Raw genomic sequence first — 72,089 nt, 5'->3', positions numbered from 1 at the left:
TCCTCCCAGCAGTGCCCTGAGACAGGAGGGGTGGGTGCCCATCACTCCCAGCAGTGCCCTGAGACTGGAGGGGTGTAACACATGTGTGTGAGGCCAGAATTATCCACATGCATACTGGCTACAAGGGAACATGTCCCCATGAACTCATGTCAACAGACTCCACACACAAGTACAGTGATCACCAAGGATGCCACGATTGTCGCAGGTGGAGACATGGCCCTGCATGCATGGCCAAAGTAGAAGGGCTCCGTCACACACACAGCTCATGTAGACACAGCTCTGCGCTAAACATTGGGAACACCCTGCAGGGAAGAAAGCTGGGTACACAGAGGAAGGAATACACCCTGGGACAAGTGCACCATGCAGTAACTGCTTACATGAACAAAGAAAGTTAGCCAACACCTTGTGATGGCACACAGATCACAGGGTCCCACCAATGAGCAGTACACTACTACATATCCCACACACCCAAACCCTTACACACCACCCAAAACCATGTAGCAGCCCCACCAACACCAATACCAGCATAGCAGTAGTGTGATAATGAAAACAAAATTAAGCTTTATTCAGCATGAGCACACTGTCCGTGGATCGCAGGCAGTTCAATCTTCACAAAGCCCATAGGGCAGTCAATGATTCTCAGCTGGATGGGGGACACAGTGGGATGCGTGTCCCCTACCTTGCCTGCACAGTCAAATGGCATCGTCTTCCACACTGGTGAGGGCATCAGGGGGGGGGGAAGCAACAGGCACCGCAGGGACATCAGGGCAAAGGGGCGGCGTTGTGGGTGCAGGGATGGAGGACTCCACCACAGGGGGTGGGTCAGTGCCAAAGGCGGAGGCCAGGATGGCACTACACACCTTTGCAAGGTCCTCCAGGGAGTCCCCTGCACCCGAAGGGACCTCAGGTCCCAAGGAGGGGGGGGGTCAGAGGGATGGGTCGCAGCGCCACCGGGGGAGGGTGGAGACAGGGGGGGAGACTCAACCACCCTGACCGGGGACCTCCTTGACCGCTTGCGTGGTGGTGTAACTGTGGGGCTCAGGGACAGAGCGGCCATGAAGGAGTCCTTGGGGGAGATGTGGCCAGGAGAGCTGAGGGGAGGGGATTTGGAGGGAGTGGACTGGGTGGAATGCGGACTCCCACTATGGCTGCGTGTCACACGTTTGCCCCCCGACCCAGTGGGTGTGCCTACCTCACCCTGTGTGTGCGTGTCAGGAGGAGTGCGGTGGACCTTCCCTGCTGGTGTGGTGCCCGTGTCCGTTGATGTGGGTGCATGCCGACGTCTGGGTGTACGTGTGACAGGCATGGGAGTGGGAAGTGTGGATGGGGCAGGGGTAGGTGGGGGGAGGTCGCGCTGCAGGAGACCCACTGCTGCAGTCAGTGTGGAGTCGATGGACCTCAGCAAGTTGCGTTGGTCAGCCTGCGATGAATGAATGCCCTCCAAGAAAGCCTCGATGTTGGTGAGGGTTTTGCCGTGGGCATGGAGGACATTAAGGATCGCAGCCTGACCAACCTGCAGTTGCCGCTGGATGTCCACAGACTCTGCATTGGCGGCAGCAGTGGAGACAGGGGCAGGGGGTGCGGTGCCTGGCAGGAAGGAGACATGCTGTGACCGGGCACGCTGGGAAGGGACACGAGCAAGTGGGAGGCGGCTGGTGGAAACTGAGGGGGCGGTGCGAGGTGTTGTTCCGCTGTCAGCTGCTGGTGCAGCCTCCGCCCACTCGGAGACATCGTCCCCGGACCTGTCAGCTTCGTAGTCTGATGTGCCAGTCGACAGGTCCTCGGCCACACTCTCCTCCGCCTCTGTCCCACTCGATGTGCCAGACCCGATGTCACGGCTGGCACTGGTGCTCGGTCCCTCCGCCTGGTCTGTGTCCATGTCTCCCTCTGTGTCCCCCGACGATGCTGTGGGCAGGGTGGAGAGACAGAAATTATTCAGACACCTGTACACATCTGTCACATGAGTCCAATCTACATAGGTAACATTGCATGGCCTGAAAAGGAAGATCCCTAACATCTACTGAACAGGGTACCGATGTAGGGCATGAAACACACAGTTGGTTGAGCCACCATGCCACTGAAATACCATGGAGAGCATGAGACAATAGCTAAACACAGGAAAAGGAGTCTGACATAGCACCCAGGACCTGGGGACAATCCAGCACTGCATCTGCACCACACAGCATTGGCGAAAATACCGATGACCAGGGACCATATCCATGAACTTGAGACACATGCTGCATAGGTAATGCTGAAAACATGCACAACATGACTCGGTCACTGCACATTGCGTGTGTGTCCAGGCACATCACACACTGCCCAGACCCAGCAAGTGGTAATCAGGATTTAACACATAGGCATTGCCCGCCCCAACAAGACCCTACACGAGGCAAATTGTTGAGACACAGGTGGCACCAACATCTCATAGTCTGGGTGATACACACAGGGGCAGGCAAAAAGCAAGATTGGACGCCAAACAGCCAAGGTGCGCCTGTACAAATAATGAGGTACCAGTGCCCATCCTCAGATGAGTATAACAAGACACACAGGCACTGGCAACTGTGAGTATGAAGAAGGACAATCAGGTCAGGCTGCACAGTGGACACCTGTACAAATTAGCACGTCTATATACATGGTGACAGGGGACAATGGCACAGAGCACAACTTACGCTGTAGACACTGACAGTGGCCACGTTTATGATGACACATACACCACTGAGGAAAAGGTGCCCCAGGGGACAGTAGTGGGCACGCAACTACATGCTACTGAATGGTAATGACTGCAACACACGTCACCATCCCTGCACTATGTGTATCGCACACTCATGCACATCATGTCACAGGCCACTACATAGGACATGCGCGCTGTAAGGCATGACACATGAGAGACCAACTCCCATGTCTGGAGTCAGCATCAGTGCCAACTGACATGGAACCCACATGCAGTGAACTTGACAGTGCACAGGCAAGGTCCCACAACCTGTTACACACCACCCCCACACATGATGCTACAGACATTGTTCCCGTGGACAAAGCGCCAGCCTACATTACCCTGTGAAGGAGTGACTACACACAGACCAGGGAACACATTGCAAGGAGGGGAAGGGTGGCAGGGGCACAGCGCTATACTGGGGCAAACAGGATCTGCACAGCACCTTTAAACCCTGCCAGTGGATTCATGCTACTGTGCCCTTACAAATGCCGGTGACACACAACAAACACACATGTACCTACCCCCTTCCGGCTGCTGCATCGCCTGTAAGCGCCTCTCCAGGTCTGGAAAGACCACCGGCAGCACACGCCTGTGGAGGTGGCTCAGACGGCGGCGGCCGCGGTTCTTGTGGCTCTCAGGTGAGTCCCCCAGCAGGAGCCGTGCAATCCTCCGCGTCCAGCACCGGATATCCTGCCAGCGTTTCCTCACCTGGGGCAGGCTCGGCCTCCGACCATCCACACCCCTCACGGCACTGACGGCGGTCAGCCAGATCTGCTCCTTGGCAGTGGCGCCTACCTGTGAGGAGGAACAAGTGACACCACATCAATACACCAGCCACATGTCACAGAGAGACATATGGGTACAAATTAGCTGGTTACAACAAGGCATGTCATGCAGCCAACGCATTGCACCTTTGTCATAGGGACATCATCCCCTGGTGAGGGAAAAAGCACTACGTGCCACAGTGGGTACACAGGTGGAATGATGGCAATGTCACAATCAATGATCAAGGCTCACACTGTGCATCACACCCACCCCTCCTGTCTCAGGGCACTGCTGGGAGGACTCTGCACCCACCCCTCCTGTGTCAGGGCACTGCTGGGAGGACTCCACACCCACCTCTCCTGTCTCAGGGCACTGCTGGGAGTGATAGGCACCCACCCCTCCTGTGTCAGGGCACTGCTGGGAGGACTCTGCACCCACCCCTCCTGTGTCAGGGCACTGCTGGGAGGACTCCACACCCACCCCTCCTGTGTCAGGGCACTGCTGGGAGGACTCCACACCCACCCCTCCTGTCTCAGGGCACTGCTGGGAGGACTCTGCACCCACCCCTCCTGTGTCAGGGCACTGCTGGGAGGACTCCACACCCACCCCTCCTGTCTCAGGGCACTGCTGGGAGTGATGGGCACCCACCCCTCCTGTCTCAGGGCACTGCTGGGAGGACTCCACACCCACCCCTCCTGTCTCAGGGCAATGCTGGGAGGACTCTGCACACACCCCTCCTGGCTCAGGGCACTGCTGTGAGTGATAGGCCCCCACCCCTCCTGTCTCAGGGCACTGCTGTGAGTGATAGGCCCCCACCCCTCCTGTCTCAGGGCACTGCTGGGAGGACTCCACACCCACCCCTCCTGTCTCAGGGCACTGCTGGGAGGATTCTGCACCCACCCCTCCTGTGTCAGGGCACTGCTGGGAGGACTCCACACCCATCCCTCCTGTCTCAGGGCACTGCTGGGAGTGATGGGCACCCACCCCTCCTGTCTCAGGGCACTGCTGGGAGGACTCCACACCCACCCCTCCTGTCTCAGGGCAATGCTGGGAGGACTCTGCACACACCCCTCCTGGCTCAGGGCACTGCTGTGAGTGATAGGCCCCCACCCCTCCTGTCTCAGGGCACTGCTGTGAGTGATAGGCCCCCACCCCTCCTGTCTCAGGGCACTGCTGGGAGGACTCCACACCCACCCCTCCTGTCTCAGGGCAATGCTGGGAGGACTCTGCACACACCCCTCCTGGCTCAGGGCACTGCTGTGAGTGATAGGCCCCCACCCCTCCTGTCTCAGGGCACTGCTGTGAGTGATAGGCCCCCACCCCTCCTGTCTCAGGGCACTGCTGGGAGGACTCCACACCCACCCCTCCTGTCTCAGGGCAATGCTGGGAGGACTCTGCACACACCCCTCCTGGCTCAGGGCACTGCTGTGAGTGATAGGCCGCCACCCCTCCTGTCTCAGGGCACTGCTGTGAGTGATAGGCCCCCACCCCTCCTGTCTCAGGGCACTGCTGGGAGACATCAGGCACCCCCCCCCTGGGACCCCCCCGACAGTACATGGCATGTGTGTTACACCTGGACGCAATGGCAGAAGTCACAGTCACCACATAGGGACAGTCTGTGGCAGTGGCCTATGCACTCACCTGATAACCTGGTCGCCCATACAGCATGGAGTACTGTGGGAGGATCACATCCAGCAGAGCCATGTTCTCCTCCAGGGTGAATGGCTGTGTCCTCTCCACAGCCCTTGACATGGTTCCAGGGAATCAGTAGCAGCAGCTGGGTCGACGAATGCAAAGATGTGCAGGCAAGTGCTCCCTCATGGGACCTGGCTGCCTTATATGTGCCCTTCTGCCCAGTCTCATGCACAGGAGTACAGAGAGATTGGTCACTCACATTTGCATCCTATGTTTCCACCAATCCCTTCAAACCTAGCAGTCTGTGGGTTCTCTATCGGTTTCATTCTCCTGCATGATGTCAGCCCCACAAACACATTGCAACAAAGTAGACAAATCCCAACTGACTTCTGCTGTGCACCTTCCAGAACAATTTCGAATTTTGAACTTGGTCTCCATGACAACCAGCATGCATGTAGGCCTTAATACTTGTCCCCTATGTAATTTGGAGCATCACACACAGGTACGGTGCGTGTGGGGGCCCTAGGGCACCCCAAATGCATGGCAACGGCCCGTACATGCATGCCTACGCTCTCCATCACTTTTGGTCTGCACGCGTATGCGTACCCGTAGTGGTACGGACCGTACACTCGCATCTACGCTCTCCATCACTATGGGTCTGCACGCGTATGCGTACTCGTAGTGATAGTGAGCGTAGATGTGAGTGTACGGTCCGTACCACTACGGGTACGCATACGCGTGCAGACCCATAGTGATAGAGAGCGTAGATGCGAGTGTACGGTCCGTACCACTACGGGTACGCATACGCGTGCAGACCCATAGTGATAGAGAGCGTAGATGTGAGTGTACGGTCCGTACCACTACGGGTACGCATACGCGTGCAGACCCATAGTGATAGTGAGCGTAGATGCGAGTGTACGGTCCGTACCACTACGGGTACGCATACGCGTGCAGACCCATAGTGATAGTGAGCGTAGATGCGAGTGTACGGTCCGTACCACTACGGGTACGCATACGCGTGCAGACCCATAGTGATAGAGAGCGTAGATGCGAGTGTACGGCCCTATCACTATGGGTCTGCACGCGTATGCGTACCCGTAGTGGTACGGACCGTACACTCGCATCTACGCTCTCTATCACTATGGGTCTGCACGCATATGCGTACCCGTAGTGGTACGGACCGTACACTCACATCTACGCTCACTATCACTACGAGTACGCATACGCGTGCAGACCCATAGTGATGGAGAGCGTAGATGCGAGTGTACGGTCCGTACCACTACGGGTACGCATACGCGTGCAGACCCATAGTGATAGTGAGCGTAGATGCGAGTGTACGGTCCGTACCACTACGGGTACGCATACGCGTGCAGACCCATAGTGATAGAGAGCGTAGATGCGAGTGTACGGCCCTATCACTATGGGTCTGCACGCGTATGCATACCCGTAGTGGTACGGACCGAACACTCGCATCTACGCTCACCATCACTATGGGTCTGCACGCGTATGCGTACCCGTAGTGGTACGGACCGAACACTCGCATCTACGCTCACCATCACTATGGGTCTGCACGCGTATGCGTACCCGTAGTGGTACGGACCGTACACTCGCATCTACGCTCACTATCACTATGGGTCTGCACGCGTATGCGTACCCGTAGTGGTACGGACCATACACTCACATCTACGCTCACTATCACTATGGGTCTGCACGCGTATGCGTACCCGTAGTGGTACGGACCGTACACTCACATCTACGCTCTCTATCACTATGGGTCTGCACGCGTATGCGTACCCGTAGTGGTACGGACCGTACACTCACATCTACGCTCACTATCACTACGAGTACGCATACGCGTGCAGACCCATAGTGATAGAGAGCGTAGATGCGAGTGTACGGTCCGTACCACTACGGGTACGCATACACGTGCAGACCCATAGTGATAGTGAGCGTAGATGCGAGTGTACGGTCCGTACCACTACGGGTACGCATACGCGTGCAGACCCATAGTGATAGAGAGCGTAGATGCGAGTGTACGGCCCTATCACTATGGGTCTGCACGCGTATGCGTACCCGTAGTGGTACGGACCGTACACTCGCATCTACGCTCTCTATCACTATGGGTCTGCACGCGTATGCGTACCCGTAGTGGTACGGACCGTACACTCACATCTACGCTCACTATCACTACGAGTACGCATACGCGTGCAGACCCATAGTGATGGAGAGCGTAGATGCGAGTGTATGGTCCGTACCACTACGGGTACGCATACGCGTGCAGACCCATAGTGATAGTGAGCGTAGATGCGAGTGTACGGTCCGTACCACTACGGGTACGCATACGCGTGCAGACCCATAGTGATAGAGAGCGTAGATGCGAGTGTACGGCCCTATCACTATGGTTCTGCACGCGTATGCGTACCCGTAGTGGTACGGACCGAACACTCGCATCTACGCTCACCATCACTATGGGTCTGCACGCGTATGCGTACCCGTAGTGGTACGGACCGAACACTCGCATCTACGCTCACCATCACTATGGGTCTGCACGCGTATGCGTACCCGTAGTGGTACGGACCGTACACTCGCATCTACGCTCACTATCACTATGGGTCTGCACGCGTATGCGTACCCGTAGTGGTACGGACCATACACCCACATCTACGCTCACTATCACTATGGGTCTGCACGCGTATGCGTACCCGTAGTGGTACGGACCGTACACTCACATCTACGCTCTCTATCACTATGGGTCTGCACGCGTATGCGTACCCGTAGTGGTACGGACCGTACACTCACATCTACGCTCACTATCACTACGAGTACGCATACGCGTGCAGACCCATAGTGATAGAGAGCGTAGATGCGAGTGTACGGTCCGTACCACTACGGGTACGCATACGCGTGCAGACCCATAGTGATAGTGAGCGTAGATGCGAGTGTTCGGTCCGTACCACTACGGGTACGCATACGCGTGCAGACCCATAGTGATAGGGCCGTACACTCGCATCTACGCTCTCTATCACTATGGGTCTGCACGCGTATGCGTACTCGTAGTGGTACGGACCGTACACTCGCATCTACGCTCGCCATCACGATGGGTACACATACGGCAGCACTCCCACAGTGATTTGGGAACATGCACAGGCCCTCTCAGCAGCAGTACGGCGGATTTTACACATCACTGTGGTGATAGGCGACACACATGTAGGAATAGGGCGGACATACTTGTCCATGGATGGACATACTTGTCCAGGAATGGACATCAAGGCATCGTCTGTGCATTACCACATGTGTGGGGCACAGGTGTCACAGGCTGTGATGTGGAACATGCCTCCTGAGTGGAGAAGGCACCAGATGTATGATGAGATGTGTACATGTGTACTGTGTGAGGGTGCAATGTGTGCCAGGCATGCCCTTGACTCCTTTGACATGTGTGCATGTGGGACTGCGCACTTGGGGTGAGCGTCACTGGCATGGCACGGACACCAACACACGGAAGTGTCCCATGATGCCCGGTACAGGGGTCATGACACATGACTTATCACTACCCACAGTGCACAATGTGACTATGCCATATATGTGTCCGGGATTTACATCAGGTTGATGTTGTAGCACCCTCAAAAGCTGCAGCCGTTGCAGCAACCAACATGTGGCTGTGTGTAGATTGTCATTGCACACTGTTCCCAACACCATGCCACATGTGTTATCGGATGTGAGGTGCACATGTATGCAAGGGACACGGAGTAGCGTGACAAGGCCATGTCAGCAAACTCACAAGGAATGTGTGGGGAGTCATGACATGTGCACCTTCATGGCAAGGTGTGTGGGCTGGACTAGTGTAATGTCATGTGACCTGTGGCTAAAGTGTTCCGCTGCCAGTCTCTGCAATCGGCATCACACTTCTGCTGATGTGTGGGTGTATGTCACTCCTGTCTTGCGTCGGGCAGTGCACTTGCACTGGGACACAGCTATTTCCATGGCGTGGCATGGGGAGGTTCTCAATCACCGTGTGTAGCTGGGTCTTGGAAGGAGTGTCACCTTGCATCCATACGTGTCCTGGGCATGTAGCACATGCCTGACTCCCTATGTGGCATGTGTGTATTGCCAGATTTACATGTGCTCAGTAGACATGAGTTGTTCTCGTAGTGCACTCACTCTTCCTTGTCACTTCCAAATTACTGCAGAGCGCCTCCTGTTGCCCGAAGAATTCCAGACTTGGCCACCATGCAGGAGAATGACAGGATCCGGCTCTACCGCTTCACCCAACCGTTGATTCTGGAGCTGACGGCGAGACTGGCACCACACCTGCAACCGCAGCACAGGTATCCTACGGCACTGACACCCCAGCTGAAGGTAATGGCTGCCCTACATTTCCTTGCCACGGGTACCTTCCAAAATACCATAGCTCATGTTGGTGGCATGTCCCAGAGCATGTTCAGCGGTGTGCTGCATGATTTCTTGGAGGCCATGTTGATTCACCTGGATGACTTCATCAAGTTCCCAACCCCTGAACAGATGACTGAGGTCAAGCGTGGTTTCTATGCCCTGGGAGGGATGCCCCATGTCATTGGGTCCATAGATGGGACACATGTAGGTTTGGTACCACCACACGCACGGGAGGTGGCGTACCGCAATCGGAAGCACTACCACTCCATCAATGCCCTTGTGGTGTGTCTGTCCAACATGGTGATTTCACATGTCTGTGCTCGTTTCCCAGGATCAGCACACGATGCCTACATCATGAGGCGTAGCGGGATGCCTGATATGATGATGCAGCTGCGCAACGAACGGGCATGTGTTGTTGGTGGGTACAGTCTGTCTGTCCTGTATTCTGTTTGGCCGAGCAGCACTACCGCTTCGCCAGTTCTAACGATATCCATGTGCTTTCCATTTAGGGGACGCTGGCTATCCCAACATGCCTTGGCTGCTGACACCTCTCCGCAACCCCATCACGCCGGCCCAGCTCCGCTACAACACCGCCCATGGCCGGACAAGGCGAGTGATAGAGAGGACGTTTGGCATGCTGAAGAGCCGATTCAGGTGCCTCCACAAGACCGGCGGCGCACTCCCATATGCCCCGGCGAAGGTCTGCAAGATCTTCATGGTCTGCTGCATGCTGCACAACATGGCAGTTGAAAGAGCTGTGCCACTCATCCTGAATCAACATGACGAGGACCATCCACCCGTGGAGGACGAAGGGCTTGGCAATGGGGCTAGTGATGTGGAGGATGTGGAGCCGCAAGAGGACATCCGGACTCGGCTCATACGCGACGTCTTTGCTTAGTGGTGAGTACCAGTGTCTGAGTGTGCACGCCTTGGTCCCCGTGTGGCATGTGTTGTGATGCGTGTCTCCACCTGCATGTATGGCACGTGAGTCAGAGGTGTGTGTGGGTGTGTCACTGGAGTGATGGTGGCAGTGATGGTAGTATTTCCCCACTCATAATTGTGACCTAGCATGTTGTCATCCATACATGTGTCGAGTCAATGCACATGCAAGTGGCTGTGCTTTTTGTGGCTGACTTCTTGTGTGTCTCTCTTCCCCAGGTACCTGCGCATGCCGTCTTCTGGTTGCATTGTTGTGGCACTGCTATTCCTCATGGACATGGCATCGTGGGCTGACTCAGCGTTACAGGCACGGACACGTTTGGAAGTCTCCATGGGGTAAGGGATGCATCTGGGGTGTATTGGGTGTGGCAGTTGTTCACGATGTGTGCACACTGCCCCGGTCGGGGTTTGGTTCCTCTGCAGACATGTGGCATCCCCATGGGACACGACATGCAGCTGGGTACACCTGAATAGATGGGCTGCCTGGTTGTCAGTCATCAGTGATGGGATAGTGGATTGTGATGAAGGCATCAATGTGTGTGACACTGCCCTCGGACACATACGGTTAACATTGTCTTGACATGGCGTGGGACTTCCACATCAGCGGATGTATGGTGTATGGCAGTCTCTCCGCGAGCAGCTGTGGGTATTTAGCTGTTAGCCGACACTTGTGTGCCAGTTCCATGGCTATCACGCATTTGTGCTGCAGAAGGGGGGTGCCAGTGTTGGAGCCACATGTTACTCCACATGATGTGTTCATGTGTACTTCAAGTTGCCTCTGCAATCCCAAAAACATGACTATTAAAGGTGTCCCTATGCCTCCAAGGTGCCTCTTCTCAGTCAATGCTGGTGTGTTGGCACGGTGCATCCTGCATGTCTGGCATGGTATTCCCTGATTGTGGCTATGTGTCAATGTGTCGAGTGGCAAGATGCAAGCTGTGTGTGTGTGCTGAGACTGTGTATTGGGCATGATGTCCATGACTGTGTGGGTATTGTGACATGTGCCATCCCCATGCATCCAACGTTGTCCATGACCCCATTCTCTGCATCCACCGGACTCAAGCTTGCAGGACATGGTTCTGCCACCTGTCTACACGTACCTGGGTGCCCCCCAGGACACGGGCCAGGATCCCTGACCTCTGCGCATGACTGTTGCTGTACTCAATGTGTCTGTCAGCACGGTTGTTCGGCCACCCCCTCAGCTGGTTCTGACCATCACGGGTGTGTATGGTGCTCCATGTCTGTCTTGCCTAAAAAACTGTGACCCATGTGTCCTGTGCCAGACTCAGGCCCCAGGGTGTGGATGGTTGAAGTGAACAGATGACTCAGGCATGTTTAGACTGTACAAGACACATGTTAGGTAATAATGCTACCAGCAGGCATCTACTCTTAATAGTGTGATTTATTATTGGGGGGGGGGGGGCAAAGTGAGGGGCTTTCCGGGATTAGGGAATCCAAAGTTCAGTAGGGGAGTTGGTGTCCTTGCCATTGGAAATCCTCAGAGTCCATGCCACAGTCTTTGTCAACATTGGTCAGCCAGTGACCAGCAGGGCCATGTGGCAGAGAATGTCTCTTGATGCTGTGATGCTGTTGCTCCAGTGGGCCAGGTGCCAGGCCAGGTGTCCTGGGAGATGGTGATGTAGCAGCCACCCTCACGGTCCTTTCCGTGGACGACCCGGCTTCCTGCGGGGAACCTCAGCAGCGGGCCGTGACGACGTCTGGGATGCTCCGTCGGATGTTTCCTCCTCCTCCTCATGATCCCTCCCTGTGGGTGGTGATGTTCTCCGCCTTCTGGCACAGGGAGGGTCGGCCATGGTGTCGGCCATCCGACGGAGTTCAGCGTGAATCCCCTGGGACGCCGTCACTTGCTCAGCCTGTCTGTCCTCCATCCTCCGTTGGTGTAGCTGTAGACAGGCTATTAGCTCCGCATGTTGCTGGGCCTGCTGGACCTTGATCCCCTCGAGGACGGACACAACCTGGGCCATGCCCGTGGTGTCCTGCCGGTATGAGTCCAGGATGTTACGGACATGGGAAAATACCGGATCCCCAGCCAACTGGTCAGGCTCGCGCCTCCGCCGTCCTCCACTCCCACCACCCCTGCCCACTTGCGTCTGGCCTGCACTTGTGGGCACATCGGGTCTCCGGGACCCCTGAGGGGTGGCATTGGCGTTGTCGCCTGCCTCCTCCTGGGTGCCCGGGACACCGTGTCCCTCCTGGCGAGCCTGGCTGCATTGTGGTGTTGGGGCAGGGATCCTGGGTGTCTCCTGGGATGTGGCAGGAGTGGGGGTGGTGGTTGGCACGGTTGTACCTGACGCAGGTGCTGCAGGTGGTTGGACACCAGAGGGGCCAGGTCGGTCGGGGTCGTCCGCAGAGTGGTGAGAGTGGTCGCTGCCGGTGGGATCGGTCTCCTGCAGATCCGGGTCCTGTGAGTGTTCCCCCCCAGTGTTGGGGGGTGCAGCACGACGTTGACCTGTGTGTGAGAGAGACAATGTTAATTTGGATCCATGCAACATCCATGTTTCATCCGTTACAAAGTTGGCACATTTCCTCTTGGAATTAGGATCTGTCTTGCATTCCACTCACAGTGCACTTGTGCATGTGTGTGTCCCTTGGGCACCAATTTGGCCCCTTTAACTATGTGTGGCACAGTCTTACTTGCTGCGTCAAGTGTGACTGCAGTCAGCAGTGGAGTGTGCATGTGTGCCGAGCTATGCATTTGCGCCTTCCTTGTAGCACTGTACATGTGCACATGGAGTGGATCCACACACTTATATGATGCAGGTGGCTGTCCTTGTGCTCGTGTACAGGTTGTAACATGGCCCTGCGTTTTGCCATGATGAAGAGGGGGGGTTCTGGCACTGGCCACCCTTGTCTACATGCACGCAGTCCACCTGCTGACGAGCAGACATTCCCACACACCAAAGGACTGATTTGCTCTCCCTGTGTCTCCCTCCTTCTCTGTCCCCCTCTCCCTCTCTCTCTGTCCCCCTCTCCCTCCCTCTGTGTGTCAGCCTCCTCCCTGTGTCCATCTTCCTGTGTCTCCCTCCCTCTCTGTCCCCCTCTCCCTCCCTCTCTGTCCCCCTCTCCCTCCCTCTGTGTGTCAGCCTCCTCCCTGTGTCCATCTTCCTGTGTCTCCCTCCCTCTCTGTCCCCCTCTCCCTCCCTCTGTGTGTCAGCCTCCTCCCTCTGTCCATCTTCCTGTGTCTCCCTCCCTCTCTGTCCCCCTCTCCCTCCCTCTCTGTCCCCCTCTCCCTCCCTCTGTGTGTCAGCCTCCTCCCTCTGTTCGTCTCCCTCCCTCTCAGTCCCCCTCTCCCTCCCTCTCTGTCCCCCTCTCCCACCCTCTGTGTCCCCCTCTCCCTCCCTCCGTGTGTCAGCCTCCTCCCTCTGTCCGTCTCCCTCCCTCTCAGTCCCCCTCTCCCTCCCTCTCTGTCCCCCTCTCCCACCCTCTGTGTCCCCCTCTCCCTCCCTCCGTGTGTCAGCCTCCTCCCTCTGTCCGTCTCCCTCCCTCTCAGTCCCACTCTCCCTCCCTCTGTGTCCCCCTCTCCCTCCCTCCGTGTGTCAGCCTCCTCCCTCTGTCCGTCTCCCTCCCTCTCAGTCCCACTCTCCCTCCCTCTGTGTCCCCCTCTCTCTCCCTCTGTGTGTCAGCCTCCTCCCTCTGTCCGTCTCCCTCCCTCTCAGTCCCCCTCTCCCTCCCTCTCTGTCCCCCTCTCCCTCCCTCCGTGTGTCACCCTCTGTCACCTTGGCCCAGCTTCCTGGGCACACACTGTTAGCAGATCTTTGAGTGGCCCTTGGCCTGTTGATGTGAGTTTGTTTCTGATCTCCAGGCACCCATTTTGTCTGCTGTGTGTCTGTGCGCTGCTGCTGTGGTGGTGTGTGCTGCCACTCTTTCACACTGTTGGCTGTTCATTAGCTGCTGGCATGTGCAAAACAGTGCCTTCACCCCCATGTGTTGATGCAAGGCGTCCGCCATTTGCTGGCAAGTCATTCCTGTGTTGGGACACAGTGTTTGTCTGGCTGTGACCTAGGCCATATGGGCAGAGGGCATTGTTGTCTGCTTTGGAGTCGCACTATGTGATTCTTGGTGCCCAGCCTCCCGCCATCCGGGTTACCGTGTCATGTGTTGTTGTCTTCTGTGGCCTGTGACTTGACATTGTCCAGCTGGGTGCATGGGGCATGGTGGCAGCAGTGGCATGTGCCTGCTCATGGAGTGTGGTTGAGTAATGCGATGGCTTGTGGTGGTTGCGTGCCTGTTATTAATTTTGGTTGTGGTTGCAGTTCCCCCCATGTGAGGTGCGTTGTTTGTGTACTCACCCGGGTCTCGGAGTCCTTCTACTCCTTCAACTGCCTCCACCGGCAGTATGGCCATCACCCTCTCCTCCCAGGGATGGTACTGTACGGCTCTGCGGGAGGGCCCTCCTCCGGTGGCGTTGGCCTGGTCGTGTTCCTCCTGTCTCTTGGCTCTGACCCTCCTCCGCAGATCGTACCACCTGTTCTGGCAATCCTGCTTGGTCCTCCTGGTGTCCGCAACAGCATTCACAGCATCGACGATGGTCTGCCACATGGCTGTTTTGGCTGCCTGGCTGGTGCTTCTGACCAATGTTCCAAAGATCTGTGGCTCGACTCTGAGGATTTGATCAACAAGGACCTCCAACTCTCGGTGACTGAACTTTGGATTCTTGGTAGTGGGCATGGTGAGGGGTATGGGTGGGGATGGTGTGGGTGTGGGGGGGGTGTGGATGTTGGGGGGGGGTGTGGATGGTTGTGTGTGTGTGTGAATGTGATGAGAGGGTGTTTGTGAGGGTGGTCGTGTGAAGGTGTGCAAGTGTAAGATGTGGTGTCGCTTGTAGTCTGGTTCTGTGGTGTCTGGCAGCAGTGGGTCTGTTGCAAAGGCTCATGGTTTGTGTGTGTGGGCCCTTTTCATTGGTCCATGGGTGGGTGTGGCAGTGTTTGAATTTTGGGTGGGTGTGTTATAAGGAGTGGTGGTGTATTGGGCCTCTGTTTGTTTTTGACAGTTGCAGGTCAGTGATTGTGTTATTTTAGTGGTTGTTGGCCATGTTTAGTGGCTGTGTGCCTTTCGAATGGTGTATTGTTGAGTTGTTTTGTTTTGTCCTTGTTGTGTACGTGCGTTTTGAGCGTGTGTACGGTGTGTACATGGGCCATTTGGTTGTACGATTTTGTCCTTGTGTGTGGCTTTGTAAGACTCGTACATGCGGTTGTGATGTTGGGGCATGGGGTGCGCTCCGTACTTAGGAGGTTGTGTTGGGGGTGCACCAGGAACGTACTGGGGTGGGGGTACGACTGGAACGTACTGGGGTGTGGGTAGACGGGGCTATGACACGTCCTGGGGTGGGGGTGTGGCTCGCACGTACTGGGGTGTAGGTACACGGGGGGTACGACACGTACAGGGGTGGGGGGGTGTACATGGACGGTGGTACGACACGTACTGGGGTGGGGGGGTGTACATTGACGGTGGTACGACACGTACTGGGGTGGGGGTACGACTGGAACGTACTGGGGTGTGGGTAGACGGGGCTATGACACGTCCTGGGGTGGGGGTGTGGCTCGCACGTACTGGGGTGTAGGTACACGGGGGGTACGACACGTACAGGGGTGGGGGGGTGTACATGGACGGTGGTACGACACGTACTGGGGTGGGGGGGTGTACATTGACGGTGGTACGGCACGTACTGGGGTGGGGGGGTGTACATTGACGGTGGTACGACACGTACTGGGGTGGGGGTACGACTGGAACGTACTGGGGTGTGGGTAGACGGGGCTATGACACGTCCTGGGGTGGGGGTGTGGCTCGCACGTACTGGGGTGTAGGTACACGGGGGGTACGACACGTACTGGGGTGGGGGTACGACTGGAACGTACTGGGGTGTGGGTAGACGGGGCTATGACACGTCCTGGGGTGGGGGTGTGGCTCGCACGTACTGGGGTGTAGGTACACGGGGGTACGACACGTACAGGGGTGGGGGGGTGTACATGGACGGTGGTACGACACGTACTGGGGTGGGGGGGTGTACATGGACGGTGGTACGACACGTACTGGGGTGGGGGGGTGTACATTGACGGTGGTACGGCACGTACTGGGGTGGGGGGGTGTACATTGACGGTGGTACGACACGTACTGGGGTGGGGGTACGACTGGAGCGTACTGGGGTGTGGGTAGACGGGGCTATGACACGTCCTGGGGTGGGGGTGTGGCTCGCACGTACTGGGGTGTAGGTACACGGGGGGTACGACACGTACAGGGGTGGGGGGGTGTACATGGACGGTGGTACGACACGTACTGAGGTGGGGGGGTGTACATTGACGGTGGTACGACACGTACTGGGGTGGGGGTACGACTGGAACGTACTGGGGTGTGGGTAGACGGGGCTATGACACGTCCTGGGGTGGGGGTGTGGCTCGCACGTACTGGGGTGTAGGTACACGGGGGGTACGACACGTACAGGGGTGGGGGGGTGTACATGGACGGTGGTACGACACGTACTGGGGTGGGGGGGTGTACATTGACGGTGGTACGGCACGTACTGGGGTGGGGGGTGTACATTGACGGTGGTACGACACGTACTGGGGTGGGGGTACGACTGGAACGTACTGGGGTGTGGGTAGACGGGGCTATGACACGTCCTGGGGTGGGGGTGTGGCTCGCACGTACTGGGGTGTAGGTACACGGGGGGTATGACACGTACTGGGGTGGGGGTACGACTGGAACGTACTGGGGTGTGGGTAGACGGGGCTATGACACGTCCTGGGGTGGGGGTGTGGCTCGCACGTACTGGGGTGTAGGTACACGGGGGGTACGACACGTACAGGGGTGGGGGGGTGTACATGGACGGTGGTACGACACGTACTGGGGTGGGGGGGTGTACATTGACGGTGGTACGACACGTACTGGGGTGGGGGTACGACTGGAACGTACTGGGGTGTGGGTAGACGGGGCTATGACACGTCCTGGGGTGGGGGTGTGGCTCGCACGTACTGGGGTGTAGGTACACGGGGGGTACGACACGTACAGGGGTGGGGGGGTGTACATGGACGGTGGTACGACACGTACTGGGGTGGGGGGGTGTACATGGACGGTGGTACGACACGTACTGGGGTGGGGGGGTGTACATTGACGGTGGTACGGCACGTACTGGGGTGGGGGGGTGTACATTGACGGTGGTACGACACGTACTGGGGTGGGGGTACGACTGGAACGTACTGGGGTGTGGGTAGACGGGGCTATGACACGTCCTGGGGTGGGGGTTCGACTGGAACGTACTGGGGTGTACCTAGACGGGTGGGGGTATACATATACGGGGGGTACGTCCCGGACGTACGGGGGCTGGGGGGAGTGTTGGGCGCGTATGCGGGCACATGTCTCCATGGTTGCTGTAGGAGTTCGGTGCGGACGGTGTTTTTTCCATACGGTTGTAACCTCGGACGCACGGGATGGATCGTGATTCCTAGGTCGGACTTGGTTTTTCACGTTTGTAAGGTAAATCGTCCGAGGACGTGTCGGACACATTTTCCGACCCGGGGACGTGTGGGGAATGATTCCCAGTGCGGTTCGTATGGACTTTTTACCATGCGAATCGTGATTGCCAGTTCGTACGGCACTTGTACGATTCGTACGGTAAAAAGACCCGATACGAGTCGCACGGGGGAATTTTTTACCGGATCGTGATCGGCACCTTAATGTACATAAAATTTGTTCTGACCTATATTCAATATGTTTGAATGTAATTACAATGTAAATAATGCTATTTCTGAATGATCTTACTCAAATGAATAAACAATAACAAATTTAAAAAAACTACAATAAAAACCATGTTCTTGTCTTATGAATTGTGTTTCTCTGATTATTAATATTAATCTTCTATTATGAATATTTAACATATAGAATAATTATTTTAAAAAAAATTACAAACCAATCAATATTATAAAATTACAGAATGCCATTACCCATTATTCCACTACAAAATATTCATATATTTTTCCTAATAATAATAATAAATATTCCAAACATATCAAATTAAAAGGTTACATGTATATATTATCCTAAACTATAAATATAGAATTAATTACTACAAATCCAATATATAATAATACAATACAAATAATATTCACTTAAATATATTTTTATAACTACTATATCAATGTAATTTAATTAAATTAAATACCAGACAGATTAGAGTAGTTGCTGGACACTGACCATAAACAATTTACTATTCCCACTCCACTCTATAATAAATAAAAGTAGATGCTTGACACTGACCCTAAATAATTTACTATTCCCACTCCAGTCTATAATAAATTAGAGTAGGTGCTGGACACTGACCATAAATAATTTACTATTCCCACTCCAGTCTATAAAAAATTAGAGTAGGTGCTGGACAGTGACCATAAATAATTTACTATTCCCACTCCAGTCTATAATAAATTAGAGTAGGTGCTGGACACTAACCATAAATAATTTACTATTCCCACTCCAGTCTATAATAAATTAGAGTAGGTGCTGGACACTGACCATAAATAATTTACTATTCCCACTCAAGTCTATAAAAAATTAGAGTAGGTGCTGGACAGTGACCATCAATAATTTACTATTCCCACTCCAGTCTATAATAAATTAGAGTATGTGCTGGACAGTGACCATAAATAATTTACTATTCCCACTCCAGTCTATATTAAATTAGAGTAGGTGCTGGACACTGACCATAACTAATTTACTATTCCCACTCCAGTCTATAATAAATTAGAGTAGGTGCTGGACAGTGACCATAAATAATTTACTATTCCCACTCCAGTCTATAAAAAATTACAGTAGGTGCTGGACAGTGACCATAAATAATTTACTATTCCCACTCCAGTCTACAATAAATTAGAGTATGTGCTGGACACTGACCATAAATAATTTACTATTCCCACTCCAGTCTATAATAAATTAGAGTAGGTGCTGGACACTGACCATAAATAATTTACTATTCCCACTCCAGTCTATAATAAATTTGAGTAGGTGCTGGACAGTGACCATAAATAATTTACTATTCCCACTCCAGTCTATAAAAAATTACAGTAGGTGCTGGACAGTGACCATAAATAATTTACTATTCCCACTCCAGTCTATAAAAAATTACAGTAGGTGCTGGACAGTGACCATAAATAATTTACTATTCCCACTCCAGTCTATAATAAATTAGAGTAGGTGCTGGACAGTGACCATAAATAATTTACTATTCCCACTCCAGTCTATAAAAAATTACAGTAGGTGCTGGACAGTGACCATAAATAATTTACTATTCCCACTCCAGTCTATAATAAATTAGAGTATGTGCTGGACAGTGACCATAAATAATTTACTATTCCCACTCCAGTCTATAAAAAATTACAGTAGGTGCTGGACAGTGACCATAAATAATTTACTATTCCCACTCCAGTCTATAATAAATTAGAGTAGGTGCTGGACACTAACCATAACTAATTTACTATTCCCACTCCAGTCTATAATAAATTAGAGTAGGTGCTGGACACTGACCATAACTAATTTACTATTCCCACTCCAGTGTATAATAAATTAGAGTATGTGCTGGACACTGACCATAAATAATTTACTATTCCCACTCCAGTCTATAATAAATTAGAGTAGGTGCTGGACACTAACCATAAATAATTTACTATTCCCACTCCAGTCTACAATAAATTAGAGTATGTGCTGGACACTGACCATAAATAATTTACTATTCCCACTCCAGTCTATAATAAATTAGAGTAGGTGCTGGACACTGACCATAAATAATTTACTATTCCCACTCCAGTCTATAATAAATTTGAGTAGGTGCTGGACAGTGACCATAAATAATTTACTATTCCCACTCCAGTCTATAAAAAATTACAGTAGGTGCTGGACAGTGACCATAAATAATTTACTATTCCCACTCCAATCTATATTGAATTAGGATTACTATATATGTTAGATTTTTTCAAACAATTACAAATTTGTAAACACTACCCACCCTTATCCCCTATAAATCCTACATCACTCTTATTAAATGAATTATCTTCTTAAAATTGTAAAATGTTAATTAAAATAACATTTCTAAATGTAAATAATTTTTTATGAATAATATGATATTTATATATTTATAAAACACTCCCCACCCTTATCCCCTATAACCCCAAAATACCACTCATGAAATTTATTTTATTATTAAAAAGATTAAAATTTACTTTTATTAAGAAATTAGAACTTTGCATTATATTTTTCAAAAATAAAATATTACATATATTTTGAAAGCACTCCCCACCCTTATCCCCTATAACCCCCAATTCCCACTTATGAAATTTATTGTATTAGTAATTTATTTAATTTTACTTTTTAAACCCAAAAATTAAATTTATATTTTTTTTTTATAAAATATTAAATATTTCTCAAAAACACTCCCCACCCTTATCCCCTATAACCCCCAAATCCCACTTATTAAATGTATTTTATTATTAAAATGTTTAATATTAAATTTTAATACAAAAATTTAATTTTAAATTTTTTTGAATTCAATATTAAATAATAAATATATATCTAAAACACTCCCCACCCTTATCCCCTATAACCCCAAAATCCCACGTATTACATTTATTTTCTTATTACAATTTTCACATTTAAAATTTTAAAACTAATTTGAAATGTTTTTATTTCTAAATATAATATTTCAAAAATTAAATCATAAATTATTAAATATTATTACTAAAATTTTTAATTGTAAATTTTCATACCAAAATTGAATTTTTTTTTTTTAATTAAATATTAAATATTAAATATATATCTAATACACTCCCCACCCTTATCCCCTATAACCCCAAAATCCCACTTATTTTATTATTACAATTTTCACATTTAAAATTTAAAAACAAATTTGAATATTTGTTTTTTTTTTTAAATATAATATTTCTAAATTTATATCCTAAAATATTAAATTTAATATTTATTTCCAAAACACTCCCCACCCTTAACCCCTATATACACAACATCCCACTAACAATATTTTTTTTCATTATTAAAATTTAAATATTACTCTTTTTTTCAAAATTTAAATTCAAATTCTACAAATATTTATTAAAATATTTTATTTCTAATATATATTTTTAAAACACTCCCCACCCTTATCCCCTATAAACCCAACATCCCGCTCCTAAAATTATATATCCAAATTAAAAAAATTATATTAATTATATTTCAATAATTATATCCTAAAATATTAAATATAATATTTATTTCCAAAATACTCCCCAACCTTAACCCCTATATACACAACATCCCACTAAAAAAATTTTTTTTCATAATTAAATTTCAATAATTGAATTTTGTTCAAAATTTAAATTTAAATTCTACAAAAATTTATTAAAATATTTTATTTCAAATATATTTTTTTAAAACACTCCCCACCCTTATCCCCTATAAACCCAACATCCCGCTCCTAAAATTATATATCAAAATTTAAAAAATTATATTAATAGAAACAAAATTGTTATTTTTAATACACTTAAATAAACATTTGCTGACACTTCTAAACAATAATTTTTGACAAATCACAAAGTAACTTAATACTATACTTTTTCGATATTTTTACTACACGATATTCTGTCTTTCGATATACTATACCTCGATATTTTACTACACATCACAATCTCGACATTTTTTACATCGATATTGTTGACAGAGATATATTGTTCCATCGATATTTTGACTTCGATATTTCTGTATATCGATATTACATTTCCGATATTTTGTCTACTCACCACATTGGATGGCTTTAGTTGGGATGGCAGTTCCTTCATATTAATTCCATCGTAATCTAAGCACTGGAATCTGCAATGTTTGCAAGAAACAGGGCCTTCAAGGACTGCTGGGAATGAGCATGACAGCATATGAGGATTCCTTGAGTGACTCTGAAGTCTAATGGCTTTGAGGTCAGAGTTGGAGTATTTAATAAGTGCAGGGATGTTAAAATGTGGATCAGAGGTAGCATTAACAGGGGTTCTGGCCGCTGGCCGCGACTCGGCGCGGACGGGCGCAGACGGGCTTGCCTCGGGCTCGACTTCGGCGCGCCGGCGGCGCGCCCGCTGCGCGCGTCCGCTGCACGTTGCGCTTTTCATTCCTTATATGCTGGTGTCTGGAGCGCTAACTGCCCTACTGACTGGCCGGAAGTGCAGTCTGACTGCCTTCCGGTGGGTGTTGCTCCCTCCACTCAATCGGAACGTTCCGCGGTGGACCGGGGAGACACCAACAGCGTTACGGGGCTATCGTTAGGTACAGTACAATCAACCAACATTAATTAATATTTGTGCAGGAGAATTGTAAATATGTTTAAAATCACCATTTACCAGATGCTGTGAAAATTAGCTAGTGATTAAAATCCGTGTGCAAATTAGGCGGTTAAAACAGATTCAATTTCAATATTTTATACACAAAGCTGAGCCCTTTACTAGGCGCTCACGTTGTCGTCTCTGCCAAGGTCTGCTTGCTATGGATAACTCCCACAGGCGCGTTCACTGCGCGTCGCGCTTTTTATTCCTTATATGCTGGTGTCTGGAGCGCTAACTGCCCTACTGACTGGCCGGAAGTGCAGTCTGACTGCCTTCCGGTGGGTGTTGCTCCCTCCACTCAATCGGAACGTTCCGCGGTGGACTGGGGAAACACCAACAGCGTTACGGGGCTATCGTTAGGTACAGTACAATCAACCAACATTAATTAATATTTGTGCAGGAGAATTGTAAATATGTTTAAAATCACCATTTACCAGATGCTGTGCAAATTAGCTAGTGATTAAAATCCGTGTGCAAATTAGGCGGTTACAACAGATTCAATTTCAATATTTTATACACAAAGCTGAGCCCTTTACCAGGCGCTCACGTTGTCGTCTCCGCCAAGGTCTGCCTGCTATGGATAACTCTCACAGGCGCGTCCGCTGCGCGTCGCGCTTTTTATTCCTTATATGCTGGTGTCTGGAGCGCTAACTGCCCTACTGACTGGCCGGAAGTGCAGTCTGACTGCCTTCCGGTGGGTGTTGCTCCCTCCACTCAATCGGAACGTTCCGCGGTGGACCGGGGAGACACCAACAGCGTTACGGGGCTATCGTTAGGTACAGTACAATCAACCAACATTAATTAATATTTGTGCAGGAGAATTGTAAATATGTTTAAAATCACCATTTACCAGATGCTGTGCAAATTAGCTAGTGATTAAATCCGTGTGCAAATTAGGCGGTTAAAACAGATTCAATTTCAATATTTTATACACAAAGCTGAGCCCTTTACCAGGCGCTCACGTTGTCGTCTATGCCAAGGTCTGCCTGCTATGGATAACTCTCACAGGCGCGCCCTGTTTCCTTAACATCAGAGATTCATAGTTCTGTAGGGGATATCATACATGGGACAACCCTCACTGACATGATTTCCTCCATATTTCACACTCCACAATCAGCGCCGTTGACTGGGTTGGGAATGCTCCCGGAGAGAGGGGGGAGAGATACCATATTGGTCCGAACGCTTCTTCATACATAAACAACCATGGCACAGATTAAATGTATTTTCCTCAACGTGAAAGGGCTTAACACCCCCAACAAGCGGCGGCAGGTCTGGCGCTACATCTTGATCCAAGACCCAGACATCATCTTCTTACAGGAAACACATCTTCTATTAGCAGATACACAGCGCATGGCACACCCTAAATACCCTAATCAAACTTGGGATTCTTCGACATCTAAAACAGCGGGGGTAGCCATCCTTTTTAAAGAGGGTGTACACATACAGGGAGTTCGGACGGTACGAGACAAAGAGGGAAGATATCTGAAGCTTAAGGTACTAATCAATAACAGAGTCCTTACGTTGATTAAGATTTATGCCCCCAATCACTCTCAAGACACATATATTAGGAACCTATTTAGAGTTCTGGCCTCTCAAGAAGTAGATCCGATTCTTGTTGTGGCGGACTTTAACTTAGTTTGGAACCCATGCCTTGATCGTAGTGCAACTTCCTTTCAAGATACTGGGGCTATGTCTGCAGCGCTTAAGCACAACTTTGCAGGCTTGGGCCTTGTTGACGCATGACTGCACCTCTTTTCTCATGTCCACCAATCATATTCCCGTATAGATAATTTCTTTCTATCCCAATCACTTTTTCGGTCGCTGGAATAGGTGATTATATCTGATATATCTATATTGGATCATGCTCATCTGGAGATCACTCTGGGAGGCATGAGAGCGATCTCCCGCTCCGTGCCCTGTTGGAGGCTCCCCCCACACATTCTATGAGACCAGGTCAACGTAGCAGAATTACGTCAGGCAACTCAAACATATTTTGAAACTAATTACTTCCCAGGTACCAGTGACCACATTCTATGGGATGCTTTCAAGGCAACCATTCGAGGCACCATCACCTCAATGTCAATTGCCTGAACACAAGAATCCTGCCTGGTTGAGGCGGGTCTTACTAGAGATATTAGGGCACTTGAGAGACATGAGCATGTAACACTTGCAAGACAGCGCCAAAAGCGTTTGGCCTCAAACCCAGGTCTCAAAAGTGATCCGAGTAAACAAAGCCAGACATTCTCTCTTTGCTCTAAACAAACGTATTATGAAGGGGGTAACAAGGTGGGATCCCTACTGGCTCGTTGACTTTGTATGCGCATCTCTCGCAATCACATTTCCAGGGTCGAGACTAGTAGAGAAAAGTGGGCTACCTCGGAAACAGGCAAACAGGCATTCTGTATTTTTTTTTCAACCCTCTATAGCCGGGGCAAAATTGACTAGGAAGAGATTGAACCATTCCTTGCCTCGTGTACTTGGGCACCGCTTCACCCGTCCCATGCCTAGCAATTGGAGGACCCGATTACCATAGAAGAACTTCAAAAAGCATTGAAAAGCTTCCCGCTAGGTAAGTCTCTTGGCCCTGATGGCCTCACAATTTCTTTCTATCGCCTGTTCCTCCCCCAGCTGCAGGTCCCAATGCTTTGGCTATTTAACTCTTTTGCCGATACCACCAGTATGACCCCTACCATGTCTGGGGCTCAGATAGCTCTCATCCTTAAACCGGGGAAGGAGCCGACAACCTGCACCTCTTACCGCCCCATTTTTCTGCTCAATGTTGATGCCAAATTATATACCAAAATTCTGGCATAGCGCCTGACACCATTCCTTCCTATTTTGATAGACCCAGCCCAGGCGGGTTTATTCACCGACAGGGGGTGTACAACATCAGGCGGATAGCCCACCTGATGGAAAAGGTCCAGCAGCGCAGTATCCCAGCATTTCTGCTCTCCTTTGAATCTGAGAAAGCGTTTGATAAGGTGGATTGGACCCTTCTCAGAGCGGTACTGTGATGTATTGGGTTGGGTCCAGTAATGACATCTCGTATTAGGCCTCCTTACATGGCCCCCTCGGCACGTGTTAAAGTCAATGTGCTACTAGCCTCTCCAATCCAGATTCACGGGAGAACTCATCAGGGGTGCCGCTTGTCACCTCGGCTCTTTGCCCTGGCAATAGACACCCAAGCGATCACTGTACGCCAGTCGGTGGCAATCAAGGGCATACCATTTGGAAGAGATGATCACAAGATTACGCTAATTCGCGGACGATCTACAAGTTACTTTTGCCGACCCCGAGAGCTCTCTTTCAGCGTTGCTTAAAGTAATCTCTCTATTTGAAAGTATCTCGGGGCTAAAGATTAACGTCAGTAAATCGCAGGCATTAAATCTCACTCTTTCCCCCCAAGAGGTTGCCGAGCTTAGTGCTCATACCCCGTTTCAGTGGGCCTCTCATTTGATTCGATACCTGGGCCTTAATATCACGGCCATGCTGGATTTGTTGACACAGGCAAACTGGCCAGACTGCAGAAGCTCCGTTAGGGAAGCCCTTAGGAGATGGAAATCGCTCCCCATATCATGGCTCGGCCGCCTTAACACGGTTAAGAGGTCTATCTTGCCCAAGATATTATATCTCTTCTAAGCACTTCCGACTCCCATCCCCCAAGGGGACATTACATGCCTCCAGAAAGAGGTCAATACTTTCATCTGGGCAAAGGGAAGACCAAGATTTTCAAACAAACCTTTAATGTTACCAAAAGACCGAGGGGATTTTGCCTGCCCCAACCTTCTAGTTTATTACTGGGCGGCACAGTTGCGTTTCATTTCGGAGAGGGTGGTTCGCGAAAGCAAGAAACACGGGTTTCACATGGATAGGGCGTGGCATGCCGCCCTCTATGGGACTTGTCTTGGCTACCAAAAAGAGTGCATCCTACATAGCTACCCCAACAAGAACGGTCCAGGATATATAGGAGTCGCAATCAACCGTGGGCTTACATCCTTCCCCTCTCCCAACACCCCCTTGCCCGCAATCCTGGTTTGCCCCCAGCCCTACAGCCCAGCTCTTTTCAGGCTTGGGCAAGCAGTGTGTCGTGAATCGCTGACCTCTTTGAGGGAGAGTGCTTCGAATCCTTTGACCAATGTAGACAGGAATTCCATCTTCCAGCTACAGCGCACTTGCAATATTATCAAATTCGGCACTGGTTACATACCCCCCTAAATAAGTTGGGAGCCACGCATCTACCTACCTCATTTGAGACGTATTAGTTTGATCCTTGGATGGCTCGCACAGTCTGATTTCCCGTACTTATAGGGTCCTGCAGCACTCTCACTCTCTACCTCCTCATCCCTATCAACAGAAATGGCATATAGATATTGCAGAAGATGCCCCCTCTGAACACTGGAAACAACTGTGGAGAGACATTCCTAACACTTGCAAGAGTGTTGCACAACAAGAGACGGTTTATAAAATTATGACGCGTTGGTATTACACCCCATTTCAACTCCAGAAAATGTTTCCCACCTCCATGGCCTTGTGCTGGCGCTGCAAGGCGGACACAGGCTCGTTTATTCACATTTGGTGGTCATGCCCACTTTTTTTCTTATTCAAATCTTTTTATTAATTTTGCTCATAGTCTCATACAGAATACAACCAAATTCGCAAGGCATAGCGAGTAACTCCCATGCATGGTACAATTACAAGTAATCAGAACGGAGCAATGGCTGAATAACACTTGACCCCCCCACCCCACCCCGTGCAGCCCGATACCTCCTCCACGGTCCCCACACCTTTTTCCATTTTTTCACACAGCCCCTGGCCTTATATATGGTTTCCTCTGCCCTCTGACACCAGTCCAAATCCCTGAGCCATTGGTCCCACTGTGGGGGCGCCTGCGCCCCCCAACAACTGGCAATATTGCGCTTCGCCACCCCGGCTGCCATTGCCAGCCAGATCTCGTGATACCTGGACCAATCTGTGGGTCCTTTGATCATGAGGAGAAGCCATTTGGGCTCCACTGGGACCGGCGAGCCCACCACATCCGACATCGTGCGTACTACCTTTGTCCAAAAGGGTACTATGTTCGGGCAGTCCCAGATGATATGATAAAATGTCCCCTCTCCCTGACATCCCCGCGCACATAGTGGGGACAGGCTCCTGCCCCATGCGAAAAAATGGGTTCGCGGGTAATACACCCGGTGCAAAATTTTAAGCTGTACGAGGCGGAACCTTATCCGAATGGCAACTTTGCGAGGGCTTTGCAAGGCATCCTGCCAGTCGTCATCCTCGAGGTGACCGATATCTCCCTCCCATCTCTTCCTCAGGGACACCAGCGGGTCAGGCATATTGTTTATGAGTTACGGTAAATTGTGGACGTTGGCCTGCCTAGGATGGGGTCCAGCAGAAGCCTGTCCTCCATGGGAGAATATTCTGAGATTGAAGTGTCGGGGCTCACATGGGAGCGCAGGGCATGCATATGGCGAAGGTAATGAAAGCGCTGGGAGTCGTGCAATTGGTATTCTTGTTGGAGGTACTCAAAGGATCTGGGGGCATCTCTTTTCCATACGTCGCCTAAGTATTCTATCCCAATTAATTTCCAGCCCTTGAAGCCCACGAGCCCCTTAATTTCTAGCAGATGATCCCCCACCCACAGAGGGGTCCTCCCTGTCAGGGTACCAGCCCACCCCAGGAATTGATTCGCTTCCCGCCAGCATTGGAGTACCACCCCCGTGTGCGAAGGCAGATCTCCGCGCCCACGACGTGAATAAAGGAGCGGCTCGCAAGTACCTCCCGGCATAACATACCTATCTACTCGATAAGCAGGTTCTGAACTCGGCGCATATACCCAGTCATTGACCAACTGCAGTTGGGAAGCCCAGTAATATAACTGGACGTCCGGGAGGGCCAGCCCCCCCGTCGTACACTGCTCTCATGAGTTTGCGCATTGCTATCCTCGAGCTCCCGCCCTCCCATAGCAACGTGCGTACCAACTGAGATATACGCCTAAACGCCCCGCTCGGGATTGGGTACGGTGTGTTCTGCAAGACGTATAGAAGCCTCGGCAGTGCCATCATTTTGAACAGCGCAGCACGCCCAACTAGAGTGAGAGGCAGATGATAGCCTCGCCAAGTGTGGTTCAAGATTTTTAGTAAGGAATTCCGCCCTATCCCTGGTAACATACACCCCCAGCTACCGGAAGCCTTCTGTCGCTATCGATGCCGAACATCCCCTCGGGATTCTCGGTGGCGGGCCCGAGAGGGGATAAAGGAAGGATATGGACCAATTAATTGTAAAGCCAGAGTAGCTCCCAAACAACTCAAAAAGATGTAGCGCCTGCGCAATCGAGTGGTATGGACGGGCCATATATAGGACGATATCATCTTCGTATAAAGATATACGCTTTTCCCAGTCATCATTGAGCGCCAAGCCCCAAAAAGACCTGTCCCGCCTGATCCAGTGCGCTAACGGCTCAAGAGCGAGGGTGAAAAGAAGCAGGGACAGGGGACACCCCTGTCCCTGCGCAGGGGGAACGTTCGGGACATCGCTCCGTTTACCCTCACCCTCGCTAACGGCTGCTCATACAATAGTCGCACCCAACTACAAAAACCGGGCCAAAGCCCAGCTTCTGGAGAACCATGAATAAGTAGGGCCACTCGTTACTATCGAAGGCCATTGTTGAATCTAGAGCCATCAGGGCCGTTTGAGTATCACCCACCGCCTCTGTCATATACAGGACTCCCTATAACCTTCTCAAATTGTGTTGAGTGCTCCTATGGGGCATGAAACCTGACTGGTCTACATGGATGAGGTCCAGTAGGACTGACAGCAATCTCGTCACCAAGGCTTTGGCCACAACCTTGGCCTCCATATTTAGCAGCGAGATGGGCCGGTAGGAAGAGCACAGGTCCACCGGTTTCCCAGCCTTATGAATTACCACCATCGTAGCTTCTCGCTGATCCGGCGGGAGCACTCCCGCCTCTCGGGCCTCAAGAAACATTTGCCGTAATGGGTCGATAATCATGCTAGCGTGGCTCTTATATAATTCTACAGGGAGCCCATTGGGCCCCTTCGCCTTCCCTGCCTGCAGGGAGTTGAGGGCTTCACTGAGCTCCGCCCCCGTTAGATCGGATTCCAGACGGCTCGTTTGTTCCTGAGACAGAGTGGGGAGCGCGAAATCACGCAAGAACTCTTCACAATACAGCTCAGTCCTGGTACAGACCGGAGAGTAGACCCCCTCGTAGTAGGATGCAAAGGCCTCTGCTATGGCCACGCCCATATTCGCCAAGGATCCGGAAGCATCCCTCACTTCCGCCACCCAGGATCGCTCACGATCTCGGTGCTCAAGCCATGCCAACAGTTTCATACTCTTGTCTCCCGCATCATAAATCCTACGTTGCGTGGCCAGGGAGTAGGCTCGGGCCTCGCCCTCGGCTAGTGACCGAAGTTCCTTCTGCTTGAGTGCTAGGGTGTGGGCTAGGTCCGCCGAGGGAGTCCCGCATGCCCTTCGCTCCATGTCCACTATTTCCTGTTCCAATTGCCGAAGCTGCAGCGATTCCTCCTTTTTCTGGGCTCCAATCAGCGCTTGGGCCTGGCCCCTTAGGACCGTTTTATATGCTTCCCACAAAGTGAGCTCGGAATCGACTGAGCCCCGGTTCTCAACAAAGTACTGTTGAGAACATTCCTGCAACTTACCCATTGTGGAGTCATTCCAGAGGCACCGTGGGTCGAGCCTAGGGAAGGCCGCCCTGGCGGTTGTTGCCCCTTAAGAACCACCCCTACTGGATTCCCCAGGCCATAATGAAAGATTCCGCAAAGTCCCCCAGCTGGTCTTCTCTCGTAAAAATATGATCTAATCTGGAAAAGGACCCATGTCTGGCTCAATAGAATGAATAGTGCCTTTTGGAGGGGTGGTGCGAGCACCATATGTCACCAAGGCCCATAGCAGTAACGAAGCCCCTAAGTCCCATTTCCCCCCTATTACCCGATCTCACCCCCAAACGATCACAGTCAGCATCCATGACCGCATTTGTGTCACCTCCTAGCATGAGTGTGCCCTGGGGGAGGCCCATCAAGTGCGACCCCAGCTTCTTAAACGTCGAGGCATACAGGCCAGGCAGAACATAACATGAGCTAAGGACTATTAGCCTCCCTTCCCATCTAGCTGCCACCGATGCCATACATCCCGAGTCCTCCGTCCATGTGCCAGTGATGATCAGGGGCAAGGTGTTTCGGACAAGAATCCCCACTCCCCTGGATCCCGACGTGAACCTCAAGTGAGCCACCATCTTGTAGCCAAAACGGTCTAAGGCCTTACAACTGTTTTCCCGAAGGTGCGTCTCCTGGAGGAGCACCACGTCTGGGGAATGGCGCTTCACGTGCTGTAGCACTAGTGTTCTCTTAATCTTATTGCCCAACCCGTTGACATTCCACGTCCAGATCATCATCTGCGTCCGGTCACCCATTCCCATACCAGGTCCCATGGTGCATCGATTCAATCCTCCTCTCATGCCCGCCTCTCTGATGACCCAACCATGCATTTAAGTGTGAGCCGCCATGAGCTAAACAAAAACTACCCCCCAACCTCAACCATCCCTCCCCAAACCAGACCCCCCTCCCTGCCTCCCTGCTAAGTGGGCCCCCAACCACCCACCCATAAAACTCGCAGAGTGCCTGTCGCCCCATCTCCGGTGTCAACCAAACAAGGGAACATGAGCCTACAGTCCGCAGAAAACGTCATACTGAATTGTCGGAGTACACACCCAAATGACAAAACAACTCAAAGGACCCCACCTCTCCCCCGCCCGTACCCACCCCTCCCTCCCGACCCTGGATGTCGAAACCTTCTATCGGCCAAGGTAAAGACTAGTAAACCGTAACCTTGTAGTTTTAACCAAAATAATAGGCATCTCGCCTCAGAGCAACCCGCCCAACATCCAAGAGAATACCCAGACACAGGCAACATGCCACCCCCCCACTCTTCACCAAGCCAGCACCCCGTGCAACCCGGAGCCACTACAGTCACTCTATAGGAGTCTGTTTGCTCTCTCTGAGCTCTCATGGCGGCGTGCGCTGAGCCTGGACCTCCTGACCGATGCGATTAGAGGCTGACGGCCCAATGTTCGCCAGCCTTCCATCCAGTCGTTCACCTCTGCCGGAGAGGCAAAAAAGTATGCCTTCTCGCCATCCAGAATCTTGAGGCGTGCCGGGAAAAACATAATGTATTTCACACCGTGGTCATGAAGGGCTCTCTTGACCCCCTCAAACGATCTGTGCAGCTGTTGGACGCGCAACGTGAAGTCAGGGAAGAAGCGAATGGTGGCGTTCTCCAGCCGCATATCCCCAGACTCTCGCGATGCCTGCAGGATGGCATCACGATCCCTATAGTTCAGGATGCGGGCAATAATGGTGCGCGTGGTCGCTCCTGGCTTGGGCTTTCCCCCTCAACGCACGGTGGCCCTTTCAACTGAGAAGAAGTTGGAGACACGTTTCGGCTTTAGGTGATTGAGGATCAGGTCCTCCACGAAGCAGTCTACGGACGGGCCCTCCAATCCCTCCGGACCCCCCCCCCGATACGGAGGTTATTGCGTCGGGCCCGACCCTCCTGATCCTCCAGACGAGCCATAATGTTCGTTTGGTTTTTGGTGAGTGAAGCGACCTGCTCCTCCATCCTCTTCATTTTGGCTGCAAACCCCCAATGCCGCTCTCCGCTGCCGCCACCTTTTCTGACATCTTTTGAAAATTCACACGGAGCAAGTTAACCTCCTCCGTGACTGAGTCTAATTTGGGCTCCATCGTGCCACGCATGTCCTTAATTGCAAGCATGATGTCTCAGAGCGACGGTTCAGGTCTGTCATCCTCCAGCCCGCTGCGCTGATGCGCTCCATGCTGGCCCTCCTCTCTGCCCATTGCAACTGTGTACTCATCGATTTGATTGGTTTGGGCTTGCGCTGTCAGCCTGTTGCAGCCCATGACGGAAGCCCCGCCGAAGTAGTCCAGGCGGTACACCAGGCGCCCGGGAGGCCCACGCTCCCCATTTGCCCAGAGACTGCTTTAACCTCCTGCCTTACGGCCGGCACCCCAGCTATGTCCAGTGCCTAGATCAGTAGGAGACCCAGGTCCTGCGACCAGACCCCGGGTTGAGCAGCGGCCAGCCACCCGCAGTGCTGTCCCCACTGCGTCCGGGGCCCCACTCCACTTTCCGCAGACAAGCTGGCCCGCTCGGCCCAGGCACCTCCGGGGCTCCCCGACGCCCCAGTGAACACCGCTGGCTGAGCGCCTCTTCTGACTCACTCCACCGATGGCAATGCTGTCCTGCGCCGCGCCACTCGGTACAATTTCGGTCCCGACAATAGGCGACCCTATGGGGACCCAGGGACGTCCATCAGATAGGCCCCAATTCAGTCTATGGCACTCCAGGGGCGCCCGGCGCAGCCCCGCCTCTCACTCCCGGCGCACCCCTAAGCGGGGTATGGTGCACGGCTTCCCAGCTCCAATACTTGCACCAGGCAATGGGCGAGCAAACCAGTCTCACAGTCGCCCGATGTGAGGGCGCAGAGGCCTAGGCTAGGCCCGCCAATCCGAGCCCCGCTCCTGCGCGTGTCTGCCTCTGCCCCCACTTGGCTGTAGTCTTCGCCGGTAGCACTTCCTTGCAGGCTGCAAACCCCAGCGGCCACCCAATGCGCTCTTACCGCCACTGCACTCTGTCTTCACTCTGTCCACAAGCTCCATGCCTCTGAAGCGCCGGCAGGCCCCCATCCCTCCGCGGGCCGCCACCGCCGGTACCACCACCAGACCAGGTACACGGGCTCTCCTCAGGACACGCCACAGCCCTCCTCATAAATTGTGCACAAGCACGGCAGGCGGACCGCCCCGCAGTCGCCCGATCGCAGCTCACCGGGCCCTGCTGCAGATCGCGGTCCGCGCCATCTACTCCACAGGCGCCATTTTCTTCCCAGTGCAGTCTCGGGCCAGACAGTCCAACGACACGGGCGCCAAAGCTCGCACTCTGCGCTCTGAAGTCGCCAGCAAGGAGCGCCCACGCTCCGCTGTCTTCTGAACTGACCGCCGCGTTCCGCCCTCCACAGCAGCGCGGCTATGCAGTCCTCACCACCACCTCCAATCACTCCAAGAAGGCGGGCGCCATTTTATCGTTGCAGCAAGCGCCGCCCAGGTCACAACGCCCCCGCCGTCAGACTCTTGCGGGCTGCTAAAGACAATACCGATTGCTGCCTGCCACTTCCCCTCAGCTTTGCCTGCAGGTAGGTGTCCTTATTTTGACGGATCATGCCGGATTTGGGGCGATTCGCTGCGGTCTGCTAGCGCAGCTCTCTTAGTGTGCGGGCATCTTCCTTGGCTGCAGGTCACGCCCCCCGGTCAAGCCCACTATTGACGATCTTTTGGAAGGAGGTGCTGAGCCACATCAAAGGCGTAGTGGGGTTTCCTATCCCAAGCACCCTTGGGATAACCAGTCTTGGACTTCGACTTCAATCTCTAAAGGCTATGACCCACTCCGACTGGCGGTTGATCCTCCACATGCTAGGAGCAGCAAAGCAGGTCATTGCTTTGCATTGCAAAAAAGCCCTGACCACTCCGTTTCCGGTGTGGCTCACCCGCCTCTGGCACATAATGGCGATGGAGCTCCTCTCCAATCGTTTTGCACAGACTGCCACTAAATTTATGCAAACTTGGCAACCCCTAGTGCAACATCTATCTAAATTGGAGCATGCCCGATCCATCCCACGTCCCTCCTACAGGCCCTTCAATTATTTAAAGACTCTTTACTCCCACGAGGGGTGGACTTCTCAGAGTGAGGTAAACGGGTCGAGGACTCACCACTCTAGTGCTGCTCTTCCCCCTTCCCTCCTTGCTACCAACATGGGCGCACACGACAAATCAGGGTTGGGGAGTATCTCCTAGCAATGTCCGTGAGGGACCCCACCAACTCTTCCCCCTTCCTCCCCCCCTTTGCTGTTCTTAGTTTGTCTTTTTGTTGTATTTTGACAAAACAGTTTCTGACAGAGGAAGATGATCTGTTATCTATTCCAGTTAACTCTCTCAAGCACATTCATCCACAGACATTTCTAATACCTGATGGCTATTGATCTCTGGAGCACTGATGGGCACTATTTTTGATCTGTCAGAGAATGATATATGCAAGCTTTCTGCCTTCATTGTCAATGTAGATGTTATAAGTTTCTGTTTAATTGTGAAAACAATAAAATAGATTTCAAACAAAAAATTGAGCAGCAAGTCTCTGAGGGTTCAGTCCTTTGCCTTATGTGATAATGTGTTGAGTCATGATAGTCATGGCCCATTCTGCAACAGGAGTTGTGGAAGTCTCTCCCTGTGGGTGGCATGGAGCTACTTTACTGGATATTTCTGCCAGGTTCTATGAGACACTCAAATTGGGGAAAGAACTAAGGTATCTGATGATTGTGATTTACCTAACACAACTAGTGTTGAGGTCTGAGGTGGGGCATGGCTAACCGCCGATGGAGTAAGCAGCAATGCCCGGCACTCCCACGGAAAATAACCCCATCCAGTGCTATCCTACCCAAAATCCTGGTCCTAGGACCAGCAGAGTGATGAGCTAAGAACAGGAACCCCAATGTGCCCTAGTTTCCACCTGCTGAGCACCCAGGCAGTGTAACTTTGGACCATAAACTGCTCTGAGCAGGGCTGTGAGACAAAACAGCAGCAAAGCATTGAGGCTGAGCCTGGGGACAAAAGGGCGTTGAATCGGAGGCCTGAGAAAACACCCATAGAGCCCGTGAGCTCTATGTAGGCGTACTCCTGCTGTGATCAAGACTCTTGCTGGGGCCCTAAGGACTGTGCTGTTTCTGCTGCATTACAAGGGGCCGGTGTAGACTGCTGGGCCGACAAACACATTGATACGTGGTCCTAGAGGGGGAGCAATTCAGTGCTGACATAGTCTCACCGCCGCAGAGCTCTGGTAAGGTGAACTGCTTCAGCAGTGACTGAGAGCAAGAAGCCCACAGTGGTACACTGGTGGCACCCACGTGGAGCGAAGATCTGACCCCGGGACGATGACTGAGATAGGCAGATATGGAGGAGGCCACCGGGAGCAGGGCCCTGCTGTATGAGGTACTTGATGCTGCTGAACTGGGGGATGCCACTAAACAACCTCCTCCCACTGTGAGTGGCAAACCGGTTTTAGGATTGCAGTGGGAACGAGGGAAACTTGCGGCCCCACGTGGAGAGGCGAGGGTGCCCGCAGGAAGCGGCATAAGGACGGGCCCACATGCAATTAATGAGGAGACCTCTCATGGACACTGATTAAATAGAGAAGTGCCCTTTGGGGGCGGAGAAGAGCAGCTATAGACACAGGGGATGAATAAAAAGAGAAAACCACATCCCCTCACCCACCTCCGTTGCCGATCGGCTGCAAGACAGGGCTCAGACCTTGTGGGGCACTGCATGCTGAGCCAGGGCCTTGCTGGTAGTGTCCTTCAGTATTTGTCTCCGCACCAAATCCTGGCCTCCATGTTAAGGGCATACGGGGAAGTTGTTGGAGGTCTCACGAGGAAGAAGTGACTGGGGTGGAGAGATCTATGAGGGACATCATAAACACATTGCGCCCAAGCTGTGAGTACAAACCCAACTGGCACAATCACCCAGAGAATGACGGAGCTGGAGGGACCCAACTGGGAGGCTGGGGGCCGCTAGTACATGTCATACGACCACACCTGTGGCCCCCTTGTGCCCTTGAAATCACTGGCGTAACAAACCTTGAGGGGGCCTCCCTGCAAGGCACCTAGGGGGACCCCTCCGGGCTCAATCAGGAGCCCTGCAGCCAGAGTGCTGTGCTGAGTGGGCCCCCAGGAGCTTGGCCCCCCACACCGCGGGAGCTGCGAGGGCCTATGTTACACCCCTGCTTGAAATGAGAAATACTACCTGTGACTGCCCATTGACTTCTGGTCCCCTGACTCCTGGCTGCCAGCACAAAATTGGGTCTATTGGTTTTATGGGCCCTAAATAAGGACCATAGCCCTGCATAGAGAGAACTGTGAGAAATACCTTTGATTATCTGGTGGCTGTGATGGCGAAGAACAGCAGGCTGTGAGACCCCGAAGCAGGAGGGCCAATGACAGAAGAGGAAATCGACAAGCAGAAAAATCAACATGGCCTACTAGGGCAGACAAGCCCCCAAGAGGGCCCCTATCTACAAGACATTATGAATGCAATTACTACCTCTAGCAAAAGTGTTGGAAGGTAAAATGGACACATTGGTTGCAGATATGAGTCTACTGAGAGCGGACCATCGTCGATTAGCGGCGCGGGATACACTGACGGAGATACCTCTAACATTGGCCTACGTGACTGGGTGAGTGGCTACTATGGAGGCCAAAGTTCGGACGCTGCAGGCCTGCGCGGAGGATGCTGAAAATAGATCACGGTGCAACAATATACAAGCTGTGGGTGTTCTAGAGCACATGGAGGAGAAAAGCTTGGTAGACTACTTGCAGAAGTGGATCCGAGAAGCAGTCGCAGTGGAGGGTCTCTCCCAGTTCTTTGCACTAAAATGGGCATGCAGGGTGCTGACTCACCCTCCACTCCCGGGGGCCCCACCTCACCCGATGGTGGCCAGATCGCTACACTATAAAGATCTGGACTTTATTCTGCACTGAGCTAGGCTGAATGACAAACCCACAGTGGAGAATAGCGTGGTCCGAATTTTCCCTGATATTTCAAGGGAGGTACACCGATGCCGATTGTCGTTTTAGAAAGCTAGGGCCAGACTCCAGCAGATGAATGTGCCATATGCAATGTTATTCCCGGCTCGGATCAGAGTAGTGACACAGGATTGAACTCAGTTTTTCCAGAAACCAGAGGAGGTATGGAGCTGGATTGAATAGCAACTGCGGCACATTCCAAATCAGAGACCCAAGGGCTACCACCCTGATAGAACAAGCCCACAGCGAAGTATCAAAAACGCAACATGGCAGCCCCATCCCAGGCAAAAGTGCAGCAAGAACGATGGAGGGCAGTGGAGGGAGTGGCATCTTTGAGCAGTGTCAGGGGCAGCTCCCAGACCAAGGCCGAAGAGGATGAAGGAACCCAAAGCCAGGACTTGGACAGCAGAGCAAGTTTGTGCTTAGAGATGCCTAGGAGTTTAATGCACATGCCTAGTCCACAGGAACATACTCAGTCTATTTTTGTTGTTTTCTGGATGGGTGGAAACACAAGCGGATCGCACAACATTGCCACACCCCTATATCCGAGTTACCTGTGAGTTCCCCTGCAAGTGATTGTTGTTTAATTAACTGATTGTTTGGATGAGAGGTGTTTGCCTGCTTGTCCTGAGGAACAGGAGTTGGCTTGAATGTTTCAAGTTGATTGCACAGGGACACATGAATCAAATCTTGTTTGCTTATTTTCCATGGCATGCAACAGTGGGCCGCTATAGTATTATGATACAGATGAGAATGCAGGCAGGCTACAACTGGGTGACAGTAATAATATGGAATGAAGGTGCCCAGAACTTTTAAGTTGATTGCACCGGGTCGGGAAACGACCTTTACATCGCGGTGATTACACCGCGATGCCATTACAACACAGTCATTACAACAACCGCGTTGTTAGCGCGCAATGCCATTACTACGCAAGTCATTACATCAACTTGCAGTAGATGGCACCCTAACATTAGGAATAGTATAGTTTACTATTCCAACACCTTCCCTTCTGTAGCGTAGGCTGGAGTTGGAATAGTAAATTATAGATTTCTAATGTCAGCGCACCATCTACTGCAAATCAATGTAATAGCTTGCGTAGTAATGGCATTGCATGGTAACAATGCGGTCGTTGTAACGACCGCGTTGTAATGCCACGCAATGTAATGACTCAGGTAGTAACGAGTCATATCCCATGGGGAGACATGAATCAAATCTTGTTTGCTTATTTTACAGGGCAGGACACAGTGGGCCGCAATAGTATTAAGATACAGATGAGAATGCAGGCCGTCTATGGCTGGGTGACAGTAATATTAAGGAATGAATGCGCCTGGAACTTATAAATTGTTAATTTGGAATATCTGGGGGATGCACTCGATGGGGAAGTGATACAAGGTGTTTTCTTACTTAAATAGAAGGGGATACACATTGCACTACTGCAAGAGACACACCTCACAGCGTAGGAAGGGGCAGCACTAGATAAACGGCAGAGAAGCCAGGCCTACTGCACCTGTTTCGTCAAAGCGAGCTTCTCCCATTTGACGAGTTTTGTGAAGAATTTGATCTTCCCCAGGGTCATTTTTTGCTGCATAGAGTAGTGACAGGTGCGATTCACATGCAGTGGAAAACAGGAATGTCTGAGCCATACCACCACAACACTTCCATTACATGGTAAGGTCTGTGGGCACTATAAAGGCAGTCTCTTGCCTGTTTAGAGCGATACAGGGGTACACACTACAGCCACTGGGGACCCCGAAGACTCGGTGGGAGGAGGACCTTGGGATCCCCATTCCAGAAACAGTTTAGGACAATATTTTGGCAAGACTATCAAAAGTCTCCAGAAATGCACGATTTAAATTAACTACTTTTTCCTACACAGACAATACATGGCACTAGGCAGTATAAATAAATATTTCAACACATTGGAGGCGGCCTGCCCGAGATGCCGAACACTGAGAGTGGACATGAAACACATGATATGGGAATGCCGAACATTGGTAACTTATTGGGAAGACATCACAGAAGTAGTAGCGAAAACGATTCCCAGGGAGTGCCCCTGCACAATGGGCCACCACATATTAAACTGCTTCCCCCACACTGACAATGCGAAGATAACAAGCAGGTTCCAGGACTTAGTTTTCATCCTAGCAAAGCAAGAAATTGGAAAGCTCCGGGAGGGGCCAGCATAACAGGGTATTAAAAGGAGCCAAAGAAATTAGCAGGTTACTTATGGAAGCTAAAAGGAGCATTCGCTCCAGTGAAATAGCGTGGGCTTTGGAGACACTGATGGAGTCATTGAGGGACCCAGACCTAGATACACGAGACCCCACCCTGGAGAGCTGACCAACGCCGTCTCCCCTTCCACCTGAAGAGCCTTTCTTATCCCTATATTCTTGCACACACATTGTATGTGCATCTCTCTCCAACTGAGTGCGATGCGCAGTTGTCATCGGACTAGGCGACCAGTAGTATGCTTGCCATCATTATATATCTCTTCTAAGATGGAACCGACTCATGTAGGGGGGAGTGTGGGAAAATTGGGGTCATGGCAGTCTATATATATTATACTGTGTGATGAAATGTGGAGACGTCTGACTTATGAAAAGGACTTCAGTTTACTTTTTTTCTTAGCTGTGCATCTTTCACAAAGTCCAAGAAGCCTATTGTGACAAACAGAAAAGTTACTTTCAGTTAACTTCATGAAAATGCCTAGATTGTCCAGCTTTAAAACTCCCTTAGAAGCTGGGTGTTTAGCCTGACACTAAAAGATATATCCCTGTCAAGGCAGTGATGGAACGGTGGTGACTGATGACTACTGTGGATCCACATAGAGCACTCTCTTCCTTACCATGTTCCATCAGCTGTATTCTTATCCAATAACAATTGGAAACCTAACAAGAAACTCATCCACCTTGCTTCCAGTAAAAGAATAATACACAAATGCAGCAAATCCCCCGACAAACTAAATCTGTTTGGTGTAGTATTTCACAGAAAAATAACTCTCTGTACATTCTGGGGCATGGGATAGACGAAGGCATCTTTATTATCAAATATTATTTTCAAAGGGATTCTTTTTGTACTTTCTGGGCTATCAATCCAAAACTATGCTGTCTGGACAAAAGAAATATTCTAAGCCACATTTGCCTCCTCTGTATTTCTCACCCTTATGCTAAATCCTTTAGCACCTCATATGTTCACATAATTTCCCTTTACTCCAAAGATTGGTGGTGAGAAGTGGTGCTTTTGGTACCACTGCAGACCAGCAACATCTTAGCTTCCTGAATAGAACAGTGTTGCATTGCTACCATCTTTCTCTCAGATTGTGATATCATTGGTTCTTACCAGAGTGAGATGACTTTGTGACATCACAGGATCTTCAGGGTCGCTAAGGTGCTGGTATGTCAACAATAGCAGCTGTAGTCAAGACTTTGCCGCCATCTTTGTCAAAGTTGTTTTATGCTACAGAATGTGTATCTGGTTTAGAGATTTTGTCAGACCTCAACGTCATTATAAAATTTCTTCACTGCTACATCTTTGTGACATGACAGGTAAGGAATTCCTCATTTTATATTTTAAATGGCTCATTTATTCCTATACATGTGACTAGATTAAATTAAAGTCTGGACTTGTTGGCAGAGCATTGTAGTGATAAAGTAACTTGATATTAATGTCTCCTTTTTCCCCTTCATTTTGTAAACTTCACCAGCAGTAGAAAAGACAAGAATCAATATATAAACATCTGAGAGTCTTCCATTTGTTCTTCCTCATTCCCACCTTATCTCAGTACTTGTAGCTCTGTAAGCAGTTCAGCACTGAAGACTTTCTACCTTGACTTGACATGTAAACACAATGTAGCTAGAAAGTCTAGATAATCCCTGGAAAAATCCCCACCTCGGTCCATATTGTGTTTCCAATGATTAATACATGTTGAAAAGCTAAGGGCTAAGTTTCTAGGACATCAATAGCTCTAAACTCTTCATTGACATAATTGTCAGGCCAATAGAATGAGAAATGAGTGAGATACTAAAGAGAGAAATAAGAAATTAGGAAGATTTAGTAATTAAAACATTCTCTTAATCTGATCAGTGAGTCAGGGATGTTGTACACCACAGACCTCTATAAGTGAGAGACGCCTTTACCCTCTATAGCCTCAATTGTAAGTCTGGCCTCTAGGGGGCTATACCACGGAAGCGCCCTGACGGGCAGCTTGTATCTGTCTAGTACATGGTAAAGTTGTAGAAAAAGGAAAGAATTGTCACTTATGCAAATCACATTTGGCCATTAGTTGTTCTTATAGTATCACGTAGTTAGAGCGTCAGACATCCTCCAGTTTGGAAATTGATGGCATGTATAATTTCTGGAAAACTTGGAGCACTGCTGATTTGGAAAGGCGGTTGTCTATCCATAATGGTGCCTTCCTCCTGTGCGCTATTTCACCCGATCCACTTTAATGCTGCTCTCCAGCTATTGAGGGGGATGGTCGTAAACGCTGGAAGGTCTGGGGGATGGCCTCCCTCTACAGGCAGGACCATGGGTCTTTTCCCAATAGAGCAGAGGGTTCAAGTATTGTGGCCGGGTCACCCAGTCTCCAAATATACAGGTATACATTGAGAACAACTGAGCCACCAAATAATATAGTGTCAGGTTGCTGCCCGCAGGCTACCTCTGTAGAGGGATTGAATATACATTTCTTTATGGGAAACTCTTGGTGCCGACCCTCCCCCCAAAATGTAGGTGTTAATACTGGTCTGCAACTCAGTGAACTAGCGAGAAGGGACCTTAAAGGGGTAGTTCTGTAGAACAAATAGCAATTGTGGAAGTGCCATCACTTTAAAGAGTGAGATACGCCCCAATATACTAAGGGAGAGGGTGCTCCACCTGGCCTGATGACCCTTGATTTTTCGGAGGAGAGAAGTAATATTACTATGACAGCAGACCTAGGTTCCTTATTTGTGTAGTTCCCCAGGAATCTGAATGACCGTGTTACATATCAGAGATTCGAGGATCCCGAGGGTAGCTCTGGAGGGGCTCCCATTAATGTGATTGCGCCTGACTTGCCCCAGAATACTCTCAGGCTGGCTCCCTCTCCATAATTCCTCAGCCTGTGCATCAAACGTGGAATCGATCGGAGAAAGTGCTAGATATATACCAGGACATTGTCCACTTATAGGGAGATTCAATCCTTTATATCTCCCCATCTCAGTGCCCAGATTTGTGCATCTCTCCCAATCCATTGCACCAGCGGTTCGATTACCAGGATGAATAGAAGGGGAAGAGGGGACAACCCTGCCGGATGCCCCTGTTGATACAAAATTGTTGAGACATGGTGTCATTGACATGGACTCTTGCCCATGGGTCTGTGTATAACAGTTCCACAAAGGCACGGAAAGTCCAATTGCATGAGGGTCATGGGGTCAGAGCCCCGGTGGCATAATACCATGTTCAGCCTCATAAGGCAGTGCCAGGAGCCCCTGGTAGGCATAAAGCTGTTCTGGTTGTAGTGTAACAAGGACCTCATCCATGGGCAGTTTGTCAGGGCCTTCGCGAGCAGCTTAGCCTCCATGTCAATCAAGGAGATTGGTCGAAAGGATGCCGGCTCCCAAAGTGGCCTGTCCAGCTTAGGAAGGACCACCACTAGTGCACCAAGGATATCATCTGGGAGGAGTGCCTCCTTACCGGCACCTATTAACAAGGCATGAAGAGTGGAATCAGAGTGGATGCATACCTTTTTAGGAAAGACGTGGGTAAGACGTTTGGACCTGGTGTTTTCCCAGGTGGCATATCCTATTGGGCGGGGAGGAGCTGTTCCGCTGTAAAATGCCTATTCAGGTCTGCCCTGCCTTTCGGGGCTAGCAATGGCACTATTCGATCTGCTACTAGTGTGGTCTGTAATTCAGTCTGGCTCTGCTATATTGCTTGATACAGATACTCATAGTATTACGCGATGGTTTCAGCTATTTTGGATACATTCTGAGTCGCCCTGTCTGCCCGTGTGCATACCTGAGGGACAAAACTGTCTTCCAGAGATTTGGTTGCAATTCTGTGGATCAGCTGTCCCATTTTGTCCACAAATTCATACAATCTATTTTGCATTTCTGTAAGGGCTGGTTTAGCTCCTCGCAGCATCTTCTGTTTAAGAGGCTCTGTTGCCGCCTCAAGGTGGCGGAACTCATATTCCTCCCTTCTCTGGTCATAAAGTCTTTCTATTTCTCTGAGACAACTAGAGACGCCATGTCTTCATTTCTTTGATTGAGCATTCTCTAGTGGTTGCTGGGGCTTCATGCTTAAAAGCAGACGCACAACGTGGACACAACACTATAAGGTCAGTCCGTGTTCTAGCACAGCGATTATTGTTTTGAACTGCACATTGCACTTTATTGTTCTGAATAGTTATTTACTGCTTTTAATGAGTTTGCTATTTTTAAATTTCTAATACCTCTAATGGGGAAATAACTGAATGTACTGGTGCTTCTAGATCGGGGCTCTGAGAGGGGGAAGTTGCGCTGCACAAGAAGGGAGGACAAAGGAGCCTTCCGGTTAGACAACTAGAGACACCATTTCTTTGGTTGTGCCTGCTCTAGTGGTCACCGTGGCTTCATGCTTAAAAGCAGCCACGCTACACGGACGTGCGCGTCGAAGGCATGCCTAAGGCCAGCCCGTCTGTGTGCATCAGCATCCTGGAAGCGGCCAGTGCCAACCACACTACCTGTGAGCTTGTAGACGGTAAGATGCACTTCCGTTAGTGTAGAGGTGTTCTGATAGATCTCGTGCTGCTTACCAAGGGCTAATAGAGCTTAGGGCCCGTTCGGGGGGAATTAGATAAACTGCTTAGACTGTCATTTCTATCATACGAGGGGCACAGGAACAGATAAGCACACCTCGGCCCGCTCCTCTAAAAAAGCTACTATTCCACTGCGCGCTGCACTAATAAATGCACGCTTAATGCAAAAACACGCTTACAACATCTATGACCTACTAGAGGAAGGCAGCCGTGATTTTCTATGTATCTCAGAAACCTGGCTATCAGAAGAACCGAACCCTATTAACGTCAACACCATACCAAAGGGCTAGAAAATGTATAAAAAAGAGAGACTAGAAAGCAGCGCTGGCGGACTAGCAGTTAGGTAGGGTTTTTATGACCTGCCGAATGTCTTCCTCAGATATTGGTTGACCTAAAAATTCCCGTTGTCCCTCCGATAGCCACGCTAGGGCGATATCCGACAGATACTCATCCATATCTTCTGTAGGTGCACCCGTTTGCGACTTGTACATGTCTGCATAAGTTGTTCTGAATCATGTAACTATGTCCTGTGTGGTGTAATGATCCACCCCGGCAGAGTCCGTTATTTTAGTGATGGTGTGCTTAATTGATCTCGCCCTAATCTTCGTGGCTAACGTGTGACCCGGTTGTCCCCCCTCCCTGTATGCCCATGCGATATGCCAACTCGATCGATATCGAATCTCTTCTTTCGCCAGGTCGTTGTGTTCTATGGGTGGCTCCTTTATTTGCGCAAGAAGCAAGTCACTTGGTGAGCTCTCATATTGCCTTTCAAGTTGGGATAGGATGTTTTCAACCTTGGTTATCTGACCTCTGATGTCTTTCAGTATTCCTGCCATCGTGCTGCTGTATTGACCCTGAATTGTAACTTAAACACTTCCCATAGTGTTCGTGCGCTGTCCAACGAACCCTTGTTTTGCGCGAAATATTGAGTTATGGCCTCGCGTATGATTTGTGAGCAAAGTGGATCTAGTAGCGCCTCAGAGTGAAACAGCCATGTGAATTGGCGATTCGTGGCATGTGGGATGCGCACTGTCAGTTTGACCGGATTTTGATCCGATGGAGTTCTAGGTAAGCTCACGACATCTGAAACCCAAGTCGCCGCATGATCACTCATTAACCAGTAATCTAGGCGGGACCAGCTACCGTGTACAGTGGAGACGTGTGTGCCCTCGTGCTTGTCTAAGTTGTGATGGCGCCACATATCCAGTAGACATAGCTCTGACATCCCTTCGTTAATAACCTTGGCTGTCTTTGGCGACTGTTCCCCCCCCATGCCAATGGACTTATCCTTTCTTGGATCTAGATGTGTATTAAGGTCACCTCCCCATATTATTGTTGCATCTGGCCAGGCTCGCAAAATGGTTAGTATCTTTTCATAGAATTCAGGGTCCTCAGTATTGGGTCCATAAAACATTCACTAAGGTGACTAGGTCCCCTGCTAGTTTGCTAGTTTACCATGAGTTATGGCGTAGCGACCCGCATCATCTGTGCAGCTCTTTATCATTGTGAAAGGGATAGTTTTTTTGACAAGTGTAAGCACTCCCCTTGCGTAAGAGGAATATGAAGGGGCCTGTCGGTATGTAGCCCAGTTTGAACCTGTGTTAGAACGTGTTAGAACGCGTTAGGTGCGTTTCTTGTTTGAAGGCGATTTTTATTTAGTGACGAACCAAATCTGCCAGCACGTTCCAGGTCGAACATGTCATTATTTCACTATCTGCAGTCAACATACCTATAGCACTGACAGCGTATATAATGATGGTATTGCTCTTACACTTCTGCCCCACATATAATAACAGTTCTGGCCACATAAAACACCCCTTTAAGCCCCCCCAATCCTCCCACCCACTTCAGCAACCCCAACCTGCTAAAGCCATCCCAGACCCCCCCCCCCCAATATTACCCAAAGGCAAAACATATTGTACTAACAGTTGTGAGGAATACCCGTCGGGGATCGCTGAGACAGTTACCCTCCCAGGTTGTGCGGGAGGTGGACGGAGACCTATATGGGCAGAGTTCCCGCCCTATTACTTTCATCATTAACCAACTGACATGCTAGGCCATTCCCCTAGATAAAAACAAAATCTTATCTGCATTGCCAAAGTTCAGGTCGCTCGTTTGAGAGGTCTCCGCTGCCTGGAAACAGTCCACAGCACCAGTGCGCAGTTCACAAGAAAGCAACAATTAGTACATTTTAGTATTGGACTTTGCGTCCCAGGCAAGGTTGATTTGGTGATCATCTATGCCTTGTTGCAAGGAGCCGTCACCGTCAGCGTGTTGGAGAACTCTCTATTTTTCCGTTTGATGGTCTTCGCATAGTCCATTGCCGATTTTGTAGTGTTGAAAATCTTCGATCTTCCGTCAACGCCTATGCACAGCCACACAGGATATAGCATTGCGTAAGGGATCTTCTCTGCAACGAGGAGCTTTTTGGTTGGTTGGTATTCCTTTCTCGCTGCCTGCACTGCTGCTGTAAAATCTGGGTAAAAGGCCAGGGAGTTCCCTTCGTGGATTATGCTGCCCTTCTCCCTAGCCAGACATAAGATTGTGTCCCGGTCTCTATAATTCAGCAAGCGGCTATTATAGGGCGTGGGGGAGCCCCCGGTGCTGGTCAGGCAGCCAATGATCTATGCGCTTGTTCCACTATCAGCATCCGTGAGAGATTCTCAGCTCCAAATACCGACTGTAGCAGAGTCTCAATGTAGGGTTCTAGACAACCAGTATTGGTGGATTCTGGCAATCCTGCTATTGTTGCGGGGATTCTGTTAATGCACAGAACTATGCACAGGAAACCAGGACCTCAGTGAATTGTGGTGTACCAAAAAACTCACCTCAGTACCCAGAACCCCTATCCGACTAGCATCAGTGTCTCATTCGTTCTCCGTACTACAGCGAAGCTATCAATGATTAGACAACCCAGAACAAGCGACTTAGGGTGCTCTCAGGAATGGTGGGAATCAAGGACACTCTTTCGTTTTTATTCTCATACAAGTCCACAACGTGAGTAATCAGAGACACGGAAAAGTTTAAAATGTTTATTTTTAACTAAGTGCTCTAAGATGCAGTATTTTGGCTAACATAAGCAGGCAAATGATCAGAAATAAAACGATCAGCATTGTTACAATTCCATAAAACACAAAGGGAGAAATCATGTTGTAATGATAGTGGAAACAGGTCTTATAGCGCCTTGTGTACCACCCTCCCCTGGCTAAAAGTTAGTTTTATAATAATAGAAGGTCTCTAGGTTTGAATGGGGAACCCCATACCTCCAAGATCAGCATAGGTGAATCACATCACAGGATCAGCAAACCTCTCTGTAGATGGAAAGGTTTTCTCCAAGTGCAAGCATCATGCATGTAATGCAATATTAAAGGCACCCGAGTTTCAGATATTTGCAGCCGTGTGCGTGTTGTGTCTAGAGCGTGGGCCGATCAATCCAAATAATCAACATACATTGTTATTTGACCTTGAAGACTTCTGCACACAGTGTACAGACTGAAGTCGCGATGTAAGTCTAGGGATGTAAAAAACAGACCGTTCTCATGTGAAGAAAAGCAAGCAAGCAGTTTTACTTACAATAACAGTTACCTGTAGTGTCGTGTGCAAAGGCGGCAAGATGGTGTTTAACTTCTAATACGCTTATGCTAACATAGCAATGTGTGCAAGAAAAACCCTATCTTCACTACACTATGCGTATGTTGTTACACGTGGATCTTGCCTCTAAATCTTCGTTCTTGGCCTATATCATGGCCAGCACCTTCTCCATGGCGAGGGTTTTTTCTGTTGTTTGCTGTAGCCCATCCTCGGCGCCAGATATGCAGGTTTGTGCTTCCCCCAGTCGCAGCGCATGTTTGTCTAATTTAGTGGACATGTGATCCCTTCTGAGGTTCAGGTTATCTATTTTGCCATCAATAGATTGCAGACTGTTCTGTACGGCTAGAAGTGTCTTTTCGATGGCATTGAGACTGTCTGAGGGAGCGTCGACTTCTGAGTCTGAGGCAGCTTGTTGCCTTGATTTACTGGACTTGCGGGGCTCGAATGTCAGGCGGGGCTGGTTCCGCTCGGTCTTCCCCATTATTTTCCCCTTTATTCTCGTGTCCTAAGAGAGTATATAGCAAATATCTTGGGATCAGGACGTGATAGCGTCACCTGCACCCGGCACAGCGCTCTTCGTGGCGGCACACCGCAGGTGCTAAAGCAACATCTCCCAGAGTTATCTGGCATTCTGAATGAAGATCTCACGAAATATGACAATTGGATCAGAAACGCTGCAGAAGATCTGTCCCCAGTTGTACGGAGCAGAGCACATTGAAGTTGGTCTTTTAGTCCATGGTTCTCTGCTGCCCTCATTATAGAGAAAACACACTGTAAGACACTAGAGCGTAAATGGTGGAAGAATTATAATTCAGCCAACAAAGAGACCTTTAAGCTTGCGCAAAAGGCATATTATTCAGCTTTAACCAAAGCGAAGCAAGCGTATTTCGAGGTGCGCATAGGAAAGGCAGGTAAATAATCAAAAGAGATTTTCTCTATAGTCAAGAGCTCTATGTCCCTGGCAGCCTTCACTTACACCAAGGCAGCCTCGATCGACTGGTGTGAAATGCTAGCAAGCTTGTTTACTAACAATATCTCTAGCATTCAAGCTACCCTAGTTAAAGCATGGCTACCCGAGGTCGAAGCCGAGATCCTACGGCTTACTAAGAAGATCCCAATGGCGAGGGTAAACCTGAGTAGTTTTGAAACTATTCAGTTGGACTGCTCACTGAGGGATCTTAAAGCAATCAAATCTGGCTCTCCCAATGATCCATGCCGCCCGAAATTGCTGGCTTTGGTGGCAGAGACTATCAATCCGGCTGTAAACTGGATTTTAAATACCTCAATAAGTACAGCTTCAGTCCCTAATGCATGGAAGCAGGTGAAGATCCTTCCACTTATTAAAAAGCCAAAGGCGGACCCTGCTATTGCGACCATTTCCAGGCTGATCTCCTTGCTGCCAGCCTTATCCAAAATATTGCAGAAGCAGGTGAATATATAACTGTGAAACTTCTTGGAACCTAATAAGTTGCTACACCCTAGCCAATCTGGCATCAAACCCCGCCATAGTACAGAAACCGCATTGGTTGATGTATCGGAATATATATTAAAGGAACCATATATGGGAGGGGGGGAGCGGCCTTACTGACCATGTTGGACCTGTCAGCGTCCTTCAATACCTTCCCCTTCACACTGTTGCTTAACTGCCTCCAGGCCATTGGAGTGACAAGCTGTGCATTGGACTGGCTAACATATTTTTTAGCAGGCAGAAGCCAGTAAGTTTGGATTTCTCCCTGTTCGACCAGCCCAGGAAAGGTGGACACAGGTGTTCCTCAAGGCTCGGTCCGAAGTCCAAGCCTGGGCATACCAGAATACCTAATGGTTAAATTGCAGGTGATCCAGAGCGCGGCAGCTGGCCTTCCGTTAAATGTGCCGAAAAGGCAACACGTCAGCCCACATTTGCGGGAACTTCACTGGTTACCCACCAGGGAGAGGGTCAAATTTAAGGCTCTGACACTGGTACATGATGCTTTGTATCAGACTGGCCCCGAAAACCTTAGCGCTAGTTTCAGCTTTTACAACCCTTCTAGACATTTAAAATCTACCAGCAAACTTCTAGCTGTGATCCCATGTTCCAGTGTCAAAAATCTGGTTGTAGATCACTAACATTCTTAGGTGCATAAGCATGGAATCAGCTTCCATTTGATCACTCTTTTGTCATGGTAGGATCAATCTGATAATGTAGTCTCCCACCTCCTCTCTGCACCGACCTTCTCTACTGCGGTGGTCCGTCCACCCCTAGAGCATCAATGGATCCACTTGCGCTGTTGACAATTGTTTCCTTTCTGCTGCCCAGTCCCATGTTGGCTTCCAACTTTCAAAGAATAGTGATTTGCCTTGGAACACCACTTTCAGTTAAGCAGGGTAAATAAGCACATATTGAATTTTTATAGCCTTAAGTTTTCTTTTCACCTTCAAAATGGATTTACACATGAGCTGCACGTTGACAGTGTAGTTGGGGAATACCATCACCTTAGCATTAGCACAGTGAATATCTTGTAGGCAGTGGTCGTACTGTAGCATAGCATCCCTGTCCACATTGTTTAGTATTTGCATGATGATGGATTTGGGTGGTGCGCCAGGCGGCGGTCTATGAGCGAGTGCTCTGTGAGCCTTCTCTAGTATGACGCAGGGGGATAGCACCCCATCCAGGATCCATGCCTTAAACCAGTCTCTGAAGAATGTTTCTGGTTGTTGTCCCTCTGTGCCCTCTGGCAGACCCACCAACCACACGTTATTTGTGCAAGATCAGCTCTCCACTCAGGGTAACAGCCGAATGCCCCTTCAGTCAGCAGCTGATGCAGCCGGACAAGACCACCCAGTGTCCTCTGAGAGGCACTCAGCCCCCCTGTCCCTCAAGGTTTCCACGGCATGTAGAGAATCAGGAGGAGGGGCTCTTGAAAGCCCTCAGGCCCATGGCACAAGACGCTGCGGCCACAGCAGGAACCCTGCCTTGTTGGCTGAACCCCTCCCCCCCCAATTTACCTGGAAGGGAACCAGGTTGTTTGTTAGGGGTTTGTGCCCCTATGCACGCAGGGTCCCACAGCAGTAAGGAAGGTCTGCGCTCAGCATCTGCGTCTCCAACCACCGCAACTGCAGAGGCAACCACCAGATCCTCTTCAAGCCAATCACTTCCATGAATGATCTGCCCGAAGGCCTTCACAGTTGATTCGGTTACATCTGCAGTCTCCACAGGGGCCGACAGTGCTGAGGTCAAAGGGCAGAATGGAGCTTCCTCCAAGCCACCTCAGAACTAACCTTCTCCACCTCAGCAAGCCGCATGTCAGGCCAGCCACTCTCACACGGTCCACCTAAGCTCCCTCCTTTGCTTCGGGCTTGGGCCTTCCATTTATCCCTGTAAGAACACAAAACTGAAACAACTAGGAATGTTTATCTTTTGAAACATTGGTGCATCATGGCATCCAACATGTTTCTTTATTTAAAAAAAAAATTCTACACTAACGACGCTGCTCTATGGCTATTTCAGAAGGTTTAGAGCATGACTGAGTTCTCAGAGGCAGTCGAAAAAATAAGGAAATTATAAATACAATAATTCAGCCATAGCTTCAAGTTTTTTATTTATTTTAAACAAAGTTCTTAATTATTGTTTAGCATGTTAGCACAGTAAATCCTCTAGGAAGTACATAAAAGAACAGAATATAGTAAACAACGGTGGGTCACGTTACCGTACTGGTCAGCCCGTATTAAACAGTAAGCAACAGTGAATACTCAGGTTGGTGTTTAGCGTGACAGCGAATCTCCTCTCAAGTGCAAGAGGTTTGTATGAGAACCATCCAGGCAATGGAGGTATACTTCCCTTTGAAATCTATCAAATGCACCCAACTTAAATCCCCCACCAATCCTACCAACTCCAGCGGTGTCTGTTCCCCCCTCTTTTGCCTGGCCACATGATTGATCCAAAGATATTTGAGGCAAATGCCCTTGCCCAAATGAGTCACGCTTTACTTCACATGCTGTAGTGAGCTCCAATGAATCAATGGGGGTGATAGCCAGTCCCACAGCCGCACAGCGCTCCAATGTCCATGGGGAGTCCGGCCCTAGTCAATCAGAAATAGAATCATCACCCTCAGTATCACCTACAAGCAAGTCAGCCAGTAGTGTTTTCCAAGTTATTACAGATTCTATGGCCTCCTGCCCTGATGAGCGACCCTCAGCAGTGAACACCGATCCGAGTCCGCCCATTGCAATTGGTCTATCATAATTCTATGCTTGGCAAGCACTAGGGCCAAATTAATAAACCAGTCATGGCTTTATGCTAAGCAGACCGGGGGTAAAGGACCAGCAGGCATAACCCGGGTGCGGGGATCAGGAAGCAGTCGGTTGTCTCAGCCAATTGGCGCACCACCTCATTCTAGTAAGAGGTTAAATGAGCAAGCCTCCATAGCATGTGATGAAGATCCCAATTATCAGCAGGTAATCTTGCTGTAATACATAATAACGAATAAATATGAAGCGGGATTTGTGGGATATCTTGGGTGCAACCTCCAACATTTTAGACCAGTCCCCATCAGTCAAGAGTGAATTCAGTTCAGTTTCCCAACGTTTATGCAGTAATGTGAGACAGGAGAGCACATCCATATGCAGAACCCCATACATAAAGAGACCAATCTTTGAATGTTAGTGCCATCATATAGAAATTGGTAACCATGAAGAGGCTGTGGCTCCGCTTACCACCTCCCCATAGCCTATGCACCACCACTGCAAGGGAATGATATAACAGAAACTGCCCCACTGGGAGATCAAACTCTGCGCCCAAATCTTCGAAGGAGTGCAAGATGCCATCCCTGTAAAGTGCACTACCGCTTTTACCCATTCTTGTAGGCGACCCTCTTAAATCTCGCTGACCTGCATGAGGAGGTCCTGAAAAGGGAGTCCCTGGATATATGGAGCTTGCAGCTGGGTTTGGCGGAGCACCCTCAGCCAGCAGATCTGAAGCACGAGGACATCTTGCCGCCCGGCAGGGAAAGCCTGTTTAGGATTAAACAAAATGGTCAACAACAGAGTCTCGTCAGGGGGGTCTGATAATCTCAGCATCCCTGGGGTCTCCTGTCTCTAAAACCACCTCATACCATACTTCAATTGTGCCACTAGGTAGCAGGATTTAAAGTCAGGGATGTTTATCCCCCATCAGTGAATGCTTGCTGCAACTTAGCTAGTTTAACATGCCAAAGGCCCCTGCTCCATATTAAGTCAATCAGGATCGTGTCCAGGTCCTGATAACGTACTCCTCGGCACCACAACCAGGAAGGTGGCAAAAAAGTACAGATGGTGAGGCAATGCTAGGGATGACAGGGATAATGTCTTCAAAATCATGACCTCACAAGGAAAGTCGTCACTGCTGTACACACATTGCCCTCTAGTTGTTCAGGGACCATGCAATATGTTCAGGGCCCCAAGTATTGCACCACGTTTCGTTCACACCTCATGCCACATAGAGTCAGGGCTTGCACCTGTCTCCTAAAATCAGGAACAGACAAGTTTTGATCAAATTCAGACATAGGCCAGAGGCCTCTCTAAAGTCGTGAGAAGATGCACCGCTCTCTCAGGTTCCGCCGTGCACAGATCACCCAGGTACAGTACCATCTCATCTGCATAGAGGGAGATGTAATGTGAAACTCCGCTGGAAAGAATGCTAGTATAGAGCAGTTCACCACAGGCCCTCCACGCCAGTGGCTCTACTGCAATGGCAAAAAGCAGGGGCGATATGGGCATCCTGTAGGTTGCTTTTCTCCATGTCACACTCCCGGGAGATAGACCGCCCCGTTTGGATCCATACCACAGGGTTCAGGTAGAGCAAGAAAGTCCATTCAAACAAAGTGATGCCTCAGCCTCGTACAAAGCATGACAGTGTGGAAAAATTCCCCATGCAGGCTATCGAAAGCCTTGAAAATCTCTGCAAACATGAAGTCAGCCCATTTTGGCAGGGAAGTGCCATCACTCAGATCTTGAGTGCCATGCTACAGCCAGGTATAAATCCCAACTGGACAGCATTGATCAGGCCCAATATGTGGGGCAATAGATACTGTGCAAGGATACCAATGAGGAGTTTATAATCAACGTCCTGAATCGACAACAGCCTGTAAGCCATCACATCAATAGCAGGATTCCAGGGTTTGAGTAGGGGACAATAAGTGCCTCCTGCATGGTAGGGTGCAAGACAAGAGCCATCAGTTCCTCCCGGTACAATGGAGCCGAGTGTGGAGCCAGTAGATTAATGTAGGATGCATAGAACTCCACCGGGAGGCCATCTATCCCTGGAATTTTCCTGTGGGCCATATGGCGCACTTCAGCACACATCTCCTATGAGATGTCTCCTCCTATTGCCTCCCCCGCCTGCGGAGCCAGTCTGCGAAGCGGGAGGACAGTTAACCAGTCACACATGGTCTGTTCCTGTGTCACACCACCACTGGACTACAGTCTGACATGATAATTGGAGAAGGATCGATTTATCTCGGCCTGTGTATATAGTCTGGTCCCCACAGGCATTACCAACTCTGGAGTTGGAGAACCACACATAGCAGGATTGGCAAACCTTGCCAGAGGGGCCCCATTTTGTCCCTCTTGGTGTGTGTGACAAACCATATATGCTTTGTGGTTGAAACAGCGGAGGCGCACAATATGTTTCGTTACTTTTTTCTTTGCCTCCAGTAGGGCATGTTGTTGGTCTGGCTTCTCTGGTCGCAAACGCTCTATATCTCTGATGGCTTCTTCATCAGTAACAATCTCCCCCAAGATGTTCGTCAGCGCTCCTACCGTCTCAGATATGTATTGTCCGCAAAGAACGACTTTGAAGGCCTCCGATGTAGCGAGCAGTGAAGAGGCAGTACCCTCATTCTCAGCAGAAAAGTGCCAGGTCCCCTTTTTAATAACCTCACGGACCACCGGGTCTACCAAACATGACAGCTTACAGACACCAGCATGATGCATGTATGCGCACCACCACATTGTATCGTTAACAGGAGGGGGATGTGATTTGAAATAGTTCTGGACAAATATTCTATGTCCGTGATTGCTCCGAGCATGTCAGGCTAGCATTAAAAGGTATTGAGGTGAACATGCAGCACATGTATGATGAAATTAAACGAATAGTCACAGTCCTCCGGGTGGTGATGTTGCCATCCATTCACCAGACCCCAATGGTGCTGCCAGGAAGAGAATCTCCCAGCTAAATGAACAGTGGGGGAATCCCCGAGTGGGGGGTGAGAGAGGTCCAGGTCAATTTAGGCAACACAATAGAAGCCGCCACCAACAATATGCGCTCATGGCAGTAGAGGAGCCAAAAAATTGGACAACATGTCGAGAAACAGGGATTGGTCGACATTGGGTGCGTAAATATTAACAAAATAAATATTTTAGCCATCCAAACGGACTGTGAGGATGGAACAGCGTCAACTTTCTCACTGGTGACTTGAAAGGGGGCCCGGGTCGCACCCAAATTAGTATTCCCCTAGCAAAAGATGAGAATGTGGTGTAAACCCCATGGCCCCTCCATCGCTTGCACAATGCAGCCTCCTCCCGATCATTCAGCTGAGTCTCCTGTCACAACGCAAGGTGGATTCCCCTTCGCCGCAGGTATGCTTCTAACTTAAAGTGCTTAACGGTGGTATTCAAGCCCCACACGTTGCAGGAGAGACGTTTGTAGGCATTACCATTATCTCATATCAGCAAAGCATCACTGTCCAACAGAAACGCACCCGCTCGTAAGAAGTAGGCAGTGGTGTTGCCCCCACAGCCAGAAGAAATCAAAGAAGGAAGACACCTGCTAGAACCCAAAAAAACAACATCCCAACTCCTCCTCCCCAAGACACCAAGGCAAAATCCTCCAACCCAACAAAGACATGCAACCAAACAAACCAGTAAGCCATGGATTCATCTACACCACTCCTCTCGGAGTATCAGAGGCAGGACGTAGTCCCCATCAAGATAAGGGAGCCCCAACGAAGCAACCCCACAACCAGCCATGCAGTAAAACGAAGAAAGCACACACCCATCATAGGGGCCTTCTAGGCAGAAGATGAGAACAGACACCCCCCCTTCTAGGTGTCTCATCAAAACCAAAGAGGTCAGTGGGTATCATCAGCAGTCTGTGGGTTGACATGAGACAACTCTCCACTCTTGGCAGTGTCAAGAGTGGAATAAGAATCAGGGCCCGAATCCAAACCACCGGCCGCATCCCCAGCAGAAACCGGGTGACACTCCAAGTCCGCAGGTCGTGATTTTCATAGCTGCCTCCACTGCTTTTTACTGGTCACGTTGTGCCTGTGCCATTGTTGTAGTGTCACACCGTCCCCGTCTATGCCGAGCCCGGGGTCACCGGACACTCCTCTGGGCTCGGCTCAAGCCAGTCCCACAGACTAGAGAGTTTTAAAGACTTTAGCATGCGTCATTACAATATTTCATCACTATTACATCTTTCTGACATGAAAGGTAAGGAATTCTTCATTTTAGATTTTAAATGGCTCATTTATTGCCATCCATATGGCTAGATTAGATTAAACCTCAAGACTCAAAAGAGGGAGGGAGAAGTTAAAGTTCCTCTCAACTTCCCTTAAAGGAAAATGCAAAATCAAAAGGAGTGGAACAGTTGTGTTGAGACGGGGCGAGTGGGGGCAACACCGAAATTAATTGTTGTAAAACCCTCTACAGTGTTGTTCCGCCAAAAGCATGCTTCCCATTGGCGTACTTAGCCACTGATCGTTACATTATTGGGTCTTTTCCTCCACCAGGAGGGATTGTCTCTTGAACCTGAGACCATATGGGATCCACCATGTGAGGAAAAAAAGTTAAAAAATACCTCTCACCTTTAGAAAGGACACATTTTATTAAGCAGGTCAAAGGTAGTGGTATGATTAGAACTGCAAGATGTGAAAAGAGAGGTATTAGGTGTCTCTCACATCTATCTCTGGAAGAACCAGGTCAACATGTTTCTGCCAACTTTGCGCCCTGTGGGACTACTTTTGTCAGGACCGGAAGGTTGTTTTATAGGATCCCTTCCTGAAGTCAAATTAACTCAAATGGGACACTTACTTTTTCTCCAACTTTTGAAGCATTTTTCTTCTTATTTGGTCATATGGGACTATTTGTCCAGTCCTATAAGGAGGCAAAAAGACATGGAGAACAATTTGTTATGTACTAGAATCTAGTACTGATGTTGTCCCATATTTCTTATAATGCATGCACCCAATTATTTCTATAATCTAATATATATATTTTTGCTTAATTAAATGCAAACATCTTCAACCCTTTTGGGGTTGTTCGTCTATGTGAGCAAATGTAATAATTGCTCATGTATTCCATGCTAGGATGGATCTTAATTTGAGGTCGCTCTATTATCAAAGTTTCCTCTATGCAAATTTTGGATAACTCATGCCGTGTAGATCTCACTGTATTTTGAAATGAAAAGGAGTTTGAGTCTAGGTAGATGTAAACATAGACATTGCTTTGAAAATGAACAGTTAGGGTAAAGGTATCTGTGACCGCAATATTATGTATGTAGTTGTTTAAGGAAGTGGGGTAGTAAATCTTTGTTCAGAGATCGGAGATCTAGAATAGGTCTAAACTTGTTTGCTTCATTTTTTTTCGGAACAATGAAATATCTGGAGTAGACTCATTTTCCCCTCTGGGCAGGAGGGACCTCTTCTATGGCTAGTTTCTTCAGGAGGGTCGACACTTCCTGACGCAGCAGTTCCAGGTGTTGAGGACGTGACCTTACCGGAGGAATGTCTCTTGGAGGCACGCAGAAACGTAGCACATACCCATTGCGCAGTATATTTAGCACCCACTGATCTTTGGTGATGTTGCGCCACTCTTTTATACAATTCGAAATACTTCCTCCCACTGGAGTGGGCAACGGTGCTAGAGGAAGCAAAAAATCATTGCTTGCCTTGAGTTTTAGCTGTGGAAGAGGACTGTTGTTGATGTCCTCCTCTGTCTCTCAAGGAACAACGGCCTTGGTATTGAGATTTGGTTTGTTTGTTTTGCAACCATTGAGGGGTTTGAACCCTCTGTTGGTAATGTTTGCGGTTATACGGCCTGTAGCATCGTTTAAACTCCTTTTTTTTCTCAAGGCCCACAGCCTTTAGTGTATCCAACTCGGCCTTCATTCTGGCCATCTCCTCGTCAGTGTGTGATCCTCAAAGGGATTTACCAGAGAATGGGAGATTCAAAATACCCTGTTGAGCTTCTGGTTTTAAAGCTGTTAAGCTCAACCAAGAAGACCTCCTTGCACATATTCCGTGTGCATATGAGTGTGCAGCCAAAGAAGCCCCATCCACTGCTGTACTGATAATTTGATTGGCTAGCAGCGCCCCTTCTTGGAGAATCTCTGAGAAGTCTTGTTGATCGTCCTTTGGCAGTTTCTCTTTAAAACGCTCCAACGAATCCCATAAGGACCTGTCATAACGGTTCAGCAGGGCAGTAGCGCTAGACACCTTAAGGGAAGATGCTGCAGAGCCGCAGGCCTTTCTCCCCCAAGAATCCTAGACACTACTGTCCTTGTCTGGAGGAGCTGCGGAGGAAGAAGCCACCGCGTGTGTCTTCTTTGCTGCTGCGATGATGACAGAATCCAGTGGAGGATCTGATTTCAGAAATAGAGGATCCGATGCAGCAGGTTTATACTTTTTCAGGATCCGAGCCGGAGCTGCTTTAATTGAGTATGGGGTGAGGAAGATGTCCATTACCGGTTCAAAGAGACCAGAGACTAGAGGGAGTAATGGTCTAGCCGCAGACCTCTGATGGAGGGTCTAGAAAATGATTGAGGTGGTGGTCTGAGGAGCGGACGTGTCTAACCTCAGCTTCTCTGCTCCTCTAGCGAGGACATCGTGGAAAGTGTTCACATCATCGATGGGTGACACTCTTGAGGGAGGGCTATCCGTAAGGGTAGGAGAGTAGTCCCTTTTGGATGAGTGCGTCGAAGATGACGACAAAGATGGTGATCTTCGTCTTTTGCGATGAGCATGAGTTGATCTCTGCTCCGAAGATTTGCCTCGGTGATCTCTGCTCCGAGTAGTGGGAGACCTGTCCACCTACTGTACCAGACGTTGTAGTGGGGATCTGTGCAGTAGACTGGAATAGTCAGTAGGCCACTGAGCGTGACCGGAGGGTTCTTTCTGCCAGTGATGGAGAGGTTCAAGCCATCTGGGCAAAAGATGAATAGAAGGAGAACGCTGTCTCCGTGGAGAGCCTCTTGGAGATGTTCTTGACATCAAGAGCGCCTTGGGAGAGCTCATAATAAAATGAGAGGAGACTCTGCAATCTTTGGAGCGTGATCGGCATCTTGATGAACGATGCGACGTCGATAGGGAGTTTCTCTACGTCGACCGACTATGCGTCACCATGACTAGTGAATCTTTAGAGCGGGATCGTCATCTCGACGTTGATCTTTCCTTGTGTTTCGATGTTAAATGATGAGACGTCGGACACCTGGACGTGACAGACTTCGCCTTCGACGTTGAACGTGCAGGCGAAGTACAAATCGACAGAGAAATCATTCTCGACATCGTGTCTTTAGGCCTTGCAGATCTCTCTCGATGCTGATCGCCGTCGATGGAGACACCTAGTATATTTTTATTTTATTTTTTTTTTTTATTGGCATTTGTTATAGTTTACAATCAAACATCAACCAGAACATTGCGGTCACAGCACAACAGCATCCTTCATCCAAGTTTCCTGTTTGTTTCCTAATCAGAGGTCTTCTGTACCCAACACCCTTCCCCTTGCATACTAGTCGTTCGTGGGTTCTGTTGAAACAGTTTGCAGATATTGGGTTAGGTATACCCAGTAGTCTCTGGGTGTTGATCCAGCAGGGAGTTCTTCCTCGTAAGTTCTCAGGGTATCTCTACAGTACGTTAAGTCCGTAAGCCAGTCTTTCGGTTTCGGGATTCGCCTCCCATTCCAGCATAGCGAGACCCTTCTTTTGGCCATTAGCAACGCAATCACACAGAATCTGCGCTTTAGGGCCCGTAAGTCAGGCAGCAGTCCCAGCAAACAGGTTTTGGCTTCGCAGCGCACCTCACCACCCACCATGACCCCCAGTAATCTCGTCACCTGCCCCCAGTAGTCTCCCACTGCCGCGCAGGACCATGCCAGATGCATGAAATCTGCCCCTTCAGCCCCACAACGTTCGCATCTAGAATCCCCACGCAGCCCATATCGTTGTAGCCTAGCCGGTGTGTAGTACGTCTGGTGTAGGTATTTGAAATGTAGTATGCGGAGGTTACCATTGGGTGTCAGCATTCCCGTCAGGGTGCAGGCCGTTGTCCACTCCTCCTCCGTTAACTGCGTGTCTAGGCAGCTGTTCCACTTGTCCATGGAAGCGTGCGTGTTCCCCGCTATGTCCCCCTGCATTTTTATATATAGTGTTGATACCAGGTGCTTTTTTGCAGGTGTGGTTATCAGCCATTGCAACGCGGTCAATTCCTGCGGTTCCAACGGGTACGTTGGATACAGATGTTTCACAGCTTTCTGCAGCCTATGATAGTTGAAACGAAATAATGTAGACATGTTACTAATGTATGTTAGATGTTCAATTGTTTTAAAGGTCCCATCCTCGTACAAGTCCCCTACAGTGTCGATGCCTACTTGGCGCAGTAAGTCCAATCCCAACCTTTCTTGCGTTACCGAGATGGCCGGATGCCATTGAAGCCTGAGCGCCGGGGCATACAGCGGCAGTTTATTGGCCAGTCTGCCCATGGTATGCCATGCTTTGTTCGTGGCGTCAACGGTATTTATGTCTCGCGTGTGCAAAGGGGGCCTACGGTGAGTAATGATCGCCTCAAGTGGAATTGGCAATGCATCTCCCTCCTCAATCGCAGTGTGGGTGAGAAATGGGATCCTGTGGTACCAATAATGCGCGTATTGTGCCTGCGCACAAAGATAGTAGAGATAGAGGTCTGGGACCCCGAACCCTCCTTGACTGTACGGTAATGTGAGCGTCCGCATCTCCACCCTGGCCGTCTTTCCCGCCCAGACAAGCCTGAGGACCATCGAAGCAATCCTGCGGAACACCTCCTTTGGGGGGTGTATAGGGATGTTAGCGAACAGGTAGAGTAACTTCGGCAGTACTACCATCTTGACTATAGCAATACGATCAGCCAGCGATAAAGGCAATTGAATCCATCTCCCCACCTTCTCCTCTAGCGTGTCAATCACCGTCCCGTAGTTAGCCCTGATCACAATTTCCGGGTCCCTGTGAAACCACACACCCAGATATTTTATCGGGTCCGTTTTCCACTCCAAAGGGTAATCTATGGGGTGCGGGTGTGTGGTGTCGGTCAAGGGAATAATCAGTGATTTGGCCCAGTTTATAGTGACACCAGATTGACGCGCGAATTTTATGTATTCCCTCAATAACGGATTCAGATTGGCCTGTGGGTCTCTCACGTATAGCAGCATATCGTCTGCATACAACGATATGTGCAATGGCCGTTGCGGAAACTGCAGGGCCGAATAGTGATGTCCCTGTCTTATTTTGCAGGCAAGGGGCTCCAGTGCTATTGCGAACAAGAGAGGGGATAGCGGGCATCCCTGCCTCGTCCCCCTCCGGATATCGATGGTGTCTGAGATATAGTTATTCACCCGAATCCTCGCCACAGGTGCATCATATAATAGGTGGATCCACTGGAGAAACATGAGGGGGAAGCCCATCCTCCGCAGTACCTTAGTCATATATGTCCACTCTAGAGAGTCAAAGGCTTTGGCCGCGTCTAAAAAGACCGCCGCAGCCTTCGTCTCTGGCGTTAAATAGTGTGAAAGCGCAAACAACGTTCGTGTATTGTGCGCAGTGGAGCGCTCGGGTATGAATCCAGACTGGTCAGGCAAGATCAATCTGGGCATCAGCGGGTTTAGTCGAGCAGCCAGCAGCTTGGCCAATATCTTGTTGTCCACGTTTATGAGGGACAGCGGTCTATAGGAGTCGCAAAGCTCCGGATCTTTCTGTGGCTTGGGGAGTGCTAATAGTAATGCTTCACGTAATGTTGGCGGCAGGTGTTGTTGCTCATGGGCATTACCATACATTTCCACCAGGCGGGGGGCCAGCTGGTCAACAAACGCCTTATAAAATTCGCACGTAAAGCCATCGGGGCCCGGAGCCTTACCATTCGGTAGCGACTTAATTATTTCTGTGACCTCCTCCACTGTGATGGGTTGGGATAGGTATTCACGATGTGCGTCCGATAGCCACGCTATCGCCACATCTTCGAGGTACTCCCCGATTTCAGCCTCAGTGGCCGTAGGCCTGGAGGCATACAGCTCTCCGTATGCAGCCATAAATTCCCCTAGTATTTCTCGCTCACCATACTTCCGCTCTCCTAGCTGTCCACGGATCACCTGTATGTTCTGCGGTGCACGTCCCTCGCATATGTTAGCCGCCAATCGCCTACCTGGCCTGCCGCCGTCCCCATAGGCCCTCGCCACCTGTCGTTTCATGGTGTATTTAATTTCATCATCCGCAAGCCTCTGAAATTCGGATAGAGCTGTCCGAATGTCCCCCAGTATCCGAGCATTTTGAGTGCCCTCGTATTCACGTTCTAGTATTCGGAGCTTGTCTTCTTTGGCTCCAATTTGCTTTTGAATATCTTTAAGGATGCCCGCATTGGTGCTGATGCAGACGCCACGTATAGTTGCCTTGCATGCCTCCCAGAGCACTCCCGGGTCGGTCGCAGTGGGCGCATTATTGTCAAAATATTCCTGTATCGCCTGCCCAATGGTATCAGCGTATAGGGGGTCTATGAGTGCCTTAGCATTAAATCTCCAGCTGAATGGAGGTGGTGTGTAGTTCGGGAGCTCCAAGGTGAGGAGCACCGGGCTGTGATCGGATAGTGTTCTGGGTAAGTGACGAACCTCCCTCGTCCACAGTGCAACTTCCCCCGACACCAGCCAGTAGTCAATACGGGACCAGCTACCTCGCGACGTAGTCACATGGGTAGCAGCCAGCTCAGCCGGGTGTCTACTCCTCCAAATATCAGTGAGTGCCCTATCTACCATTATGTCCTGGAGGACATGGAGTGCGCGCCTATGTGGTTCTGTTGTCGTCCCAGATCGGTCAATGTCATCGCAGAGCGCAAGATTAAAGTCTCCACCCCACACCACGTGTGGAGCCTGCAGTTCGCGCAGTTTGCTCCACAGTGACTGGTAGAATTGCGGATCGTCCACATTAGGCCCATAGACATTCACCACAGCCAGCCGCTGCCCCCGCAGGAGACCAGTTAGAATAACAAACCGCCCCACGTCATCCTTCTCGACCTGCTCAATTGTATATTTAAGTCTTTTTCTTATCAGCACCATCACCCCCCGCGCATATGAGGAGTAAGAGGAATAGTGTACTGATTCGGCCCATCTACGGCCCACAGTTATTCGGCGCGACGGTGCGCAGTGGGTTTCCTGTATGAGTGCAATGTCTACGCGCTGTCTGTCTAGATATGCCAGCGTGTGCCTAATTTTTTTGGGGTTACCAAGCCCCCGGACATTCCACGTTAATAATCGGATATATCCCGCCCTCAATCTGGTATCAGCCATTCCCCCGTATCAGCATGCATGCCCCAGGCACCCCCACTTCCAGTGAGCGCGCCCCTATATCTTTCGTAGCGGGTAATGACCTTCTTGTTTCTCAGCAAACGTACTTGGATTTCAGCAATGCGTCTCATGTACAGTGACCAACATTTCAACTTCCCAACCATACCCCCTTCCCCCCACCCACTTCAGCACCCCAACCATGCCAAAGACATACCCCATAACTAAGTTTAAACATTAGGTTAACTGGATTCGGGGATCTCCCTTTGTTTGGGGGGACCGCCTAGAACACACTACTCCATCCAACTCAATGGATGTGGACGGGGACAAATCATTGGTCAGAACCCATTGGGTCCCATATCCATGTAAGCATCTGAATGACTCTCCCCCGGGCCCATCGCGGCCGCATCAGTGTTCATATCATCCCAGTTACGGTTTTACTGTCCTGCCAGCAGACGAGTTCCCTCCAGTCATTTGTTTGTCCCTCCTCCCGCGCCTTACCTATGTATCTATGATCTAGTCCTGGGAGGCAGGGTTTGTTGCTCTCGCTGCTCTTCTGGGGGGGTCGTCCTCAATCCCAGAAAACCCCCATGCCCTCCCAGCATGGGACGGCTGCTTCCCACGCTACGCGGGCCCTGTCTGGCAATGGTGTCCCACCACCGATGGCCCGCAGGCAAGAGTCAGCTCTGTATCACCATGACGGATATAGCAGTACTGTTACCGGACATCAGCCCCTCACAGTCCCCGGCATGTTTGTGCGCAGCAGGTGCAGTCTCCGTCTGTGCCATGCCAGAAGTCGCCTTACCGGCCATTCTGCCCTCTGCAGCCCATTCCGGCAGGGCCGCAGGGTCAGCTCACGGTGTAGAGTCGCTTAGTCGTTCCTCTGGTATTTCTTTGCACAAGTTATTAGTCAGCGTCCACATTTTGATCAACTCTCCGCCTCTCCTTTCGCTTAGCACCGATTTTTTTGATGAGTTCATGCGCCTCTCGGGGCGAATGGCACAGCGTCACATGTCCATTGTGTGTTATTCGAAGCCGGGCGGGATATAGCATGGCATAATCGACCCCCATCTCACGAAGTTTCTTTTTTACCGGATTGAACTCCTTCCGCGCTTGTTGAACTGCGAGTGTAAAGTCCGGGTAGAACGCCAGGGTGTTTCCTTGGTGCGTGATCTGTTGCTTTTCACGCGCTATTCGGAGGACAGCATCGCGGTCCCTGTAATTGAGGACTCTGGCGACTATAGGCCGCGGAGGCGCCCCAGGCTTCGGTCTCGGGGCCAGTGACCTGTGGGCCCGCTCAATGAGGAACATTGGGGATAGGTGCTCCGCGCCCACAATTTCCTTAAGTAGCTCCTCAACATACGTCTCCATCCGTCCAGTGTTGGTAGACTCCGGAACCCCCGTGATTCTCACGTTATTGCGTCTTGAGTGCGCCTCTAAATCCTCTGCCTTGTTTTTTAGCACCTCCATCAGTCTCTCAGCCTCCGTATACTTCTGAGTCGTGGTTTGCGAAGCGTCCTCCAGCGCCCCAATTCGGTTCTCTGCCTCCGTCAGGCGCTCCCCGTGCGCGTCCAGTTTCGCCGCCATGTTGTCAACACGCAGCGTGATAGTGTCTAGTTTGCCATGTACATCTTGTAGGCTCTGCTGGATGGCCCTCAGCGCCTCCGCCATGCCCTGTGGTGTCGAGTCCTCAGCACCCGGTACTTCGTCTGGTGGCATTACAGCGCCTTTGGTCTGGCGCTTAGTTTCAAATGGAAGCTTTGTCTGTGTCTTCTCTGGTTTCCCCATTTTGTCCGCTTGCGCCCCTGGGCCCCGGGGGTCCCGCCGACACAGTCACCGATCAGCACCTTCTCCCCCCCAGGTGGGATTAGGGGGTGTCGTAGTAGTATGGCAGTTTCTCAGGCTCTCACCATGACGGATATAGCAGTACTGTTACCGGACATCAGCCCCTCACAGTCCCCGGCATGTTTGTGCGCAGCAGGTGCAGTCTCCGTCTGTGCCATGCCAGAAGTCGCCTTACCGGCCATTCTGCCCTCCGCAGCCCATTCCGGCAGGGCCGCAGGGTCAGCTCACGGTGTAGAGTCGCTTAGTCGTTCCTCTGGTATTTCTTTGCACAAGTTATTAGTCAGCGTCCACATTTTGATCAACTCTCCGCCTCTCCTTTCGCTTAGCACCGATTTTTTTGATGAGTTCATGCGCCTCTCGGGGCGAATGGCACAGCGTCACATGTCCATTGTGTGTTATTCGAAGCCGGGCGGGATATAGCATGGCATAATCGACCCCCATCTCACGAAGTTTCTTTTTTACCGGATTGAACTCCTTCCGCGCTTGTTGAACTGCGAGTGTAAAGTCCGGGTAGAACGCCAGGGTGTTTCCTTGGTGCGTGATCTGTTGCTTTTCACGCGCTATTCGGAGGACAGCATCGCGGTCCCTGTAATTGAGGACTCTGGCGACTATAGGCCGCGGAGGCGCCCCGGGCTTCGGTCTCGGGGCCAGTGACCTGTGGGCCCGCTCAATGAGGAACATTGGGGATAGGTGCTCCGCGCCCACAATTTCCTTAAGTAGCTCCTCAACATACGTCTCCATCCGTCCAGTGTTGGTAGACTCCGGAACCCCCGTGATTCTCACGTTATTGCGTCTTGAGCGCGCCTCTAAATCCTCTGCCTTGTTTTTTAGCACCTCCATCAGTCTCTCAGCCTCCGTATACTTCTGAGTCGTGGTTTGCGAAGCGTCCTCCAGCGCCCCAATTCGGTTCTCTGCCTCCGTCAGGCGCTCCCCGTGCGCGTCCAGTTTCGCCGCCATGTTGTCAACACGCAGCGTGATAGTGTCTAGTTTGCCATGTACATCTTGTAGGCTCTGCTGGATGGCCCTCAGCGCCTCCGCCATGCCCTGTGGTGTCGAGTCCTCAGCACCCGGTACTTCGTCTGGTGGCATTACAGCGCCTTTGGTCTGGCGCTTAGTTTCAAATGGAAGCTTTGTCTGTGTCTTCTCTGGTTTCCCCATTTTGTCCGCTTGCGCCCCTGGGCCCCGGGGGTCCCGCCGACACAGTCACCGATCAGCACCTTCTCCCCCCCAGGTGGGATTAGGGGGTGTCGTAGTAGTATGGCAGTTTCTCAGGCTCTCACCTCTGCATGCCAATCTGGGCTCCAGTGCCGTCCGTCAGTGCCTTCCTGACCGTCATGTGGCCCAGCTCTCACCGTCACGCCGGCAGGCCTGCGTAGTCGGCACCCCCCACGGCGCGCACCATGTAATGCTCGCAGTATCAGCGTCACGCCAGACGCCTATGGATCTCGCCAGTGTCCAGACTTTTCATTGCCATGCAGCCAGCTTGTAGTACACGTCCACTCCGGCCCTCCGCAGCGTCCCTCCGATCTCGCGGTCGCCGCCGCAGCCCAGCGCTATTTGCCTCCAGCCGCGCAGCTTCACCGCGGCCCAGCCCTCACCTCTTCAGCGGCCAGGCCGGCGGACAGCATGCAGCTTCTGCCAGGGCAGCGCCCGTCTGCAGCGTTGTCGTGTCTGGGCGCGGCTGCCGCAGCGCTCTCCAGTCGTTGTCCGTGCTCTCAGGTCCACCGCGACGTGTCAGCAAAGGATATCCGAGGGCAATTCAGTGTTCGCATCACCCACAAGCATCGGTCTTCAGTGGCTGGGCCGCCACCTGCAAGATCGCGTCTTCGCGTCGTCGGGCGCCGCCATCTTGGGAGCCGTTAGCTTCTCGCGCCGCGGATCACCGGGGTCCGTGTTTTCAATGATCGCAGGGCATCTGAGCTGTTCTCGTGCTCCCCTTCCGTGGAGGGCAGCCTCCGATCAGTGCAGCGACATTTTCTGGCTTCGGAGCGACCCCGGTCATGCTTTTTTCGGCATTTGCGTTCCCCGTCCGGCGGAGCTGTCTCAAGAGGCAGCCATTCCGCTGTGCGCCCTCTAGCGCCCCCCAGACACCTAGTATATTTGACCCTAGGTCTCGACGACGAGTCCTTCTTCGCCGGCGACGAAGATCTAGCCCTCGACGTTGACTGCCACCTGGTTGACAGCAACGGAGACGCCTGCTTCGACGCCGAACGCCGATGACCCGGTTACGACGGAGCATGTCTCGACATCGAACGCCGAATTGACGGTGACGGCAGAGATCTATCCCTCGACGTTGGGCGAGCCCGCACCAATGGAGAACGACTCCTCGACGCCGATCGTCGCCGGGTTGACAACGTCGCAGGATCCGATGTACCTGCAGTCTTCGTCGACGACCGGTTTCAGGTTTCTTTATTTTTGCATAGTTAATTAAAACCATTGCAATATAAATGCTTAAAACGAGAGATACAATTTTCAACAGACAGTCAGTGTGATTTCATCCATCTTTGCTGCCTTTTTCATTATTAAAATTGTGAAAGGCAATCTTCAGATAAAACCCAGTTAAAACCTAAAGGTAGAAAATTCTTCGTAATGTAAAATCAGAATTAATTGTAATCACAAAAAAATTTCATTAATTAGCTGGATGCTGTAAGTTGCAGTCTCATATTTATTAGCTCCAGCCTTGTATTCTCTTTTATCAAGTCATGGTAATTATGTCATTTGAAGTTATCTCCACTTGTTGGCAGTGTGTCCTTGGAGTGCTCTGGCTTGAGATATGTTTCCATCAGCAGGACAGCCTGTAGTGTCAAGGCCTTATAAGACTTTTGACATTTTGGGTGTTTTTTGTTCGGCCAGCATAAGGAATTTTACCACTCTTCAGTTTAGTTGTATATTTTCTGGATTTAAGCAGGCTAGCACTGCTTGCCTTCTGGTGCGAACGCCTTTCTGTTTGAGAGGTTCTTTTAGAAGTTGTTGCCGTGCTTGGTGCAATTCCTTGCATAAGCAGATTAGATGTAAAATGTCGCCTTGCTTGGTATTACACAACTTGCACGGCTCTTGTGCTAATGTCCTAGGCCATGGTGGAAAATGTGAGCGCACAGGAAGATTCCCAATCTGTGCCTCAAAAAGTTCATTTTTATGGACTTCGGGTAACCCTGGTTGAAAAATATTTGTGGAGCAAGTGATTTGTAAGAATTGAGGGTCATCCAGGCATGAGATCTATTTGAGAAGCTTGCCTTGTCCTCCACCAAGGAGATTTGTTTTATGGTCTTCCAGACTAGTTTTTTGAAGTTAGAACGGCCAATTTGTGCATCCCAGAGTCCCGTAAGTTTGGTAGATTCTAGGGCTAGCTGAAGATCGCTTCTAGCTTGGGAGTGCTCCCTACGCTGTATATCAAACTGGGGTGGTATGGTGAGCAAAAGAATGATGGATTTAACCCAGATCTCTTGACAGGGGGAGAATGTTTTAATTTGCTCTGCATTACGTCCATCAATTGTGTGTCTTTTACTTTCTCACCCTAAGTGCGCCGAGCATGCCTAGACGTAGGTCCCGGGCTCACTGTGCCACTGAAATCAAGCTATCCTGGCTGAAGAGGGGTGAAACTCTGAAACCGGTCATAGGATGCTTTTTTCCGGTCCAGGGAGGACCTGTCTTGGCAGGTCGGGTTGGACTGTTCCCATGAGGCACTGGGTCAAGACTGATTTGCATATGGCCAGGTCTAAACTGGGGTGGCATGGTGAGCAAAAGAATGATGGATTTAACCCAGATCTCTTGACTGGCGGAGAATGTTTTGATTTGTTCTGCATTCCGTCCATCAATTGTGTGTCTTTTGTATATTATACCACAGCAGATAGTTTAGCGTGTTTGTGGTGGCACCTCTAAACTTGTGCCAACAAATGATTATAAGCACCATACCTGGCTACAACTTGTCGTAAAAGGCCAAACTCCAACCTTATTTGAGCAGGTGATGTGTAGGACGGAAATCAGAACAACGACCGGTGTTCTCTCGACGGCAAGCCCACCGCCAATGGTCTCTTCGTCGATGTTTTCGCTGCCGATGAAGGTATTCTCGGTGCCAAGCCCGACGCTGATGGAGAGCAGACTGGAACCTTACTTCTAGATGAAGATCTGGCTCTCTCTTTCCTCTTCTTCATCGGAGACCTGCCTCTTGAAAGTGTTTTTCTCTTCTCAGCCAGCCCATAGAGGCGAATCCTCTCTCTGACCTTCAGTGCTCTTTTGGACAGTGACTGGCAATGCTGGCAAGTCTTGGGAGCATGATCAGAAGGAAGGCAAAGAATACAGGCAGGATGGGAGTCTGTTTTAGCCTTCTTCTTGCCACAGGAAGGGCAAGAGTCAAAAAGAGAGGGCAAATTTGACCGGAAAATTATGCCCAACTCTCTCAAAAATAGAAGAAAAGTACTTCAACAGCAAAAAGACGTCAAAGTAAAAGGTTTTTGACAAAAAAAATAATAGTAATTTCTGACAGAAATCAGATGAAACTGAGAGCTGAAGTTACCAGGGTCATGACACAAGGAGCCTGAAAGAACTACTGACCTAACTGTCACCCCTGAGGCATGATGGGAAGCTGGGGGTCATGAGTGCCTTAAAGGCACAGTGCCAGTTTATTCTGTGTGTTTCTGTGGGTTAGCATTTCAGCTTTCTATACAGATGTTTTTACAATGCAGCCTATGTGCTGGCAATGTTTTTCATCCTCTTTGCAGGATTATGTTTTCTGCTGTACGTTATAGCAGTTTTCAAATGTATTTTCTTTCTCCCTGCTTAACTGGATTTGTATTTATGTGCGAGGGAAATTCTTACAACATTGCTCAGCATTTCTAGTATATGGAAGCCTGCATGGTGTGTTTATTGTTATATATATATTATCTACTGGCGGTCGCCAGTAGATAGTTATAGTTAGGACCGAGTTCCCATAGGAAATCTGAAAATTCTATTTTGAATAACTTTGGCGCCGGTTGACTTATCTTCGTGAAATTTTCAAAACTAATGGGGCGCTCCGCTCAGCTCCTACCCTGAAAGTCTCGGGGTGATTCGTCAAGCGGGGGTTGAGAAAAATGGGGGGGTCCCAAAACGCGTTTTCCCCATGCATTTTCCCATAGGACCTTTAGTCGAAGGTACAGCCCGAACGGCTGAACAGAATTACTTGAAATTTGGCACAGAGGTAGTCCTCAGGTCAGGCATGTGCCTTTTTCTTAAATGGTGTAAATCCGTTCAGTAGTTCCTGAGAAAATCAAAAGTAAAATCACATATATATCTGGGCGGAGCCTAACCACACATCTCATCGTGAGATCTGATTGGCTGTCAGCACTTCATCCAAGAAGTGTTGGCAGCCATCTTGGGACCAATATACATGATAGCACCTCATTAAAAAGCATTGCAGTTAATAGAAGGTTTTAAGACTTTAGTTACATTATAAATCATTTGTTGACAGTACCATACTCATTTTAGGAATTGTGGTGTGTTCTAAGGTGATTTTACCATGTGAAAAAGCCTTCTGCTGTGATATCATGAATCATGTTTGAGAGAAAACTATTTTCTCATGCTTTTCACACAGAGGTTTGGAAGGTGATCTATAAGCTAACTGAGAGCATATTTTCTGTAAATTCACATTATCTTTCTCAGTCATGTGAGAATGAAGTCTGACATTCTCAGTAAAACATGTACATCCAACAAGGGCAGAGACTGTCAGTTGATTCCTTTGTGTTCTACTTCAGCTTCCCAGAGTGTTCTAAAGAACAACTAGAGCGCTAACAGTCCAACCTATGACAAACGTATGGCACACCTGAAGCCATCTTGGTTGGAATAAAGTGGTAATTCTTAAAACATTTAATTTAAAAAGGAACAAAATGAGGGGGTTCATTTTGCCATAGAAAGTATGATTAGTGCTGCAGAAAGAAAAATTAGGGCACATTTTGAGTGACTTCTCAAATCCTCTTCTATTTCATTAAAAAATTCTGACATGCAGACTGAAACATGCACTTTCAATACCAGCAGCAGACTTCCCTGGTGAGCAGTAGCTTTACTACAGTGATCTAATAAGCAACTAGAGTGCTAACATTCTGAATTTATGGCAAATTTGTGACACATCTGAATGCCTTCTTGATGGAATCAAAGTAAAAAACTGAAAGTATTTCCTACTGAGGAGACTGTAGTAAATGAGGAAATTAGGAAACATCATAACAAATAAGTCTACCAAAATGGCCACCAGAGACAAAAGAGCCCAAATGTAGCCCAAATATCACCCAGATGTAGCCCAAGTATAGCCCAATGACAGAATGTCCCAGAGTGTTCTAACGAACAACTAGAGCGCTAACAGTCTTACTTATGACAAAAGTATGGCACACCTGAAGCCATCTTGATTGGAATAAAGTGGTAACACTTATAACATTTAATTTACAAAGGAACAAAATGAGGGGGTTCATTTTGCCATAGAAATTATGATTAGTTCTGCAGAAAGAAAAATTAGGGCACATTTTGACTTCTCAAATCCTCTTCTATTTCATAAACAAATTCTGACATGCAGACTGAAACATGCACTTTTAATACCGGCAGCAGACTTCCGTGGTGAGCAGTAGCTTTACTACAGTGATCTAATGAGCAACTAGAGTGCTAACATTCAGAATTTATGGCAAATGTGTGACATATCTGAATACCTTCTTGATGGAATCAAAGTAAAAAACTGAAAGCATTTCCTACTGAGGAGACTGCAGTAAATGAGGAAATTAGGAAACTTCATAACAAATAAATCTCCCAAGATGGCCACCAGACACTCAAGAGCCTAACTGCACCACAAATATCACCCAGATGTAGCCCACATGTAGCCCAATGACAAAAGTGTGCAAAACACT

The sequence above is a fragment of the Triturus cristatus genome, chromosome 8 (genome assembly GCF_964204655.1).
Source record: "Triturus cristatus chromosome 8, aTriCri1.1, whole genome shotgun sequence".
NCBI classification, from domain to species: Eukaryota; Metazoa; Chordata; class Amphibia; order Caudata; family Salamandridae; genus Triturus; species Triturus cristatus.
Note: the sequence above shows the minus strand (reverse complement) of the source record.